Source organism: Triplophysa dalaica, chromosome 10 (assembly GCF_015846415.1).
Source record: "Triplophysa dalaica isolate WHDGS20190420 chromosome 10, ASM1584641v1, whole genome shotgun sequence".
NCBI lineage: Eukaryota > Metazoa > Chordata > Actinopteri > Cypriniformes > Nemacheilidae > Triplophysa > Triplophysa dalaica.
In genome coordinates, this window is record NC_079551.1 from 15,991,097 (window position 1) to 16,063,185 (window position 72,089).

A 72,089-nucleotide genomic window follows, 5' to 3' on the forward strand; every position below is an offset into this window, starting at 1 on the left:
AGCCAGTGTCCCACTAGAGCTCAAATATTTTTGCAGCGACTCAGCGAATTTGAGTGGAAAACATGTAATTAAGTAATTGCAACCAATATTTATTAATACAATTATTGTTACGCATAAAGAGGTAATTCAATTTGTGCCGAGTTACTACCAGTTTGGAACAACATGCTAAACCAAATCTACAAATGATTGGTATTGTTTTTGTTTTGATTATTTATGTTTTTTAATTTCATTTAAGATTTGTTTGTGTAAAATTGTAGGTGAATATTTCAGTTTTTTGGTTACATGTTTTGTTGTGACTACTATTTAATTTGCAAAGTTGTGTTGAAAATATGTTTAATGAATTTATACGTGACAAAATTTCTGTTGTTTATTTATATAATTTCTATAATGTAGAAGAAAATAGAATGTATTTGGTAAACATTTTGACTGATCTTTGCCATACATTTCTATATACACACCCATATCTACAATACAGTGTTCTATATTTTCCTTTTATTTTATTTATACTTATTTATACTTTGCTATACACTAGCAGTGGATGTTTTATTTCAGAATAACATTCAGTTTTGTTGAATTATGTGATTTGTTTAATTGTCGTACGTAATTATGGATTTTCTTGTGTTTTGTATGCATGTTTTGCTAAAGTAATAAATTACATTTGTTGAAACCTCTTGAATTTCTTTGTCTTTTTAGAAGATAATACCAATAAATAGAATTGCAATATTTTTGAGGGAGCAGAATGACTACAATATTTAATACACAGAATGTATATTTAGTATTCTACTGGGATTGTGTTCCATTACAGTAAATAACTATCACTCCTCTTGCCAGTTAATAGCTGTTATTCTTGATTTACAGTAAAATACTGACAAACTGTTGCCAGTTAGTCACCGTAAAGTCTCAGTTACAGTAAACTATACATTACAGTAAGTAGCTGGCAACTGTGTTGCCAGTATTTGACTGTAGAAATGCCTGGAAAGGCTTTAACATTGTAGTCTAATAAGATTATTAATTAGACAGGAACCATCCAAATACATAGGTTTTAATTAACTCCTTGACTCGGCCCATCAGCTCCATGGCAGTCTTGCAGACCTTTAAATGTTTAAAACTATATAACAGAATTATTAAATAAATAAAATTTCATCCTAGATGCACTGTAAACAAAAACGTGTGAAATCTACAGTAATTCACTGTGTTCATGCACTGGAAATAACTGTATTAGGGGTCACAGTTTATTACTGTAGTTTCAATGAGAAATTACAATACTGGTCAAATATTGTGAAAATCACATTAGAGGAGTGTGCTAGAAAAAACGACTTTGTTAACCTAACCAACACTGGCCTGTGGTTAATCACAACAATTGAGGATGAATGTTCATAGTTCTAAATTATAAAGGGTTTAAATAATTAAATAAGATATTTTCCTTATTGGAAATCTTGGAATTGAGAAACTTTTGTGTGATATTCATGGCACCTCTGAAATGGAACATTATGCAAAACAAAGTACACTGTTAACAATTTCCTTGTATTTTTACAGTAAGTTACTGTATTTTGATTTACTGTACTTTACTGTAATATATTATTACAGTACAAAACATATTACTGTAGAACTACAAAACAGTATTTTACTGTATTAGTATTATACTGTAATTTGCTGTAATACCTATATTGCCACATAATTACTATTTAATTACAAAAAATAGTATATATCATAGCTAGTTTAGATATAAATCTATAATTATTCATATTACAAAACTGCTATACTTGACATTATAATTCAAAAGACAATCCAAGCAATGTTTGCATCAAACATATTTTTTATTGAATAATTTCATTGAATCAAATTATTAAAATTTGATTTATTAAAATATAAGAAAAAATTAAACAGTTGAAACAGTATCAAGTTGTGAAAATGTATGGGTTCTACTTAAATGAGAGGAAAAGATTGACCTAACCTGGAAATATTTAGCACAACCTATGTAAGGACAGATCACATTTCAAAGTGTGCAAACAGACTGAAAAATCATCCATCCATCCATTTTCTGCCGCTTATCCGGGGCCAGGTCGCGGGGCAGCAGTCTAAGCAGGGATGCCCAGACTTCCCTCTCCCTAGACACTTCCTCCTGCTCTTCCGGGGGGACATGGAGGCGTTCCCAGGCCCGCCGGGAGACATAGTACCTCCAGCGTTTCCTAGGTCTTCCCCGGGGTCTCCTCCCGGTGGGACAGGGTTAGGGAAGGCGTCCAGGGGGCATCGGAAAAGATTCCCGAGCCACCTCAGCTGGCCCCTCTCGATGTGGAGGAGCAGCGGATCTACTCTGAGCTCCTCCCGAGTGACCGAGCTTCTCACCCTATCTCTAAGGGATCGCCCAGCCACCCTGCGGAGAAAGCTCATTTCGCCCGACTGTATCCGGGATCTTGTCCTTTCGGTCATGACAGACAGCTCATGACCATAGGTGAGAGTAGGAACGCAGATTGACCGGTAAATCGAGAGCTTCGCCTTGCGGCTCAGCTCCTTCTTCACCACGACAGACCGGTGCAGCGACTGCATTACTGCAGAGGCTGCCCTGATCCGTCTGTCAATCTCCCGTTCCATCCTTCCCTCACTCGTGAACAAGACCCCCAGATACTTGAACTCCTTCACTTGAGGCAGGAACTCTCCACCTACCTGAAGTGAGCAAGCCACCCTTTTCCGACTGAGAACCATGGCCTCAGATTTGAAGGTGCTGATTCTCATCCCAGCCGCTTCACACTGGGCTGCAAACCGTCCCAGTGCATGCTGGAGGTCCTGGTCTGATGGGGCCAGCACGATGACATCATCCGCAAAGAGCAGTTACAGTTACCTTGTTACAGCAGAGGTTAAAATTACATATTATTGTCCTAAAAGACACACTTTGCCAAATGTAGACCTATCAACAAAAATGACACGCTGTCAACACTATTATGCTTATTGTAAAACAGACTGTGTCACAGTTGCACTAAGTGCTAACATTACACTTGAGGAGAGCTCAGGAAAAATGAGGGACTTGGTAATTGATGATTCCATACTGCCCAATCTGTCAAAAGTAGTAAAGGGAAATATGTTTGACCCTGACCTATTAGTAGCGCAGATGCTCAGTGAAGGAGAACATGTAAATATAACATGTAAACAAAATCATGTTATCAAGGAAGCTTTTCTGCCACACCCTGAAAGGGGTTGTTCTACATGGACAATCAGATGATAGTTTGGCACAGGCATCTGGAGATATTCTGGATACTGTCATGCTTGAAGTTATTTGAAAGTGCCAGGGATGATAAAGTGGGGCAAGAATATGACGTGTCATCAGTGGTGTCCAGCAAATTCATGGAAGCATCAGGTAAAAGTGATGTGGTGCCACAGGCACTGGGCCAAACAGCAAGTTATTTAAAAGAGGGCAGCAATGTGAAAACAGTTAAACAAACTAATAAAAAGAGCTTAAAAGTATGCAATGTCAAGTTGCATTGGGCAAGTTTACTTTTATTGCTTCTGTGTTAATAGTTTAATGGTAGTTAAATATAATCATTTTCAAACATGTTTAAAGTGTAAATACATATGTATGGTTATTTACAATTATTGCTAGTATGGTGTGGTTTAATATTAATTAAATTTGAGTGGTGTAGATGTTTGCTGTATTGTAAATTATTTATTATAGAAAATAATAATTTTGAAACATGTTTTAAGTGTAAATACTTATGTTTGTGAAGAATAATTGCTAGTGTTAATGTGGTTTAATGGTAGTTTGATATTGTTTATTTTTTTGCTGTATTTTAAATTATTATTTGTAGTAAATACAATTTAAAACTAAAGCTGCAAGCAGCATTTAAGCAGGTTTCGAGAATTTGCGCCATTCAATGCAGCCATGCAACCACGAACAGGCTAAGGGGTCAAACCCCAACGAACCCGCTACGGATCAAAGTCCCACACACACAGAAAAATGATAGAAATTATCAGTATCAGCTCAAAGAAGCGTTGCATGCATACACACTCATGACTAGCTGTTTTCTCTCAATAAAACAACAAAATAATCTAATTCAAAGTTGGTTGTTGTCAGGTAATGGTGTCATAAAATACTGCCTGCAGGCATAGCCTTTGTCCCCTATCAGGATTCCATCATAGTCACCTATATAATAGAAAAATGCAGTTCTGTTAGGCCAAAAATTAGTAATCCAGTTAGTTTGTCTATTTGACTTGCCACGTTTAAATAATGTGCATAACTCTCTGAAGATACTTGAGTAGTGCACAGAGCCTGGCCATTTCGCTACCACATTTATAATATGGTACATAGTCACACACCATCTAAGAGATTTGTTTTATAATTGAATACATTCCCTTGAATAATTATCAAACTACATGTTATGAATCTCACCTGCACATTTATACTGTGAACCCCATTTTGGGCCACAAAATCCCCTTCATTGTGGCCTGGGGGTGCCTTGGTGGCAATGTGTGTGCAGTCTATGGCACCAGTCACATTAGGGAAGCCTGGAGACAATCGTGTCATATTTACTGGCATGGTCGTTTCATAATCTCTATGATCAATTATACCTGCAATAGAGAAAAAGAGTGCTAGGTAAACTTTGCGAATGGCACAACAGACGGCACTTTTCACAATGTTCTCTGCATCTCCAACCATGTAAAGGAAGGTGTCACTCGCAAAGTAGCAAAAGGCAATACACACAGTTTGTGGTGTTGTTAAATCCCGGCTACGATGAGTCAAACTTTTCACATAAGGATCCAACAAATTAACTAGATAAATTATACCCTCACGTGAAAAACCATATCTTTCTAATACTGTCCCGCTGCGCTAAAGGATCTTGTCTATAACGCAATATGTGATTAAACCTGAAAGCTCTCCGAATTATCCTTGCACCTTTAGCAATAGGTTGCTCTCCTAAAAATGGACAGGACATGGCGGCGACAAACTTCCCATATCACCTTCGTTTATAAAGCCGTGATCTAATCCTGCTAACATGAAGTTAGCCTGCTCCCGAGCAGGTTTAAGCTAACGGATCCGTTGCTATGACAACAAGTCCCGGATAAGCGCAGAAGAACCGAACGATCCAAGATATTGCCAAATCGTCAATGATCAAATCCAGCTAACTGAGTTAGCGAGTTACAAAGAATGGGCCTCTTATTTGGATGCATGTGATTTAGAATTGATGAGATGTAAGAGTTGTTTGTTTTGGTTGTGTCTGATTGAGGAACGATGAGCAGGTTATATTGAGAATGTGTATAACTTTAAAGCCAATAAAAAACTTGTAAAACAGAAAATTGTAACAATTTTTGGATCAGAAATACAGTGAATCAGGATGTTGGTCATGTTTGATTTGTGAACCTATAAGCTTATGAGATTGAGCATGCGTGATTACCTTGAAACTGCTGAACAGTATGGATGTTATACGCTTGTGAACTGAGGACTTAAATAAGTGGAGCATGTTTATTTAATTATGAATTAATAGTATGGATCATGCACAGTTTCTGTAAAACTCTAAAACAAAAAATATTTACTTTAATACTTAAATCATAGTTTGAACATCACTGTGTGTGTATTTGGGTGCTTTAGTTTAAAAAAGATGATGATAAGACGATATTGTGTTAACTGACAAAAGTTATGATTACTGATTTATATATTTAATAGCGAATGATGTCATGATGTTAGAATGTAAAATAATTGCTAAATGTTTTCTTTGAATTGGTTCATTGAATCAACTGTCTGAAGGAACTGGTTTGTGGAAAGAACATTATCATTATTACACAGTATACTATGGGATGAATTTAGAACAAAGGATTGTGTTATAGATAATAACATAAATTAAAAAGTTCAACATGTATTTGATAACAATTGATCTAGAGACCAGAAAATTGCATAAATGTGAATATGTTTATATCGCTCTAAAAACATAATACTAGTCTGCAGAAGTAGTTGTGTTGTCACTGCTTTGATTGAGAGCAAAGATTTTACGCAAAGTTGTTTAGAATGAGCAGGACTATTAGTTGATATAAATGTTTGGTGTATAGGTTTATGTTAAATGTCATGTGATACACAATGTTTTAAATATCTAAGTTTTATTGTATTAGTATTATAGTGCTACCTTGTTTAAATGCTGCAGTAATATTACTGTTATCTTGAAGTGAGCTCTACACATATCTATTCAGCTCAGCAAAAAACAGTTCCCACGATGAAAGTTTATTAAATTTTTTCATAGTCACAGAACGTTACAATATCTATGAACAGGGTTTGATAATGTTGCAAATGTTAGTGCTTTTCATCATGAATAAAATATTTTATTAAGTTTGAGCATCGAACGGTTAGTATGTTCACTAGCGGCTTTCACAAGATTTTTTCTTGAGGTGTGTTTAAAAGATCAATCTGTCAACATCTTTAATAAACGGTATTATATATTTGTAAAGCAGATTTTAAGAAGACGTTTAAACCGCTTTAATTCATTTAAAGCGTTACGTTTTATTTTTGAAAATGAAAAAATAAGTATCAATGTTTGGAAAGTACTTCTTCTTACCGCATCAGGGTATTTGCAGTATTTTTACCTTCTTCTTCCTCATTTTTTCCCATGGTCGTGGGTGATTTTATGGCCACGGCCATCATTATCAGCCTCAGTGTGTTAACACATTTTATAACGTTTGCTTGGAGGCTCTGTTTCTATTTATACCTTAATTTGTCTGCAGAATATTTTTGTTTTACCTACATGATCGTCCAGCTATTTTGACGCTCGCTGCAAAGGTCCTAAAGCTCTCAAAGCAGACGTGATTCGGTCAGCCCGATGTCAGTTTAAAATAGGCAATGGGCTGCTGATTATGTGTTTCATGGGGCGGGTTGGTTTCTGTGGTGAAAGAAGCAATGCAGTGTTTTTTACATACCCATTGTTTTCTAGAAAAACGTACGATTTATCGATTAATAACAAAAATATTTATGAGTTGGTCCAAAAAATACGTCGGCCCACCGGGAAAATGTACGGTGTTCTTGATGGCTGGTTCGTCTGTGCGCAATATGGGTTTTTGGTTGATACTTTTTTATTAAAACCTATGTTTATGGATAATTCTATTAATGATATTATTTATTAATGATAGAATCTATATTATTTGTATTATTATTATAATTATAAATACAGTCCCTTAATTGTATTTATTGGTGTCAGTTTAATGGATGTGTTATAGCCTATTTTCATCTGCAACTATCTAAAAAAATATATTTCACAATGTAAACCATAGAAATGATTTCAGGAGCTGTTAAAATTATCTGAAATGCAGCACTGTGTATAGAAATATATTAGAAATGTCAGTGTATCTAAAAAGAGAAATTAGCTTTGCCATATTGGATTAAATTACAGGCCATAATGTTCACCTGTGTATAGGTATAGTACTTGTTGACAGCTAGGAAACAATAAAAACAAGTGGGAAAGGATTTATATGACTATAAATAAAGTGGAAAATGAAACTTAAAAGAATATAAAATTGTTTCATAAAGTAGCCTAGTTGTATTTTTTTTAATGTTGATTAAGAACTACATTAAAAAATTAAACATGGGATGGGCCTGTATTAAACATATTACATAGGTTTGTGTCATACATGTTTAGCTGATGAAATAGTAAGGTACAACATCTTGGTTGTATGTCATGAATATAATACAAATGTAAGTTGTCTGAAAGAAGAACTTGATAATATAGAATGTATGGATTTTAATATATATTACTTAAATTTGTATGCTGTATTTTCGATGACAAGTAAGTGTGGTATTGACATTTGTTAGGAACCGTAGATTATAGATAGATAGTCTTAACGCTGCAACACACTAGGTGGCAGTATTCACTGTAAAGTTGGTTCACATCTCGTCATAAAATAACAGGAAGAAGACTACGTGAACCTCATAATATTAAGCACGTGTATAACGGCGTCCCATTCTACGATAAAGAAAGCGAAAGTTGATTGTGGTGCTGATGACACCATCTGCGGTTATTTACACAACGTTAGTCCGGTAAAAGTTGCAAAGAAGAATAGAAATGAATACTTTCATGCTACTATTCAAGGTAGTTGGGAAAAGTTCCACCGCGTGGTAGTGTTTGCATCAGACAAAGTACTACAGTCAGATGTCTACTTAAGTTAAATTACTGAATTACTTGTTTTTAAAAGTACTTGAGTATCAGGAGTACAAGAGTACATTTTCTGAATATTGCATTACTACTGCCACAGTGCTTACATTTATGTTAAGAAACATCCTACATGGAGTTATGAAAAATGTTAATACCTTTGAGAATGTATAAGGAATTGAAAGTAAAATCAAGTCATTTTCATCTTTTACCATGTTGCTTTATTTAACATTTATAAAGCATAAATGATATATGTTGTGTGACAACTCTGTGTGTTTGTGTGTGTGTGTGTGTGTGTGTTGGCATATGTGGTTTATGAGACAAATTTTCAGGTTTACACACCAGCATTACGAGACCATTCGGTTTAAGAGGCCAGTTTTGATGGCCTCATAATTCTAAACTTTTAAATTGTTTTAAAAAATGCTCCAAATGATTTTTATTGAATATAAATAAATGAATGATGGTTGCATATCTACCTTTAACAGTTTATATTGTTATTTGACTATGATAACATTCACCTTGTGTCACGAAACCTGTGGTGATAGAACCCAAATGCAGGCAGCGGTATGAGGTAACAAAAGATTTTAATAAACACGAAACAAAACCCACAATAGGGTAAAATACAGGGGATAAACAAAGACAGCCAAACAGGAACGAAAAACTCACGTAGGGTAACAAACTGTAACAAAAATCAAAAGGATCCAAAAACAGGTACAGAGCACTGGAAAGGAACGCTGGGACACAGCGTATGGATAACTCCTTGGAACAAGAGTTCAGACAGGCAAACGGACATCAAAGTTTCCAAGTATGTACAAGAACAAACGAGCACAGGACAGAGAATACAAGGGCATTAAATAGGGAGACGAATAAAGGATAATTACAATAGGCAGGTGTGGGTAATAAAACACTCAAGGGAAGCTAACGAGGAGACGAGAGAGGCGGGGCCATAGACGAGACACGAGAAGGCGCATGACAGCCAAAATCTAAGCCATGCCATGTCCTTCTCACACAAAACCCTAGACTTAGTCATGACTCCGCTGCAAGAATAAGAATTAACATGACATGACAGCGGAATCATGACACCTTGCTTTTAATGATGTTTCCATATATGGTCCTTTAAACCATGATTTGTGTATGAGAAATTTGAACAGTGCCTCTGTAGGCGGGAAGTGGTACTGCAATGCAATACACACTCGCGCCATATTACACACAATTCCCCGCCATCTCATGCATTTGCGGGTAAACGTCATTAGCAGCGAAGATCACGGAGCCTGTTGGCGCGCTTGGGAGCAGTTAGTGCGGAGCTGCAATAAAAAAGTAAGTCCTTCATATTTTATATTGTACATTGATTAAATTCAAGGCGGGGACATGTTTTAGTTAAATTGTGCCCACTATTTAATATAATTAAAACAAGAAGACATTAGTACAAGGTTTGCACGATTTAACCAGACGAAGGAGAGAATTAGTCGGAATTAGTATGACGTGGGCACTAATTAACCAGCAGGTTAATTAATAAGCACGATTGAACTAAACATGTGATTATTCAGTCGTGTTGATTTAATGTTATATTTTACCAAGAGCCACGTGTCGGATAACCCGCTGTTCATTTAAACTGTAAATGTGGAAGAATGTTACCTCGTGTGTCGATGCAAAATGGTAAGTTCTTAGTAAGGTTAACTTGCTACGTGAATACAAACCTTATCATTTGGCTTGTCGTTAAAAAGTGTCTTGAACTAAAAACGGAGTTCATAAATCATGCATTTGCCAGATAAGGATTACTATAGTTTATAATATATGGTCTTAAAGATATATATTGTTAAAGTTCTGTATCGGTCCACTGCTAAAGTAAATGAGCCGTACATATTACACTACTAGTCATATATCAATATTGCACTGTATATGGTTTTCTAATATAAAAATATGTGAAGTGTGACCAGATATAATATTTTAATAGTGAATTTGGTGAGGAGTCGATTCAGAGGATTCAGTCCTATTAAAGATGCTGAGCATCACGTGAGGCTGGGCAAAGACACGGAGAAGCTCGCATGGAGATTTATCAGTCACACCAAAGGTAATATTTGTTTTATCTCATTGCAGGTTAACCACAGTTAAAGTTCCATTATACACCCAGCGTTTAAAAAAAGGTTAAAATACAAAACAATTGGGTTTCATTGATTATGTAAAATATGAATGCATGCATGGTTATTACCTGACATTATAAAGGTGATATAAGATTTTATTTGTTTTATTCATCCTCATTAGAAAATGCACTCGTAAATGTTTATCGTTGTGGGATTTAAGTTAAACAAATAGAATGCTAACATTTATTAATTTCTAATTAGTGAACATTAAAAAGTAAAAATTATCAAGTAATACACAAATGCACGGTCTCCCTTAGATTTTAACCGAGATTTTGGAACTTTTACCAAGAGACTTTGAAAAGATCTAGGGGTCTCGCAGCACAATGATACTGTAGACGATTTGAGATCTTTTAAAGTCTTTATTTTTGTTTTATTGTGCACAAAGTATTCTTGACATTTCACAAAATTAAGGTTGAAGTCACATGGATTCACATAGATTATTTTACTAATGTCTTCACTAACTTTCTGCGCTTTGATTGTACATTGCTTTACTGTCCACATCATCCTATGTGTTTCATTTTAAAAACATTGTTTTTTATAATAATATGAGACAATTGTAATTTTAGAGATTGTTACACTGTTTGTTTACAATACTTTTTTATTTTATTTGTCTAAACAGGACGAGGTGTGTTTGCAAAAGGCCCTTTTTTCAGAGGGTCATTTATTGTAGAATACAGAGGAATCTTAAGCAAAAATGTTGAACCATCAAACGAATTCACCTACATTTTTATGCACAAAGGACATGAATACTGGTGAGTAGCTTGTTTTATAAAATGAGTGGGTCACCCAGTATGTGAAGGTCATTTTCTTACTCATCCTTGTGTTGTTCAATTCCAATTATTTACATTAAGAACCCTAAAATTTATGGGATGAATAATGTTTTGACCCTAAAGCAAAATAGAGCTGCGAGGCAGGTTTAAATGCTTACCAATTATGTTTAATCTTTTAAATTGTAATATTAGTTTATTTTTATAACGGTTGGTTTTTATGACCTCTGTAGCATTGATGCTTCAAGGGAGGATGGATCACTTGTTGTTGTTTTAAACTGTGGTTGTGAATCAAAAACCAAGATTCTTATGACTCTGTTTCTGTTTTCAGTCTCTTCATCAGCCCTTATCTGTGACTACTGAACAGAATCACATCGAGTCTACTCATGCACATCTTAAAGAGGTTTGTCAAACATTTGTCTTCTGATTCTTGATCTGAAGTGAAATTCTCATTCAGTTACTGTGTGTGATCCAGCGTTGTGTATGTTTATTGTGTGTGTATAATCATGGTTTAGGAGGTCATGATTTGGGATATAAGGACTTGGCAGTGATCTGTAATATTAATAACTCTTGTGGATGTTTATTATGTGAACTCATGGTTTAAGAGGTCATAACGTGGGTCACCTGTATCTCCCAGTTGTATTAGCTGCGTGGACCAGGAAATCATTTTAATAGATTATTTAATAATTCTAACTCAATTTTATTTGGTTATAAACTGGTGTAAAAATGGGTCTGTGGTGTAGGTCTTCATCGCTCTTCACTCTCTATTAGAAGCACACGGTTGAGTGTACATTTGTCTTCTGATTCTTAATCTGAAATGAAATTCTCATTCAGTTGATGCATGTGATTGAGCATCATTTATATGTTATAATAATCTGACCTGTCTATTTGTTTTAAACTGATTGTGCATCAAAAACCAAGATTCTTATGACTTTGTTTCTGTTTTCAGTCTCTTCATAAGCCCTTATCTGTGACTACTGAACAGAATCACATCGAGTCTACTCATGCACATCTTAAAGAGGTTTGTCAAACATTTGTCTTCTGATTCTTAATCTGAAATGAAATTCTCATTCAGTTACTGTGTGTGATCCAGCGTTGTGTAAGTTTATTGTGTGTGTATAATCATGGTTTAGGAGGTCATGATTTGGGATATAAGGACTTGGCAGTGATCTGTAATATTAATAACTCTTGTGGATGTTTATTATGTGAACTCATGGTTTAAGAGGTCCTAACGTGGGTCACCTGTATCTCCCAGTTGTATTAGCTGCGTGGACCAGGAAATCATTTTAATAGATTATTTAATAATTCTAACTCAATTTTATTTGGTTATAAACTGGTGTAAAAATGGGTCTGTGGTGTAGGTCTTCATCGCTCTTCACTCTCTATTAGAAGCACTAGGTTAAGTGTCCTATGTTATAGACGCTAAGTGAAATTGCTCTCATATTTTAATGAGTTTCCACAAAGATTGAGGTACACTTTATCTGAAGTAAAATTCTAGTATGTGTTGTAGACTATAATTTAATTCTTTGTTTTTTATTTAGTGTGATTTTGGCTCCGGGAGTATGATTCAAGGTGTGCCTGTAACTTATAAATATATTGTTCTGTTTAATTAAGGTTTTGTTTTTCTGCAGGGAATAATGCCTGGTTCCCCGAAGCAATCTGAGATGGTAAGATGGTTTATCACAGTTTATTACACAGCAATCTGGAATGCTCTAGATGTGTTCAACCATTTAATATTAGTCATAAATTAAAACATAAATATGCCTAATTATTAACACAAGATTATATTTACAATAATTAAACCAAACCGCACGTTCTTCTTGTTTGAACACTGTGTCTTTTACTTAAATCAATTAGTGCTGTATTGATTGGTCGATATAATTGACTGCTTCGAAGCTGATAATTAGTCGACATCAATATTTTGATCGACTGGTTATCTTCTATTATTTTACCGTCTAAATTTCGGAACTGATTCCAGTCTTTTTGAATCAGAAAAGGGCACACACACCTAATTACTAGGGATGAGTCACGAATTTCGAATATTCGATTCATTTATTTAATTATAGAATTTCGAATAGTGTCTGCGATCTTAAAAAAAAATCGCTGTGTTTCACGCTTAACGCGTTCATGTAACCAAAGGGTGGCACTGCCAATAACGACACACCTTAAACCTATAGGCTGTCAGTCAAGAGACAGTAGAGGAAAACATTTTCTCACAAGAATTGCTAACGAAGTTACGCACACTGTAGACCCGCGTGGCATAACGCAGACGGTAAATTTAGACGATGTCAAAAATTTGATCTGTGTGGGGGTCCAAATAAATGCGAATGAAGTGCAGTGCAAACTGTGCAATTTATAGGTGATCAGCTCAGCTCAATACAGATCAACTCCGAATCAGATGGTACAGGAGTAGACATGGGGTCCGCTTCGGGCGCCAGCAGCTTGAACTTCTGCCAAAATCTGTGCTCTGACTCCGCTGGAGACTTGTGGAGGTTCAGACGCAAGCGCAAGTTGAGGCACGGGCATCGCAATCGCCGTCCCAAGTAAAACTGCATGGCTTGCCTGTTGGAGAGAGAGAGAGAAAATGGAGAGTATATGATGACGAAGAAATGATGTCCAGAGACCGGAAACTATGACTCTAGCGGGGGCAGCCTCATGCTGGAAATTGATTCCGGCGCCATGGGCCAGGAGCCTAGGAGGGGAAAGGTGAATCCAACGGCTGCCGCTTGTGCATCTAACGGAGACAGGCTCACGTTAGCAGCGGCGCCAAAGAAATGTGGTCCGGAGACCAGTGCTTGTGTCTCTGGCTGAGGCAGCTTCACACGAGAGACAAGTTGGTGAGCCGGGGTTCCTGATGGTTGTCGGCCAGCCTGGCCTGGGCAGCTAACTGTGTCGGCTGCTTGTGTAGTCGGAATCTGAAACTGAAAAGATTGATAAAATGCTCGCTTCTGGCCCAGGACTACCTGGGACCCATATGTCTGGCAGGTATAAGATCATGTTGAGTGTCACATGGCAAGGTTAGTGAACGTACGTTCTTTCTGCAACATTAATGAACGCACGGGTCTGTTAGCGAAGGTTAGACCTACCGTTTCGAGTTTACATCAAAAGTGATGCAGTCACCGTTATAATATAACTGTTTGCAGATGGAAGTAAACCAGAGTGTGCATGATGCTTGCTTATGCGCGGGAACACGGAAACATTAATCTGCTCAACACAAGTGATTTCTGGTGTGTTGTTTGCAAAGTGTGGTTCACTCATTATTACATAGTCTTGTTGTCAGCCCAACATATACGGGAAAAAGACATTAAGAACCTATCAAATTGCGCATTTGGGATATTGTTTAAAATAAACGCTGTATACGCCAGCTGAAGGAGTGTAGGTATGAATCAGAACTAAAGTTCTTAGCTCGCCAGTACCCATCCACCGATGAGCAAGATAGCACTCGACGTCATAAGGCGACATTAAACGACTTTTCGTGCAGGCTGTAGCTACTTCCAAATGTAAAAGTTAGGCAACACAGGTTCTCTGTACGGCACGGGTGCCGGAAAAGTCTGCTCGGGCTGGCCAGCGACATCCCATTCTTGAGGGCAGCCGTGGCAACAGCATTACAGCGGATGAAACTGTATATGGAGTAAAAAGATTGTACTCACCCCGCTTCTTGCGCGACGGCAAGTTCTTCATTTCAAACACAAGCAAACACAGTATAAACAATACATCATATAATTGAATTATTCGGAAATGAGACCATGAATTTGGGTTGAATAGATCGCGTGACTGCATGGACCAACAGAAATAAGTAATTCCCCGATGATTGTAACTCTTGGCAGAAAATTTTGCCTTCCGTTGAAACATAATCACATTGGCTGGCGTATCATATGATCAGGTCGAAATGCGTCGATCTTATGAAGACACCTGTCCCAATAGTAGGGAGCTTGCACTAGCAGCACTGGCGTGTCAAACTCATATGCCTGGGCGGCGAGCTAAGGTGCAGGCGGCTCTTGTATTTGGGAGTAAAGAAGTGATGAGCTGTATGTAAACCAACGGAGATACAGAATCACGTCCCGCAGCTGCGGGGGAAGATGTATGTATGTATTGAGAGATGCTTAACGGATCGGGCCTGTCGCGGGCTGCAACGATTTAGAGATCCGTAAGATCCATCGAATACATAGTGTCCTACCTGTGTTGATGAAATCCTTAAGAGTTTGGGTTCCATACGTAATTAGCTTGATGAAAAGCCAGAAGAAACGTGCATTATAAACAAGCTGCTGTTTTGCTTGTGCGTCTATTAGCGGCGCTTGTTGCAAAACGTCCGAGGCATGATTAAAACTTGTAGAGACTCCTCGGACACGACATCAAACGGAACGTTTCGATGTTTATCTGGCGAGAAGCATCAGGTAAGACTGTTTCTCTATTTATAGTAGAGCTTGCTTGAGCTGATAGGGTAGGTGCTGTGATTGCTAATGATGTACCAGCCGAGATGGTTGTGCAGAGATTGCATGCTCGGCTGATAGGTATTTGCTGGTGATGGAACGCCGTGCTGATTATATGCTTAGGTTCCTCCCGAACTTTGTTAATAAAACATCATATAACGCGAGGACTCCACACGAGCGACTTTTAAATGTATTTGAAGCACGCATGCGAATGAACTTTAATTAACTATTAAGCGTAAATACTAAAGAATATTTCTAGTTTAGTGAGAGTGAAAACAATAATGTGGCCATCTTAAAATACTTAAGATAGGCTGTCCTGGACAGCTAGCATAGAACCAAATGTCGATTTAGCCCTTTGCAGCTACGTCAACAGCGCCATGTTGCTGTCAACAAATGAAATTGAAAATAACGTTACAGTTTTCCCGAGTTCCACGTAAATACTACTGAGTCGATATCAAAACGATGAAAAACTATTGTCAATGTAATAAATGATTTTACAAAGTTATTTAATTTTTACATTCCGTATTCAAATCATTATATGCGAAATGTATGAGTCAGCTTACGAAAACTAACGTTAGACGTTTCTGTCTTATAGGTATATCTGTCTGATCACTTATATATGTATAAAATGAAGGTAGCAAAAAATAGATATTCATTAAGTCCACCGAAATGTGCTTCTGACTTTATGTTTTGCCATATTTTATTTGTACTTTAAAATACCTAGTTACTAAGTTTTAAATTAAAAGACACCTAATATTAGTCACTTCATTTCAGATCCCCTTGATGATGATGAGAGGTAAGAAAATATAGATGTAAAGTGAAGTCCTGTTTATCTATCTGTTGGAGATAAAAAAAACACAAGAAACAATATCTGTGCAGCTCTCATTCTGATTGGAGTGAAGATGACCAAGTTTTCAATAATAAAGAGGTAAGAATACATTTGAACATGATAATTATTATCGTTACAGTAGTGTTTCAAACAGGATTTTGTGTAACCAAAAAGACTATGTCTTCAAATCTGGGTCATATGCCATAAAATGGCGTTATTGGCATACAGAAAGAAATGTACCCAGGTGCACCGGCTAGAGAGCTTCAGAGGCTAAGTGACACTCGCTGGGCATGTCGATATATGGCTCTACATACTATTATGGATAGACTGCCTGCCATTAAGCGAGTCTTGCAAGACATAGTCCAAGAATACAGTGGTGTAGGGGTGTGCGATATGACTATATTAGATCGCGAACGATTAAAATGACTGCACAATCCACTTTATCGGAAAAATCGTTATATCGTCCTATATAGTGCACGACACGTTGTCTATTGCTGTCTATTGATTTCGTCAACATCCGTGCGATAGATGGCATCAAGTTAACAAACTCGTGTGCGTTGCTCGTAAATTTTGTGAGATTAAGCGACGCAGTCAGTGACAATGGAGGAAATGCGGAGGAGTTGGTCTCCAAAAAAAATTCAACATCTGTAATATGGAAATGGTTTGGTTTTTCCCAAACAGACAGGGTGCAAACCGCAGTTATTTGCAAGTGTTGCAAGGATAAGATTCGCACGTCGGATGGCAACACTACGAACCTTTTTATGCACCTTAAAAGAAAGCACCCGAAAGAGTATGCCGACAGCCAAATTATAAAGGGACCCCATGCGAGAGCATCAGGTACAACCAAGCAGCCAGAAACTACAAGGCTTAAACAAACGACTTTGACAAAAGACACATTTGAGAAAGGAAGACCGTATGTCAGAACGAGCAAGCGCTGGAAAGATGTAACTGATGCGTTGACATTTTACCTGGCCAAAGACATGATTCCCATAAAGACTGTGGAAAATGAGGGCTTTAAAAGACTGCTCAAAGTCGTGGATCCACGGTACGAAATACCCAGCCGCAAATATTTTTCTTCCACGGCCATTCCACAGCTTTATTCCGAGTGCCGCAGCAAGATGCAAAAAAAATTCAAAACGTAAAAGTTTTTGGCTACAACAGCTGATTTATGGTCTAGTCGTACGTCAGAGCCTTACTTAAGTCTGAGTGACTGTCTGACGATTCACTTTATTCATGACTGGAAGTTGTGCAGTGCGTGTCTAGAAACAACATATTTCCCTCAAGACCACACGGGCGAGCTCATAGCGCAAGGCCTCAGGGACGCGCTTGAATGTTGGGGACTGAAAGAAGCAAATATGACATGTATGACGACAGATAGCGGGGCCAATATGGTGAAGGCATTGGAGCTCAATAGCTGGACTCGTCTGCAGTTTTTTGGTCACAGACTCCACCTGGCCATCGGTCAGTGCAACTAAAAATAAATATATTTTCTCTGTCATTCAGGAGATTGTTGGTAATAAGAAATAATTGAAAATTACATTAGGAACATTGAACATTAAAATTATGAGATTAGTTAACAATAATAATTGCACTGTACTGTTATATGTAACTGTTTTTAATTATGTATATAAATATATTTGTTGAACATCTGTTTGGTTTCAATAAAATAATATAATTTTATAATAGCCTATAAACATTTGTAAATATAATTTTACATTGTGCATTAGGTTAAATATAATTAATACATTATTCTTTTTTATTGGAAAAAAGTGCCAAAGACCCTCGTGTTGAACGTGTAACATCGGTCTGCAAGAAAGTCGTCAATACATTCTCCTTCAGCTGGAAGAAAAAGAGGGACTTAAGTAATGCTCAAACTGAGCTAAAGCTACCTCAAAAGAAGCTCATCACCGAGTCCCCAACACGATGGGGTTCGAGACTCAACATGATCGAGAGAGTGCTCGACCAGGAAAAGGCAATTTCTCAGGTCCTGAAGGCAGACAAGAAGACGAGGCATTTGGTCCCTTCATGGCAAGATGTTGACGTGATGGAGTCTGTGAAAAAGGCATTTAGTCCACTGAAAGACTTTACTGATGCACTCTCCGGTGAGGACTATGTGAGTATATCTTATGTAAAGCCAGTGCTTCACCTGTTGAAAGTCAACATTTTGTGCCTGAATGATGAAGACACTGAACTAACAAAAACAATGAAGACAAGCATTCTCGCATACCTCACTGACAAATATCAGGACCCCACCAATGATGATCTGCTGGATATGGCTTCGCTTGTCGATCCCAGGGTTACAACACAATACATCGACAAAGACAAGATAGAGGGAATACAAACCAGAGCTTTGTCTGAGCTGGAGTCTTTGCTGACCATACAGTATCCAACATCAGATCAGCAGCCTACCTCTAGTACCTCAACCTCCACATCACAGAGCCCTGATGAGGGTCAGGCACCACCCAAGAAAGCAAAACAATCCCTTGCCAGCTTTTTTAAAGCCTCAGGTGTTGGAAGTGCATCTGCAGCCACAACATCATCTTCCTCATCTCTAAAAGAGGCAATAGTAGGAAAACTGAAGGGATAATTGTCCAAACCAAATGCAGAAAGTGAGGTGTAGTTCAGACTTTGAATGCCTACAGGGATGAGTCATTTTTTGATGACCTATGGAATGAAGTGTTGAACACAGCTGAGCAACGTGATACTGCAATACAGCCAGTCAGATTCAGAACGAGTAAAATATATTTTTCGTACAACCCTTTTCTACCCGGTTTTAGATCAGATGCTTAATGAGCTTAACAGAAGGTTTTCTAGAAAAAACTGTGAAATAGTAACTTGTATCCAAACTCTAAACCCTACAAGTGATGTGTTTCTCAAACAATAGTCCCTGTTTCCATTTGCTAGAATGTATGAATGAAATATTGAGGACTTGGGGTATGAACTCCATCAGTTCAGAAGAATTTTAGAAAGGAAAATACAGAGTGGCATGCAGAAGCCTTCCAGTGTAGTAGAGCTGCAATTATTCATTGAACCATATAAAGAAGTTTTCTTTGAGCTCTTTAAACTATGCAAAATAGCTGTTTCAATCCCTGTTAGTACTGCATCTTGTGAACAGAGTTTTTCTGTACTAAAGCTGGTGAAAACCTATCTCAGGCCCACAATGTCAGATTAAGTAATTTAGGTGTTCTAAGTATTGAGTCAAGGAGGGCAAAGGCCTTAAATCTAGATGAATTTGCTGATCTTTTTGCAAAAAAAAAACACAAAAATCGTAGAATACAGTTAATGTGACTGATATTGAATATGTAATGCAAATGTAAAAACAATTAAAATGCAATTTACTGTGACTAATACTGAATATGTATTGCAAATGAAAAAAATTAAATCCAAATGCAAATTCATTGTTGAATGATTATATCTATGGTATTTTGCCTGTTAATGCCTGCACTGCAGAAAATGATATGACAACGATAAGGTCTAAATTTAAATGGCCCCTCTAACAGTTCACCTTGCCCCAGCCTGGCCCCCCCCAGTTGAAATGGTCTAGAACCGCTACTGGTCTCGACGCTCGCACTTACAACTCTTTCAGTCGGACGACATTGTCAGCCTCCCATATTAAGTGAATCTGAAAGTCCATCTTTTACACCACAGACAATATACGACTTTTAAACTGCTGATATGCATTCAGAGCTTCACTGTTTTTTTATATGAAAAAGTGCATGTCACGTCTCGTGTGGACGTGGCAAAAAAATGCATTGCAAATGGCACTGAATATAACATCATGTCATATTCAATACTATTATTCTATATTATTAAACTATTCCAGTGGCACCGTTTCAGAACAAGCTTATAATAATGCTATATTCAGAACAAGCTTACAGTAGGTCTTGTCGAGGTTCCATCTAAAATATGCAATGAGAGTTTTTTTAGGAGGACTAAAAAAAGGATTTTTAATCAGACCACAAATAATACTTAATATAAGGAACAACACAAACATTCAAGTCAGTATATGATCATGATGTTTATATTGTTGAAGATATTTCTCAGGAAAACACTGATATCCAAATGGTCGGGTGAAAGTCGAGTCTCTGTAAGCCGGTGGCAGCCAGTTTCTGGTCAAGTCCTGCAAATTGTACATATATATTTTCAGATGTCTTAAGACTTATATGCGTGTTAGCATTTGTTAAACATTTTCAGCATAATTGAACAATTCTGCAAAAATAAACATTTCTAAATGGCGCATAGTGTAACCACGTTAATTTCTAGTTCATTCTATAGCATCTTCGGAAAAAAGATAAGCGAAATCATAATCAAAATAAGATTAAAATTACGGAAGAATAAGTAAACTTGAAAAGGGAAAATTTATGAAAAACACGGTATAAATGCATGGAATGTTTACTTTTTGTTGCAAAACTTCCGTTGTCACGGGAGGAAAACAAGGATCCAGTAGCAGGTGAATAGTTTATTTGCAGTGACAAGTGTGAAAAGTGATCAAACTAGTGGTAGTTCCCCAGCTATGATCCTCCGTGACTAGAGCACTGCTTGAACAAAATTAAATCCGCCTCTGATAGATTTTACCGAAGTCCGGTAATTAATCGACACCCGCAAGAATAACGGACATGCACAGCAAACTTGGACCGTAGACGTGCTGGGATAGAAAACAGGCAACGATCTGACAATAGAACAGTTAACTCGAGTTTGAAATTAGTTTATGATGTAAACGCTGTTAATGCCTAACAGGTGCCGCTAAAAGACAGCGCCCAGGTTGCAGAGGCAATGTTAACGAGACAGGTGCAGAAGTTAAGGAATTAGTCTGTTTGTCTAAAGTTCCGTGATATAACATGATCAAGAGCACAGTTTACAATTAATATATGTTCAGTGAATTAAATGGTGATTTTAGTGACCACCACTTGATTAGAGTCTTATGCATTGCCATATGTTCACATGCACAATTACAACACGTCAAAAAGTCTAACACGAGTCAAGGGACAAGAGCCCAACTCAGGGAAACATTACGATGATGGTGACTCTTGTTAGCTGGGAACGTTCCTAAAATATTAAAGTAGACACACGTTTTTAAAAACCAAGGAATGTTCTGATAAACTTTTAGGTGGAAAGCATATCTTTTTTTAATGCGGTTAATAATTTTGAATGGGTTACTATAAAGAAACTAAATAATTCTAACTATTTGAATTTATAATGATATTCCTTGTAATCTGTTGCCCAGTTTTTTTTAGCATATTCAGTAAGTTTGCTTAGTTCACTTTGCTACGCATGCAAATAAGTTAAATTTTACTTTACTGAACTTCACAGGATACTGGGACGCATGCATTACAAACATTAATGGATGTCTTTGCAGAAAACGGGTAAAAATATGCCTTTCAATTATTTTTCGTTTTTCAGTTCAGACTTTCAAGTGAAATAAGTAGTATTACAAGAAAAACACATTTATTAGGCCTCACCCTCTACTCAAAAATTCAAAATGATTCTTACACAACAAAAGGTACCGGAGAAGTCTCCTTGAACAAAACAATAAAACATGCAGAGAGGTTCGACTAAGATCTGAACTTTATTACAAACATAGACATGCACAACGTTTAAAGTAACAGAAAGTAAAACGAACATTGAGTATGAAACAAGAAGACAATGAAACAATAACTATCTTTAAGATGTTCACCTGCTCTACTCGTTGTCTTCTCTCTCTCTCTCATCACCTGTGTCTCTTTTTCTTTAATACGTTCACCTGCTCTGCTCGTCGTATTCTCTCTGTCGTCACCTGTGTCTCGTTTGAGTTCTGAATTTGCCAATTGATTGACGTCCTTGGGACAACATAAAGAGAGCGATGCATATTCCCAATCATTGACCGAAATAAAAAAATTCCCGGCAAGAAGTGACGTTTAACCTGAGTTTGCCCAAACAAGGATGGCTAGTCCTGCCAAGGTTCAAAAGGCAGACGAGAACACACTGGAAGGGTTCCTCTTCAGCGTGTCTCCCAGGAGAGAATCGAAGAACGGGAACCCATTTTTCAGAGCCGTACTTCAATCTGCCAGGCAGGAGTACCACGGAGTCGTGTTTTTTTTTCTATGGAAAGCCAGCGTTGTTCATGCAGGTGGCAAAGAACGGCAACGTTGTGAGACTGCGGAATGTCAAGCGGAGTTTGAGTAAGATCTGTTGTCTTATAGCCTACGTGGTTCCTTTAATTGCGCTCACCCGAAGGGCTTAACGAAAATCTTTTGCTTGTTCCTCAGGCTTTTCCGATCCGGATGGTTGCGACATCTTGTGTTCCCGTTCTACCAGCATGGAAGTGACGAGCCTGCCGTTTCTCCCCTGTGCGCCGCCGAGCTCCAAGAGGCGCTCACTATAGCAGAGGTGAAAGCCCTCGGACCGAAAGAGAAGGTGAGAATGTTAAAACTTAAACTGTTAAAATGCTTAAATGTTAATGTTTCTATGCGTCCATTGACCGAAATGGACAGAGCCTCACACTTTCTTTCTTTTTTGCAGGTGGGAGAAGTTTTTGGCAAAGTCAAACTCAACGGTTCTGTGAGCAAGGTAGTGCACGTCAACTGCTCAGATTGTGAGCTTAAGGAAATCGTCATCAACGACGGGACTGGCTACATAAAGGTGACCCTGTGGGACCCTTTTGCGAATGTAACTAAGGCCATGAAATCTTACGCCTTCAAAAATCTGTGCACCCGGGACAGAGGCGAGTTCATATACCTGCGCACAGGCCCGTCCTGCGTCGTCGAGCCGATTACCGATTTTACCGAGGCGGAAGACGAGAGCGAAACTAGCCAGCAGGAATCGAGGTCAACGGCGCTTTTGAGTGCCAAAGTGAAGGGCGTCGAAATCACCATCCAACGCCGGTGTCCCAGTTGCCGAGCCAGACAGACGGCGTTCATTGAAAAGTCCGTGTTGCACCGGTGCGAGGGCTGCAGGCTGAAGCAGTCGTCGCTGGCCTTCGTTGCCTCCTTCTCGGGGAAAGGCCATAGTCGGGACGGACAACAGCGAAGTCAATGTGGTCATTATCAGCTCGGCGCTGTCCATCTACTTGCGGTGGGCCGCCTGTGCAGTATGTTGAACGACGCAGAGGCCATCGAAGATCACCTTCTGGTGTTACCCGGCCTAGACCTGACCATCAATGCTGATTGGTTCCTTTTGTCTATCCAACGAGCTGTTGAGCCACCTGCCCCTTCGGAGGAGACTTTAAATAACTCTGATGAATTCCTTCAGGAGATGCTGGAACTTGCTGAGATTGCAGACCACCTGCCTCTTCACACACAGCCAGTGGTACTTCCAGCACCTGAAGAGACGTTGAGTGAGGTACAGTGTTTGTTCACAAGATTCCGTTTAGTTCGTTCATGTTTGGCAAATGACTTTGCCACAAATGTCCGGTTTGAAATGCTTTATTTAGTACGTATTTTTGTTGAAGTTCTGCTGAATGTTTCTGTTTGTGTTTCTTGCTGGTGCGTTAAACGTTTTGCATGTTTGTATTGCAATAAAGTTCAGATCTTAGTAGAACCTCTCTGCATGTCTTAATGCTTTATTGTTCGAGGAGTCTTCTCCGTTAACGGTACCTTGTCTCGTGTGCAAGAATCATTTTGAAGTAAAGATGACTAGAGGGTGAGGCCTAATAAAGTTTCGTGTTTCTTGTAATACTGCTTTTCCCCTGAAAGTCTGAACAACAGAAAACTGGTTAAAATATGCCTTTCAAAATTATTTTTTTATTCAAAGACATCCATTAATGTTTGTAATGCATGCGTGCCAGTATACTGTACATTTTTTCTTGAGGTTTCGTAAATACTAACCATGCAAAGTTACATTTTACATAAATATAGGTAGCAAAGTAAACTGTATGCAAATTTACTGAATCTACTCAATAAAACTGGCAACAGATTTGCAAGGAATATCATAGAATTATTCAAACTCAATTTTAATTTGGTGAATTTAATTAAAAATGAGACTCTTTCCAGCTAACAAGTTTTTAAAACCACTAAGGGATGAGCTGATAATAAAGTATGACTAGTTTCTGAATGTTTTCAGTTCCCAGCTAACGAGTCACCATCATGGAAATGTTTCCCTGAGTTGGGCTCTTGTCCCTTGACTTGTGTTTTAGACTTTTTGGCGTGTTGTAGTTGTGCGCATGTGAACAGTTGCAATGCATGAGAATCTAATCCAATAGAGCTAACTGGTGGTCATTAATCACCATTCGATTCACTAAACCTATATTAATTGTAAAGCACTATGAGCCGCTGAATTCTGCTGTCCATGTTGCTAGGCTAGAAACCTTTGAAGATTTTGCTGAAGTCTCAAAGAACGCAAGCTCTGGGAGCAAAGGGTATGATTTCTACAGAAATTGGACTAAACTGTCAATAAGACTAGACCTCCAAGTCTCAAAAAAAGTCTAAATTATCTATATTGTGCAAAAAATATGCTTTTCGCAGCATCTGTTAACATGCACACAGCTTTATAGGATGTATTGTATGGATAAGTCAACATGGCTAGTTCCCATTTAAGATCAATCTGGCAACAATCAGTATATTTACAACACCATTGGTTTATTCATAATGTATTGAGTGGCTTTTCATGTGTCATGTACAGGTGTCCCAGCTCTCAAAGGTGGGAGGGAGGAATAACAAAGACTGCGTCCATAAAGTAATGGACATGTATTAAACAACTGTCACATGCTCCGAATATAGAATATAATTATGCAGTTAAATTTTTACTCATTGCCTGCTCTGTTTGCCCTCCTCTTAGCACATAGATAGCATAAATGCAGAAAGAGATGATTCATTAGGAATAATGCAAGCATAAATGAATATTTGTAGAATGTAGGCGTTGACCTCACTATATGATTTTCTGCATGTTTTCTCAGGCTTTTCACCAACAGCCTAATGGCTGCTTTCAACATGAAGGGGCGGGGTCCCAGTGAGAAAAAAGCCTTCCAGGATACCGTTCTTTACTCGGTGGTAAAAGGTAACTGCATTTTTCATGTTTATACAGGTGCTTCTCAAATTAGAATAGTGGAAAAGTCAATTCATTTTAGGAATTCAACTTAAAGGTCCAATATCTAAATTTCTTCGCCGCTGGGGGTTGCTAACCTCTTACAAGACACACACGGCGCGAGTCCCGCGAATATAAAGGAAAATTGACAATTCTACAGAAATACACGGAATTGTTGAATTACTACTCGCAGGTCATTATATTAGACGAATGAAACTTGCAGCGCTGTTTCACTTAGTCAAACCGTTACACGATCAAACTAAACTTGTGTATTGTAAGTTATAATGTTATTCTATGTGTTAGTTTGTCCGTATGAGACTAGCAGGAATTTCAACATTAGAGTAACATACAGATCCTATTCTAACATCTCATCATGTAAACTATATAACATTGATTATTGCACAGGTAAGAAAATGTACGTAAAACTAAAGTACATGTAAGAGCAGCGTCAAGTGGAAGTTAGTCTCGGACGTAGAGCTCTCGACATCTCGAAAACACCGCGCGATGTTCACTCGCCGTCATCTACTGCGAAACTAATTTATTATATAGACTCATTACATGCAAAGTGAGAGATCTCAAGCCTTTATTTGTTATAATTTTGATTATGGCTTATGAAACCCACAAATTCTAAATCTCAGAAAATTTGAATATTACATCAAAATTGATAAAAAACAGGGATTTTAAATCCAGAAATGTTGGCTCTCTGAAAAGTAGAATCATGCATATATACTCAGTACTTGGTTTTTTAAAACGGAATTTATTTTATTTTTATGTATTCGAACAAAACTGTGGTGTCTATATTAAGGCACTGGGCATTTCAAATATTTTTGAAATCACCATCATTCTAAATAAATTATTTATTTCCAGTTTAATTTTCTGATCCCCCATGGGCCCCTCCTCACTAGTTCTCTTGGTCCCCCCATTTATTAAATCCTGGAATCGCCCCTGCCGAGTATATATGCATGATTATACTTTTCAGAGTGCCAACATTTATGTATTTTCAATCTTTTTTTATGTAATCTAATTTTCTGAGATTTTGAAATTGGGGGTTTCATAAACTGTAAGCCAATAATCATCAAAATTATAACAAAGGCTTGAAATATCTCAGTTTGCATGTAATGAGTCTATATAATATATTAGTTTCACCTGTTAAGTTGAATTCCTGAAATTAACTTTTTCATGACATTCTAATTTGAGAAGCACCTGTATATATCTAATTTAGCTTACCAATTGTATGTCTTATGGGAAGGTATGCAAATCCATGCAATTGTTAATTGATAAAATGTAAATACAATGTGTAGTAGGGGCCTTAATGATGTAAGACGTGGTTTATTCATGCACCATCTAATATATTTTCTTTAGCAGCCGCAGTAATGAAGTGGAGTAAAACAGCCACAGAAGTGGAAATCAGGGCTGGCATGGCTGAGACACTTAAACATGCTCCAGGGAGAGCTGGAGGTGGAGGTTGCAAAGTGTGAACATTTAGTGTACATTTTCTATCTTAGAGTTGTGTTTTGTTGAATCTTGGAAAGTGAACTGTGTTGGTTACTGGACCCCCTATGTTTATTGCACTGACTCTTATGTGAAATCTGTGTTGGTTACTTGACTGTTTGCACTATTTAAAATGTGCTGTTTTAATAAAGTTATTATAAGCTAGCCCTTTAAAGCTTTGTTTCATTCATATGTTAATATAAAATGTTATTTGGCATGTTAATGTGGACTTGAGAATTGACAATAGTCATTTAATAAATGTTAAAGATCGACCTGTTTTCAACGTTGAAAAGTTGGACAAATTTGACGTCTTTTCAATTTTCATTTTCAACCCTCAGTGGACCGTAATTGGACGTTGACTTTTTGCTAGCTGGGTAATATCAGTTATAGTTTAATTGCATTTTAATATCTAGAACATTTGCATCTTCCATTGGTCCAAGTCTCTCTAAATCATCTTGAGTTCTTTGTATCGTGTCTGCTTCTTTTTCAAATTTTGCAATGTTTGTGTCCATTATACTTTTTACTGAATCAAGCGTCTCACACATTGTCACATTGCCAGTCTCACCACATCTGTTACATTAGATGGAACACAAGTCATTGGTCCATGAACAAGAGAGTTTAAACAGTTCAGTTCAGCAGGAACAGGATCCAGAGGAAGATTATTTACCAACACTGGTGACAGGACCTGTAGATATTTTTTCTTTAAACTGTTCAATCACACAGTCATCTCTTTTCTTTTGATCTTAGCATTTTTATATTTCTGTGTGTTGTAGTCAATCACCATATTTCTGTGTATTTCATTCTGACTGTTCTGGATTGGTAGTATACATCTGTAAGCTATACTCCTTCAGAGAGTCCCGATGCTCATCATTTGATTTCTATTTACCTATATTATATTTTTTGCCTTGTTCTTGATGCTCTTGATATTGCTTATATTTTTTAGTGCTAGATTTAATCACTTTGTCTTTTTAAGTTTCATCCTCATGATATCTTTTGTTTATATTGTCTTTAGTCCTCTGTTTTAAATCATCATTAGTCCTGTAGTTTCTGTCTGTATAGCCTACGTTGATGTGATGTAGGTTTTAACTCTGAACCTTCCCATGATGATTTACAAATGCAAGCACAATTACCATCTTTCTCTTTACACACACAACGGCTTCATAATGACAGTTATTAACATGTTTCCGGTAAATCACATTGTATTGACAACCACGTCTGTTCGATGAGACACTTGAGGATGAATATTTCAGCCATGTGTTTTGACTATGTAAATATGTCAACACCAATTAAATCACTGGTAGCCTGAATCTCAAATTCTGTTGCCCAAACGCCCAGATACTTCATTCTTGATGTGGAAATATAATCTGATTCCGAACTGTTTCCTTCCAGTGAATGTGCTTTGATTGATTTTGTAGAATGTGTGTATTAACAGCACGTCTCACTTTTCCATGTTCTTGTTTATTTCCACTTACAGCATATGATACAGAACGTAAAAAGCAGTTCCCATCAGCTTCAATACCTTTGGATTCACAAGGCTCAGCCATTTAAAAATCTCATTAGCATTGTTTTGTTCCCTTTCAATTTTTACAATGTTCAACTTCAAGCAAATACTTTGTTGCTGCATTGTGAACGGGCTAAACAGAAAAGAGTCATTGACAGTTTGTGAGATAAATTCAACATCAGCTGTATTTTCATTTGTTGACTCCAGACAAGGTACTACAGGTGTCTTTTCAGCAAACGTTTCATTTACAGATATTTTCTCTGTGATTGTGACATCAATCAAACACTAATAGTAGCTAACATCAGTTTCCATCCATCCATCCATCCATCCATCTTCTTCCGCTTATCCGGGGCCGGGTCGCTGGGGCAGCAGTCTAAGCAGGGATTCCCCCACACTTCCCTCTCCCTAGACACTTCCTCCAGCTCTTCCGGGGGGACACCGAGGCGTTCCCAGGCCAGCCGGGAGACATAGTCCCTCCAGCGTGTCCTAGGGTCTTCCCCGGGGTCTCCACCTGGTGGGACATTCCTAACCTTCCCGGGAAGGCATCCAGGGGGCATCCGGAAAAGATGCCCGAGCCACCTCAGCTGGCCCCTCTCGATGTGGATGAGCAACGGATCTACTCTGAGCTCCTCCCGAGTGACCGAGCTTCTCACCCTATCAACATCAGTTTCCATTTCAGATTTTACAGCTTAAGTAAATTTCGCAGGTTCATCAGGTTTCAGGATTGCCCACAGAGAGAGGAGTCATGTTTGCATTCACCCTGGTTACCTCAAAGGCAGTCTCATGTGCTTTCATTGGCGCGCACAGAGACCTGATGTCCCGATGGAAAACCACTACATTCTTATCCTCAGATGATATGGTCCCGTCAGAGTTTCGATCATGTGGATCAAACACTGCATACCAGGAGCCGTGTCTGATCGCTGCACATATGTTAGATTTAATATTCAACAAACAGGCATCAAAACTCTGAAAAGCTCGAGTCAGTACTTTATCTAGAGACAAGTACACATTACGCATGTTTGTCATACTTGTGAACACCAAAGGAGCCAGATATTGGTGTACCATAGTTTATTGAGAAAGGACAATCATTCATTGTGTGTGTTTTAGGCAGCTCCTCAACACATATGATCCTATGCTGGGGTCACTGATTTTTCCTGCATGTTCCAATAGTTGAAAGACAGAATTACAATAGTTATACATTTTATGACACTTCCAAAAATGATGTCCTAATGATGCTGGGGATATACCACATCTTTCACATGAGGGGTCCACGGAAGAAAACATCTTCGAGAGCTTTAGTTTACATTTACATTTATATTTAGCAGACGCTTTTATCCAAAGCGACTTACAGTGGACTTATTACAGGGACAATCCCCCTGGAGCAGCATGGAGTAAAGTGTCTTGCTCAAGGACACACTGGTGGTGGCTGCTGGGATCGAACCAGCGACCTGTGATTTACCGGTTCAGTGCTTTAACCCACTAGACCACCATCTCCCGTGGTGGTCAGATAAATGAAGTCTGTGCAGGACTTTAAATGGTATTAATCCATGTCTTATACACAGAAGTGAGGAATGAACCCATTCTTGTGCTCACTCTCATTGCCTATCAGGTATATTTATTTCAAGATCTTCTTGCCTCGGCTCTCTTATGCTGTAGTGAGACATTAGACTCTAACTGTGATAGTTTATGACATATATGGATATTCCTCCTTTAATACATGGACTCTTTAAAAATAGTGAATCCATTTGTGAATTTGTTGGCTGGCAGACCCATCCCACCTTCTGCTTTAGTTCTCTGCAAGTATATCTTCTTAATTCTCAGAGTTTCTTTATTCCAAATTAACGGAGTGACCATTTGATCCAAATTTAAGAAGGACTCATATATTAATATATATTGGGATTTACTGAAATATGAAAATATACCTACGTGAGATACTCATTTTGGGAAAACTTCAAAATTGCAACTCTCATTGCCTGCCCAGGTGTTTTGTGACAGCACTGAAATCACGTATTTTCCAGAGTTTACTTTCTAAAGTTGTGAGTGTTCTGAGACAGAGGAACATCTTATAAATTCTAGTTGAATAATGTGCTCTCAGAAGAACCAGACATGTGGTCTGAGGTGTCCTTATAAAGCTTCAATCTAATAGTGTTTGTATGAGACACAGCTGCTCTCCAATGTCCAGTTTAATGAGTAAATTGATGTGTGATGTCATCAGTTCTTCCTTCACCAATGAGAACACATAAGATCTGATGATGATGAGCAGCAGCTGTACACAATCAAAAGCTCTTGTACTTCAGCACTTAAATACACTGACTCAACACTTAAATACACTGACTCAACACTTAAATACACTGACTCAACACTTAAATACACTGACTCAACACTTAAATACACTGACTCAACACTTAAATACACTGACTCAACACTTAAATACACTGACTCAGCACTTAAATACACTGACTCAACACTTAAATACACTGACTCAACACTTAAATACACTGACTCAACACTTAAATACACTGACTCAGCACTTAAATACACTGACTCAACACTTAAATACACTGACTCAACACTTATATTCCTCTTCTAGTCATTATATAATCATATATAATATAGTCTTGATATTGTTGATATTCACTGAATGAATATATTACTTTGAACTTAAAGCTTCTCAATTGCATGGGTTTCATAGACTGGGTCACATATGTGACCATGGACAATAAAACTAGTCTTATGGGTCAATGTTTAGAAATTGAGATTTTTACATAATCTGAAAGAAGAATAAATCTGATTTCTATGGATGTATGAGTTGTAAGCATAGAACAGTATCTGGCTGAGAAAGTTTTTATATATTTAAAGTGGAAATTTACAAAATATCTTCATGGAAGATGATCTTTACTTTATATCCAAATGATTTTTGCCATAAAAGATAAATCTATAATTTTGACCCATACAATGTATTTTTTCCCGTGCTATTTAAGACTTAAGTTTTGTGATTCAGTGTCACATATGTCTTATGACTACAGAGATCAGCTCTATGCTTTGTATTTTTAGGCACCACAAAGACTCTATAACTCATCTATGACCCAGCTAACAGGAAACGTTCCCACAACTTTCACTAATGTTGTTTTGAAGGTATTTAAAGGTTAGGGGAAAACATTCTTAAAATAATGTTTATGTGATGTTTTTATAATGTTTTCAATGTATGAGTAACGTTCCTTTAATGTTAAGAAAAAGCGTCTTTAGATCAACATTCTAGAAACGTTCTATTTATGTTATTTTTACTCAATGAATGCTCTTGTAAATCTGAAGGAAATTGTGCTTAGAACAACGTTCTTGTAATATTGTTGTGATGTTTTTCTATACTTGATGAAGGTTTTTATAATATTAAGAGAAAACGTTCCAAGAACAATGTTTTCAGAACGTTGTGTTGATGTTATTTGTAGCTGATAAATGTTCTGATAATGTTAAAGGAAAATGTTCTTAGAACAACGTTCTTGTAACATTGTTTTGATGTTTTTTTTGCAATTGATGAAGGTCTTCATAATATTAAGAGAAATGTTCAAAGAACAATGTGTTTAGAACGTTGTTTTGATGTTATTTGTAGGTGATAAATGTAGGTGATAGACATTGGTTAAAGAGTTGGACTTGTAACCCGAAAGTTGTGAGTCTTAGGACCCCCAGAAAATGTAATTAGGGGAATGAATAAACACCACTCTCTTCACTCTCATTCCAACAACCAAAGGAGCCCTTGAGCAAGTGTGACTTCTGTGTTTAACGCAAGCACCCACTGCAGTTTCTAGTTGGGGAGACTTAAAGGAGAGTGAAATGGGAAAATAAGAAATTAGTTAAATTAGAACAGCACTTCTATACACCAATGCAGTGTGCGGTGTAAGGCATCTGCTAAATTTATCAATTTTCTCAGTTTCCCATTTCTCCCTGCTTTGAGTCTTGCAAACCGGAAACGGATGAGGGTTCTTCCGGTTTAACTTGAGCACTTGGATGGGTGAAATGCAGAGCACAAATTCTGAGTATGGGAAACATGTACTCGGCCAAACGACACTTCTAAGAAAGAAATAACTACATATTTATGGTAGAAAATGTAGCTAGAAAATTTAAATGTCTACGATTGGTATGCCCAGTTGAGACCTCTATAGGATCTCTGTGTAACAAAAAAATTGACATTTGAGGCAACGTGTCCTATGCAGCAGCACAGTGTCCTGTCATCTTGTGCACCATGCTTTGTTCACAGTGTAACATGTATATATGAATTTACAGTAATGCTGCTCTGACTTCAAATGATTGAGACCTGTATAATTTTCTCCTATAGTTACATTTTAACTTAATGGACTACTCAATGGTTGCTCTTTTATGCATCAGTGAGTGACTAAACACCTCTGCACATAACCTGGGACAAAAATATAGCACAATTATAGTTTTTCATGGCTCTAAATTATAAATGAAGGACAATTTATAGATGGGCCTGGCACAGAGTCTGTGTTTGTTTAGCAGTCTGGCTAGTGGTATTTTTATTAAATTTATATTAACATTAATTAACATTTTTTTATATAAACCTTAGAAAATATTATATTTACTTTATTAGAATAATTGATGGCATTTGATAAAATATTAGATTATTAATTGTGTAATCATATTTTAAGTGTCTATTAAGTAATTAATCAATCAATCCATTATCCATCAATCCATCATGGGAAATCAGAAATATTATGAAGCTGATATTTTAAAATGTAAGATAGCTTTTTAAGAGTAAGGCGCCCAAAACGGATCGCGTATGCGCACAACAAACGTTTGTTCACTCCACATGGTGCTTCACTAGGTGAGTACAGAGCATGTTTTCTTATGTAATCTTATCTTTGTGTGTTTATCGCGATTATACTAAATTAAGATGCGAGTGGATATTACATTACCGTATATTGACATGTTTTGAAGTATATTTTACATTTAAATCTAGCCTATGTGTAAGCCTATTTCAGCTAAAAACATACCATAGTATATTTATATTTTTTATCCTTCAGAAAGTGCAGTAAAATAAGTAAATGTTTCATTATCGATTTCAGTCACTCTTGTCTTTCATTTAATACTTTGTTGAACTTGGAGCAGGGCGCCAATATTTGAATTCGGTGGTTAATCACTGATGGCAGATCTGTTTGACCTCAAAATTATTTCACAAGAGTTTAAGGTACTTTGTTGTTTGCGGGTTATGATATTATAGATTTTGCATGGCGTAGGAACATATTTTAGTTGATTAGTTATCATTGTTGACCAATAATATTTGTTTCTTTCCAGAACGTTATGGGAACGTTCTGATAAAATTAAACACCAAAAATATCACCATATGTTTAAATGAACCTGTTAACACCGTGTCCTAACCAAACACGATCCTAACCAATCTTTTCTATGTTAACCAATGGTTTTGTCCTAACCAGCCGCGATAGCGCTGCGTGACGAGCAACGGCCGTTTCTATTTTAGAAACAAGACGCATATCTCTCTTCGTAATCTTTTCAGCTGCAGCGTGTGAGGCGGTGTGGACAGAGACAAACTGTTCTGATTAGCTCCGTCTTTTGATTGATTGACGCGTCCCGCCCCTTTTCTGCGCTCGGTATGGACAAACAAATTGCTTATAGCAGTCGTGTTTGGTTAGGATGCGGTATAAGCTATTACTGTAATATATATCATTTTTTAAAAATACAATATTTTGAAATACAAAGTTGAAGATGAGGCCGGCTTTCCATTTTTTAGTTTTGTCATATATGGATTTTTGACTCTTTCTACATAAATGACTTTATGAAACAGGGATGAAATCGTCTTGGTTACGTATGTAACTTCAGTTCCCTTTCTGTCGGTCTCTCGACGTTGTGTCGAGAACGACAGATGGGGTTCGCCCTTGAGAACCAATCAACTCTGACTACTATAGAAAAGGCCAATGAAATTTGGCGAATGAAATTTTCATGTCTCCGCCTCCGGATGTCCAGTATAAAAGGAAGCCGGCGTGCAGCATTCATTTACCTCTTGTTCTGAAAAGCCTGAGGGCCTTTCACGACTGCAGCAGAATACGATACGTGTTTGTGGCATAAGGCACACAACGTCTCGTTCCCTCCATCACGTGGGTTACATGCGTAACCAAGCGTTCCCTTTCTGTCAGTCTCTCAAAGTTGTGTCGAGAACTACAGATTGGGTTGCCTATGAAAAACGCCACAACGCTGTATCGCGTCACAATCTCAGGGAAGGGCGAGCCCCATCTGTCGTTCTCGACACAACGTCGAGAGACCGACAGAAAGGGAAATGTATTCTAGTGCCTCACACCTTTCCAAAGACACAATGTTTGTCATGATAAAATAAGAATTCACATACAAAATCTTGAAGATGGCCTCATGGCTTTCCATTTCTTGATGTTAGTTTCGTCAAATACAGATTTTTGACTCTTTCTGCATAAATGACTTTATGAAACATTGATGAAATATGTATTCTAGAGTCTCAGACTCAGACCTTTCCAAAGATATAATGTTTGTCATGATAAGATAAGAATTCACATGCAAAATCTTGAAGTTGGCCTCACGGCTTTCCAATTTTTGCAAACGGGGCCTGCATGGCTCTTGCTTCCACCGCCTCCCCAATGGGGCTGAGTTTCGGCATTAGCGATGCAATCTGCTTCCGGTTCCGCACAACAGGGTGGACGTGCATCTCATGGATACTGCATCCCCTCCTTGTCTCAAACGTGGCATCGCATGCTTCACAACGATTATGGGGAGCATGGAATGTTAAGGGCTCCTTTGTTGAAGGGAGCGTGGAATAGCCCTTGGGAGGTGTCTTTAGGGAGGCGCAGCCATTCCCTTATTAATCTTCTGATCATGATGTCCATTTTGTTCAGCGTATTCCGATGTGCCTGTCCCAGGACCAGCCCATGAATCAGTCTCGGGAACAGGAAATCTCTCACAATCATCAGGCGCTGATGAGGCTTTAGGGGGGCCGCCTTGACCTCTGCTAGCATCCCTTCCAGGTCTTGGGTCCTCTTCGGTATTACTTTTCCCTTCCAGTTAAAGTGGATGCCAAGATACCTCTGAGAGTCCTTCATACCCATCGGCTCAATCGGCCCTCCAGTCGAGGTGTAAGATTTCGGGGAGAGAAGCATTGACTTCGACCTGCCGTCCTTCTCGATCGTCATCGCAGCTGACTTTTTGGCATTCAAGCTCATGCCGCAGCTTGACAGAGCCGTGCATAGGCTGTCCAGTTTGGCCTGTAGGTCTTGCTTCCCCCCTCCGCGCCGAGCCCCGCGAAACACAAGCCCCCCCCCGACCCGCAGACCCACTATTTTGCCCGCTTACTCACTATTTTGTCAAACTCTACCAATGAGGGGCAAGGTAATGCGGGGCCACACCCACTCCCCCCCAGGCCCGCAGACCCACTATTTTGCCCGCTTACTCACTATTTTGTCAAACTCCACCAATGAGGGGCAGGGTCAAGATGGGCCACCCCCACGCACCCCCCGGCCTGCAGACCCACTATTATGCCCGCTAACTAACTACTTTGCCAAACTCCGCCCGGGAAAGGCAGAGGTCGCTTGGGCCTTCCAGGAGGCTTCGCCATGAGCACCGTAAAGCAAGTTTTATGCCGCTGGACCTTTCGGTAACGATGTCCGCGAAACCACCATTCTGCCCATTGAGCCACCATGTTTGCTCTGGCCACGAAACCACTATTGTGCCCGATGGCAATTTACATAGACACTTGCCCATGAAACCACTATTGTGCCCGATGGCAATTTACACAGACGCTCTATTGACTACAAGGAAACATTCCCACGAAACCACGATTGTGCCAGTTTGCAATTGATTACAATTGCAAACTACAAGGAAACATGCCCACGAAACCACTACTGTGCCCATTTGCAATTTACAAACACGCTCTATTGATTACAAGGAAAGCTTGCCCCACGAAACCACTATTGTGCCCGTTTGCAATTTACACATACGCTCTATTGATTACACAGACACTTGCCCACGAAACCACTATTGTGCCCGATGGCAATTTACACAGAAGCTCTACAGATGACAAGGAAAGCATGCTCACGAAACCACGATTGTGCCCGTTTGCAATTTACACAGACGCTCTATTGACTACAAGGAAACATGCCCACGAAACCACTATTGTGCCCGTTTGCAATTTACACAGACGCTCCATTGATTACAAGGAAACATGCACACGAAACCACTATTGTGCCCGTTTGCAATTTACAAACACGCTCTATTGATTACACAGACACTTGCCCACGAAACCACTATTGTGCCCAATGGCAATTTACAAAGACGCTCTATAGATGACAAGGAAAGCATGCCCATGAAACCACTATTGTGCCCGATAGCAATTTACACAGACGCTCCATTGATTACAAGGAAACATGCCCACGAAACCACTATTGTGCCCGTTTGCAATTTACACAGACACTCTATTGATTACAGGGAAACATGCCCACGAAACCACTATTGTGCCCGTTTGCAATTTACAAACACGCTCTAAAGATTACAAGGAAAGCTTGCCCACGAAACCACCATTGTGCCCGTTTGCAATTTATACAGACGCTATATTGATTACACAGACACTTGCCCATGAAACCACTATTCTGCCCGTTTGCAATTTACACAGACGCTCTATTGACTACAAGGAAACATGCCCACGAAACCACTATTGTGCCCGTTTGCAATTTACACAGAAACTGACCAGAGGACCTTTATTTTGACATATGGCATCATACCCAATTAATTTTATATTAAAAAATGAACAAAACTGAGCATAAGACCTTTATTTTGACATATGGCATCATACCCAATTAATTTTATATTAAAAAAATGAACAAAAACTGACCAGAGGACCTTTATTTTGACATATGGCATCATACCCAATTAATTTTATATTAAAAAAATGAACAAAAACTGACCAGAGGACCTTTATTTTGACATATGGCATCATACCCATTTAATTTTATATTTTATAATAAGCAAAACTGCCCAGAGGACCATTATTTTGAAATATATGGCATCTTACCCAATTAATTTTATATTTAATAATGAGCAAATGTGACCAGAGACCCTTTATTGTTATAAATAAATGCTTTTTAAATACTAACGTGTTACTATTACTTCAGCAATATGTGTGGAATCTTATAAAAGAGAAAATGCATTAAGAAACATGACATTTTATTAAATAAGTTACAATTAACAAGAAATTCATAAAACATAGAAAATAAATTCATAGGAACATATTAAGAGATTCATACAACATATTTACAATTAAAAAAAATCTACAGGTCCATCAACATCCTGAAACCCAGATTCTTGATTTCTTCAATCTCCATGTTGTCTGAAAGAAAAAGAAAGAGTTTGTTAAATTGCTGACTTTTTTCCACCATAGAAGCATCGAAAACACAATGGAAGACCTACAGATTTGATTAGCAATGGCCTCCTCCTCCTCTAGAGTGATGGTGGGGATGTCTGTGTTTAAACAAAGCATTGGTTTAGTTTTCAGAGTTGGAATGCACATTTTAGACTAACTAAGATGTCAGTTACTGCTTAAGACTCACCCATGTTCTCCAACATACTGAGTTCATCCTCACTAAATAGGAGGGGACTGAATAAGCCTCCCCCGTAGGCTGAAGAGGCAGGAGAGGGAGGGACGATGGGTGGGGGGGAAGGCTCATATGAAGGGGTGGCTGGCGTGGCAGGGATGGCACTTCTAGGAGGGCTGATGTGAGGGCTTGAATATTCAGGAGTGAGAGAGGAGCTGAAGGAAGGGGTGGCAGTCACATCAGGGGAAGAAGGGTGGGTGTTTATGTTTAGGGTCTCAGGAGCGATGGGGTTTCCTGGGAAATCACAAGAGTCGCACAACACTTGAGATTTATTATGTCATGAGAGAGTAGTTGAGTAGTATACACACTTTTTATTGACAACCTACCACCTACCTGAATTGCGCTGCGGCTCATCCTTCAGGGTCACCATGGGGATGTCAGGGTTGCTGGGCTCCAGCTCTCGCAACTTCCCCATGGGGACCTCTCTCTCCATTCTTTTAACAATTTTGCTCTTCTTAACTGACTGAAAAAGACAAATTGACATCCAAGTGTGTAGAAAACTAACCAAAAAAGCAACAATTAAATGTTTTTTATCAATGACTTACAGAGATGTCTGGATGGCCAGTTTCTAAGTGCTTTTCGAACTGTTTAAAAAACACATTGCACAAGGGGCAGATCTGTCCTCCAAGGAAGACTCTGTCCCTTGCCAACTTCTGCCATAACTGGCGCTCCTGAACATTTGTGATTTTATACATCACCCTAAGGTGCTGCTTAAAATTGGTAATGTCCTTGTGGCACAGGGGGCATTCAGACCTTGGAACCTGGAAGACAAAATAAAGGTTCAAATAAGCAGACATGCATGCAGGGCAGACATTAGATGCTGTAAAAGACACATGTTAGAAGGCATACACATGATCTTTAATGTAATTGCATTGTTATGAGGTCACAGGTTAAACTGAGCTCATACACACAAAGGGCCTTCCCCAGATGCTGTAAAAGACACATGTTAGAAAGCATACACATTATCTTTAATGTAATTGGATTGTTAAGAGGTCACATGTCAAACTGAGCTCATACACACAAAGGGCCTTCCTCAGATGCTGTTAAAGACACGTGTTAGAAAGCATACACATGATCTTTAATGTAATACTGTGCAGAGTGTGATGAGCAGATGCAAAATGAACAAATACATTGCATTGTTAAGAGGTCACAGGTCAAACTGAGCTCATACACACAAAGGGCCTTCCTCATATGATTTTAAAGACACATGTTAGAAAGCATACACATTATCTTTAATGTAATACAGTGCAGAGTGTGATGAGCATATGCAAAATGAACATATACATTGCATTGCAAACTGGGCTACAATTATTGCTGAATTAAAATACTTTTTAAAGAAAATGACATTTAAAAGAAAGCAAAGTTATACTCACATGTGTCATGCTTGCTTGTCTGGTCAAAACCGTGTGGTTTCGCTGAAGAATAAGATGGTGGTTAGGGTAAGTTTGTTGACAAACATCTTGCTCTCCAGACACTCTCACCTGAGCTTCAAAGCATGTTCAATTGTTCACAGAGAAAACTTATGGCCTACATGATTTTAAATGGTTTGATTACTTTGTTCTGTAAGTTCTGAATGTTTCAGCCTCTGGTGTATGCCCTGAGCATTCTTTGACCTCTCACAGTGAACACACTGCACAATGCCATAAATTATTATTACCTTTTGCATACATTCACCACAGTCTACACTATAATACATTAAAGATCATGTGTTTGCATTTTCATTTGTGTCTTTTTACGTATCCATATGAGCTCAGTTTAACCTGTGACCTCTTCACAATTTAATGTTTTTGGGCCTTTTGCATAAATTCACCTCATACTAGTGTAGAATGTAGTAAATGATACAAATGAGAATGCAAACATATGCTCAATAATATATTATACTTTTGTTGATTATGTGCATGCTTAAACCTTTTTTACAGAGTATGAATGTTAAAGCTTCTGATGCAGGCCGTGCATGCACATTTTGCTTAGGTGAGACAAATTATAGAGTCTTTTTTCACTTAACATTTTTTATATAAGTTATTGTTTCTGTTAAGGAATTCGTAAGCACCATTTGAAGAATCAGATGGAGACAACGCTGGAGACGACGCTTGAGTCTTCCCATCGCAGGTAGGTGTTTTGTGGTTATTGTTATGTTATTTTATTAAGTTATGCCAAAAATTCAGAATCAAATGCATAATTTGTGGATTAGTGTTTTGTGTGAAAAAAAAAGTAACTGCAATTTACATTAAGTTAACCTCAAGTTAAGATTTTTGTCTACTCGTTAAATTAAGCAACTTAAACTAGCACCGTAGTTGAATCAAGTGAGTCGGAGGCAAATGGACATTTAAAACATAAGGTGGAACATTTATTGAACATAATAAAAAACACATTGGAACATCAGAACGATAACAAACAAGTAAAAACATGAAATGGAACTATTTACAGGAAAACCCCTTAAAGGGGTATTGGGGAGGTGAGGCAGGAGCTGGGAAGGTCAGGAACAAAAACAACAAACAACGGGGATAGCAGAACAGGGAACAGGTGGAGCTGGGTAGGGGTGGAGTAGTCGGGGAACTCTGGGGCGGGGGAAACGCGGGTCAGGTGCGGAGCAAAGGATCGCTGGAGCAGGACAGGCACTGAACCAGGCGCTGGAGGGGTATTCTTTGGAAAGCTTGTAAGGTGACTCTGCCGGGGACCATCTAATTCTCAGAGGCGTCAGGACAATGGCTGCCTGCCTCATAGGCTTGGCCATGGACGGCTGGGCCTTAGATGGGTCGCAATCGGATGAGTTCTGCGTGAAAAAAGAGAGACAAAGGTTAGCAATAGGCAGGAGACATGACTGTGACAGGAGACAAACCTATCTCTTCCGAATCCACCGAGGACACTCCCAACTCCTGGTAGACCTCCCAACTCCGCTTCATCCTCAGTTGTGGTCTGTGAGGTGAGCGGAGACGCATTGTCACTTCGCTTTCGCTTGCAAGGCCTCTTGCCGGCCTTGCCGATGGGCTCGTCCGGCACGTCAGGCCCCTCTCCGGCACCTTCTCGAAGAGCTGCCTGTGCTCCCATGCCTCCTTGGTATTTAGGTTACACGCGTAGAACTTGTCCGCAGTCCTTGTGTCGTGACACATGAAACGGGACAGTTTTGATCGGTCCTCAACGGTGCCATTGTTCCTGGCCTGTAGAGAGAGAGACGAAAAGAGTATTTAGACACAATATCCACACCAAAAAGGACAAAATCTCAAACTTACATGAGTGGCGATGCCCGACTGGAGGTCTGTGAATGTGGGGTATTTTGGAAGCCCCATCTCCTTCCAAGCTGCCTGGAAGTGGCTGTTCAGATTTTTGCACGGATTTGTACTAATGTAAAAAAAACTAGCTTGGCCTCGACCCCGCCCACCAATTCCTTCCTCATCGCCAGGAACCGCTCGAACCAGCTGTACTCCTCTGCGCAGAGTGCAATTTGTGCCGGTCCGAAGGCCTGGTTGGTCTTCTGCAAGTTGACCTGCGAACAAAACCCAAGAAAACGTCTCAGAAATGAGCAAGAGGCAGATCACTTACATTGATGAGGTAAGTATTTGATGTCTTGGTCGCGTTCCTGACCTCATCTATGGTCATGTTTTGGAATACCCCGCAGCGGTGACCATAGATTGAGGCCAGGAACGCTGTCAAATACCCATAAAATCGGAACTGGGTCTTCTGCGCCTTGGTATTTTCCAGCTCATCTGGAGGAACACAAAATAACAGGAGCTTTAGTAAAGGATAGTGAACTGTAACTAACCACTGAAGACATCGACTTACCGATAATTTGGGGAATTTTCTGTCTGGCCTCCTCCCTGCACTTCTTCAAGAGGGCCTTGGAGATGAGCTGCCCGTATTTGGCCCGCTTCACCGTCATTTGGTGCAAAGTGACCGGGCGCTTCATGCACCGCAGCATCATCCTCACTTCCCTTCTGATCGAGAGCAAGACCCTCTTGGAGAGGCGGCAGCTCGGAGGGGGTGTTGCGGCCACATAGTCCATAAACTGTGCTATGTTCTTCAAGTAATGATTGATTGTAGTCTCCCGAATCGCCATGGTTCTGAGAGTCTTTACCCATCTGCAGACAGATAGACAAAAAAAATAAACAGAGACAGAACGACAGTCAGTGGGGAAACGCAAAACACTGTTTTGTCACAAAAAGCTCGTGCAACTGGTCTTGCCTTCGCATCCTCTCCGTATCATTGAGGAGGTCCAGAGTCTGGAGCTTGCCCCCTCCCTGGGCCATGTACGCAACAAATCGCTTGATGCGATACACCTTGCTGGCGACATTGTCCTGCAGCTTAGTGGAGGGGTCGGGGCCCTCCTGGTGGGCCCTGTATTGCTCCATCAGTGTGTCTGGAAAGAGAGACAGCAAAAAAGAGACAGGTTAACTCACAAAAGACACACAAAACAGCACATAACCTTCAAGGGGCCACAGGCGGAGAGTCACACTCAGTCAAGACCGCGACGTGGTCCGGGAACTGGGGAAGCCCATGCTCCCCAGGCGTCGCAGAGGACTTGCTGGTTGACACCTTGGAGGAGGAATGCTGAGGCGGCACTGCATCTTCCTCCACGTTGTCTTCCTCGATCGCAAATGAGGAGTTGCTTCGCCTGACGCCTGAAGTCCGAAGGCCTTCGGTGTGAGCGGCGTTGCATAATGCGGAAGAGCCTGGAAAGCTCCTTCAGGGTGGACGTGAGGGTGTCCACCTGGGAGTTGAGCTGGGCCACGGTTTCCCTCGCCATGACGCAAGCTCTTTTTGGACACCCACTCTCCTCTGTCTCTTCCTGCTCCTCCGAACCCTCCTCTTCAGCTTGGTCCAGAGCAACCTCTCCCTCCTCATCTTCCATGAGGTCCAGCGTCGACACCATTGGCACTTGCAGGTCTGAGGCCCGCAGTGCAGCCAATTGCTTTAGACAAAGAAGCCTCTTCATCTAACTAACGTGCTGCCTGCGCGTTGCCACCGTCAGCTCAGTGTGGGCCTTCAGATGCCGGTCCAGCCTTGCCGACTCTTTATTGCAGCCCTGACCCTGCCGGACTGCAGTGCCAGGAGCAGCCTCCACTCTTCCATGTTTTTGACCCCATGCGACACCCAGAGGTGTTGGCTCAGCTGGGCGTAATCCCGCTTGCAAATGGTACACGTGTTGATCGGTATGTTGAAGAAATGGGGGAAAAGAGAAGTGGGAATTAGGGTTTTTTTTATGCCCCAGGCATTGGAAAGGAGGGAGTCGCTCACCTCCGAAGTTTGTGGATTACGCGCAATTTCCATGCAGTTTATGGATTGCTCACCTCCGACATTTCTGGACTATGCAGATTTTCCACGCCGCATGTGGACTTTTACAGCCAATGGATGCAAAATGAATCAATTGCAGACTAAATATACTCAATAAAAAGATATTATTAATGAATAAAGATTAATTCAATAATCACTGTGGTTCATTTGTCTACAATGCATACAATACATGCAAAAACCACAAACCTATTGCTGTGTGCAGAGGTCAAAATGATCTCACATGTACGTAAAGCCTACAGCAGAATGACATGAACATGTCACATGACAACACATGACAGAATATGTTTTTGCTATCTCACTTTTCTCTTTTAACAGCATCTGGTTTTTGCCCAAATTTCCACAAAAGCCACAAAAATATGAATGCGCATAAACTGCATGCAGGTTTTTCGTAGGAAAGCCGTAGGAAGCCGTTTTTTTCGCTTACTATGTATGCGAGGGGCGTGCGACAACATACCGAAAGCGCATTCTCGTGCACCACATGGTTTAGCCTTTGCATGCGTCCTAGGGTACACGAGAGGAGAATCCGGCCTATGGTAGAAACTCGGATTCAGGAGGAACAGTGTGGTTTCTGTCCCGGTCGTGGAACACTGGACCAGCTCTGTACCCTCTCCAGGGTGCTGGAGGGTTCATGGGAGTTTGCCCAACCAATCCACATGTGTTTTGTGGATTTGGAGAAGGCATTCGACTGTGTCCCTCGCGGCATCTTGTGGAGGGTGCTCCGGGAGTATGGGATTCGGGACCCTTTGCTAAGGGCCATCCAGTCCCTGTACGACCGGAGCAGGAGCTTGGTTCGCATTGCCGGCAGTAAATCAGACTTGGTCCCGGTGCATGTTGGACTCCGGCAGGGCAACCCTTTGTCTCCGGTTATGTTCATAATTTTTATGGACAGAATTTCTAGGCGCAGCCAGGGGCCGGAGGGCGTCGGGTTTGAGGACCACACAATTTCATCTCTGCTCTTTGCGGATGATGTCGTCGTGCTGGCCCCATCAGACCAGGACCTCCAGTATGCACTGGGACGGTTTGCAGCTGAGTGTGAAGCGGCTGGGATGAGAATCAGCACCTCCAAATCTGAGGCCATGGTTCTCAGTATCTGGGGGTCTTGTTCACGAGTGAGGGAAGGATGGAACGGGAGATTGACAGACGGATCGGGGCAGCTTCTGCAGTAATGCAGTCGCTGTACCGGTCTGTCGTGGTGAAGAAGGAGCTGAGCCGCAAAGCGAAGCTCTCGATTTACCGGTCAATCTACGTTCCTACTCTCACCTATGGTCATGAGCTGTGGGTCATGACCGAAAGGACAAGATCCCGGATACAGGCGGCCGAAATGAGCTTTCTCCGCAGGGTGGCCGGGCGATCCCTTAGAGATAGGGTGAGAAGCTCGGTCACTCGGGAGGAGCTCAGAGTAGATCCGCTGCTCCTCCACATCGAGAGGGGCCAGCTGAGGTGGCTCGGGCATCTTTTCCGGATGCCCCCTGGACGCCTTCCCGGTAAGGTGTCCCGGGCATGTCCCACCAGGAGAAGACCCCGGGGAAGACCTAGGACACGCTGGAGGGACTATGTCTCCCGGCTGGCCTGGGAACGCCTCGGTGTCCCCCCGGAAGAGCTGGAGAAAGTGTATAGGGAGAGGGAAGTCTGGGCATCCCTGCTTAGACTGCTGCCCCCGCGACCCGGCCCCGGATAAGCGGTAGAAAATGGATGGATGGATGGAATTTATAATACATTGGTGATTTTTTTTGTCAAAGGGAATTTTTCCCAATTTTATCAAACCAAGTGAGTGTATGAGCCTCAGTTTAAGACCAAATAACATATACATGAATAACAACACACAAATACAATAAGAGAGCACAAAACTGTCTACTGAACAAAGATTCTTAGCTCATGTTATGTGTTCTTTGTGTTATTAAAGCAAAACTGTATGCAATCCTGGAAATGACAGCACATTGAACATTAAACAATAAAGCTTAAATAATGAAATAAACTTTGTGAGAATAGAATAGTCTATATGTGTTTAAACCAAGAGTTTGAGTTGCAGCAGTGGGTCATTTAGCAGCTATTAAGACACATCTGCAGCTGTTAGCGGTCATTTCTCAGTTGTGAATCTGGGCTATTAAGATTTTAAGCAAAACAAAAGACGTGCCCTAATAGTAATCATAGTAACCATAGTTTTTTTTTATTTTAACTGTAGTAAAACCATGTTTCCTCAATTTCATCTGAAGTAAAACAATTGTAAATTTCCGTAAGGGGTGTGTAGACATTACAAACATAACAAACAAATACAAGAACACGGCACACAATTGTCTATTAAATAAAGATTCTTAGCTCATGTTATGTGTTCTTTGTGTTATTAAAGCAAAACTGTATGCAATCCTGGAAATGACAGCACATTGAACATTAAACAATAAAGCTTAAATAATGAAATAAACTTTGTGAGAATAGAATAGTCTATATGTGTTTAAACCAAGAGTTTGAGTTGCAGCAGTGGGTCATTTAGCAGCTATTAAGACACATCTGCAGCTGTTAGCGGTCATTTCTCAGTTGTGAATCTGGACTATTAAGATTTTAAGCAAAACAAAAGACGTGCCCTAATAGTAATCATAGTAACCATAGTTTTTTTTTATTTTAACTGTAGTAAAACCATGTTTCCTCAATTTCATCTGAAGTAAAACAATTGTAAATTTCCGTAAGGGGTGTGTAGACATTACAAACATAACAAACAAATACAAGAACACGGCACACAATTGTCTATTAAATAAAGATTCTTAGCTCATGTTATGTGTTCTTTGTGTTATTTTATTTTTGTAATTGAATAAAACAAATGATTCTTACTGTATTTACATAAATACTCACATTTTTTATAAATTTTCCTGCTGTTGCATTGTTTGTTCAAATCTAAAGTTTCATTTGTGATCTTAAATCTTTTGCATTTTAAAAATACGTCTTATTTCTCTTTGTCATTAATTTTATGTAAAGCAATGATGAGACATCATCCGCCTCATAGGGACCTTCTACACATTTCATGATACATTCATGGCAACTGGTTAAAGACTATATTAAGAAAAAACATCTTACTTTCATTTTATGTTTCAGAGCATGTTGATTCATGTATTATTTAACAATTTCGTAAACATTTTGTTCCTTAGATGTAAAATGTATACTATTACTGTGTCTTCTTCAATCACGCATTATCCAGTTCAATAGCTTTTAAAATAAATGAATGGGGGCTTTAAAACGGGTTTGGAACTTTTTATTTCACCCATACGATCTCAATCCAACACTTTAATTCAATATCATATATCATCCCTTGGTCATAGGTTTGCTTTTGATATTGCCTGTCTGACTGCTTTGAGGATGTGAGCGGAACATACATGTGTGTGTGTGAGGTCCATATCTGCATGGTGCCCGTCTTATAAGGCCTATAGCCTTTGTTAAAATCAGAGAAGTACATGAACTTCTATATCTATCTTAAATGTATGCTTTTACATAATAAAAAATGTAATATATTTAGAAACTTTAAATGTAGTTTTTAATATAAGAAATCTGTTATTTAAAGAAAACTCAGTAATATACTTTGGAAAACCACCATATGCCATGTGCCCCTATGTCAACATTCTCTGCACCATGGTGGTCCCCCCTTACTTTGAAAAACAATTAAAGTAGTCTTGCTTGCAAAAATTGTAGTTATAAGTGGTAAATAAATCCTGCATTTACCTTTTTACCCATCTCCTTTGTTGCTTCACATACACTACCCACACTAAATACATGGAACATGTAAAAAGTTCATGCTACAGTGATATTGTATCATGAAAGTATGACATTTAGGTAGAAGCGTGGAATGGCAATTTCTTCATCTCTGCCAATTTATTGAAACAAAAGTTAACAATAGTGCAGGGTATACCACAACAGAAAATTTAAATAACTTATGTGTCCTTGAGCATGAATTATAACTTGACAATGACGTCTCATGATGCTCACAACTCGATGTTCTTGAAGGGCTTTCCTCAGGTCATTGAGGTTCTGGGGTATAATGTTACGACCCTCTACATGACAACTGATCTCAGAGGCTTTCTATAAGTGCAGGCCACTCCATTTGAGGTACCGCTGCCTCCAGCAGCCGTTCCATGATCATGCAACCTCAATGAGCTGGGGCAAGGTCATCCATGAAGATGAAATCAGGCCTGTGTTGCTCATGCAGAGGCACAATGACTGGATTAATATTCAAGTAGTATTGTCACAGTACCATTCACAAGGTGTAGGGCAGTTTTGTATTGACTCAACACACCTGCCTAGACTGTAATGCCTTCACCTCCAAAGGCTTCTCTAATCATCTTGTTAGTACTTATTGCATATGAAGAGCTCTTTTCCAAAACGCGATAAACGCCAAATAAATAAAAAAATGAGTTTGTCATGCGATTTTGCTGTGTACTGAACCTATTCACTGCTCTATCAATGTTTCATGCCATGTTTTCATTCGCTGTGCTTGAGGTCCGTGTGGTACTGGAGAAATCTGCATCAAGAATGACAATCGTTTAAAGTCATGACACTCATTTAAGACCAATGAAGTGTCCATATATAAAAAAATCTCAAATCATACTAACCTTTTTGTGATCTTGAGGTAGTTTAGCTGAGTCTGATTGGTCAACTTGGCCTCAGTGAGCTCACGCAGAAACAGCTTTGATTTCTCCCTGTTCCTCACAAACAACAGGGACGGTTGTTGTGGGTCCATGAAGTGGAGAAATCTGGAAACGTTTTCTACCTGGAAAGAAAGAAATGCATTTAATATTACCACACGGGTGTGACTTTTTGCAATGTTACAAAGAAACACTTCCAAATGATAATCTCACCTCCTGCTTGAAATTTTCATTCTGGAGCAAGATATCACGTATTGAACAAAACAATACCGAACATGAAAATTAAATATCATCATCCGGAGGGGAAAAAATTGAAGTTTGCTGGCCAAAGTGTCCATAGTTCTGCATGCTAAATTCATAAACGCTTGCATTGTTCATCAGGAGACGAAAAAATGTAGATTGCTGGCCAAAGTGTCCATAGTTTTGCATGGTTATTCGTAAACAGTGTGTTTTGCCGGTGTGGTGTTCCAGAAGTCGTGGTCTATTCCCAGTTGAGATCTAGACCCTCTCCCCTGTAGGACTTCTTCTTGTCTCCGTAATCGTAGCAGAGTGCTTCATTTGGCGGGATCTTTCGGATTGCCAGAAACAAGATAATGTCCTCCTCCTTCCCATCCTCCTGAACTGTTAACAGCTTGGGACGTATATTGGCATGCTTCCCATAGTGGCAAATGCGGTGACAGAATGGCTGCCTGTCGGTGTGGCATTCGCAGCTGCTGGAGTCTATGCACATCGGCTCGCCCTTCCTGTTTGTGTAGAAGAACAAGCCTCCAGATTGACCCTTGCCAGTTTGGATGTTCTAGTCCTCACTTGCCGTGACTACACGTCCGTGATAGTCCCAAATGACCTCTCCGATCTGGAAAGAACGTTTTGTGACAACATCCTTATCAGTCAGTTTCAGGCCTTTCCACTTCTGTGAGATGGTGAGCTTCCGGATGTGCGTGCAGTCCATAACAGCACGAACGGGTCCCGGCGCCTTCCAGTCACTGACGATGTGGGCGTAGGAAGGGGTGTTGCTTTTCCAGCCCTAACTCGAAATCCATCTAATGACTCTTTTTTTATTTTGGAAGTCGCCAGCCTAAGTGTGCTGCAGAAAAAACGAAAAATGTTGTTACGTGTAGTGTACTTTACTATCTTCAGTATCATACACCGCGGTGTAAGACTTTTTACAAAATACTTACAGATGACAGATTGCACTCGCAGTCTCATCTGTGCTTTAATCCAGCGCTTATAGAGTTGCCTCTGGAATGTCACAGACGCCACTGAGCGCAGACACCTGTTTGGAACTTCCCCGTCCAATGTCACTGGATGAGCGAGGAGCAGCGTGTCGTACGCTTTCTGCACTTCGATCTTCTCCTCGATGGCATGTGTGGTCTCCGTCTCACTGCCGGAAGAAATGGTGGATGAAGCTTTTCCAGACTGTTCTTCTGGTTCAGCTCTAATAAAAACAATAGACATATACAGTTGAAAGAAAAAGTATGTGAACCCTTTGGGCTTACTTGGATTTCTTCATAAATTGGTCATAAAATGTGTTCTGATCTTCATCTAAGTCACAACAATAGAGAAACACAGTCTGCTTAAACTAATACCGCACAAACATTATACGTTTTCATGTTTTTATTGAACACAACATGTAAACATTCATAGTGCAGGGTGGAAAAAGAATGTGAACCTTTGGGTTTAATAACTGGTTGACCCTCCTTTGGCAGCAATAACCTCAAGCAAACGTTTCCTATAGTTGCAGATCAGACCTGCACAACGGTCAGGAGAAATTTTGGACCATTCCTCTTTACAAAAGTGTTTCAGTTCAGCAATATTCTTGCGATGTCTGGTGTGAATCGCTCTCTTGAGGTCATGCCACAGCATCTCAATCGGGTTGAGGTCAGGACTCTGACTGGGCCACTCCAGAAGGCATATTTTCTTCTGTTGAAACCATTCTGTTGTTGATTTACTTCTATGTTTTGGGTCGTTGTCCTGTTGCATCGTCCATCCTCTGTTAAGCTTCAGTTGGTGGACAGATGGTCTTAAGTTTTCTTGCAAAATGTCTTGAAAAACTTTGGAATTCATTTTTCCATCGATGACAGTAATCCGTCCAGGGCCTGAGGCAGTAAAGCAGCCCCAAACCATGATGCCCCCTCCACCATATTTCACAGTTGGGATGAGGTTTTCATGTTGGTGTGCTGTGACTTTTGTTCTCCACACATAGCGTTGTGTGTTCTTTCCAAACAACTCAATTTTGGTTTCATCTGTCCACAGAATGTTTTGCCAGTAGTGCTGTGGAACATCCAGGTGCTCTTTTGCAAACTTCAAACGTGCTGCAATGTTTTTTTTTTGGACAGCAGTGGCTTCCTCCGTGGTGTCCTCCCATGAAGTCCATTCTTGTTTAATGTTTTCCTTATTGTAGATTTGTCAACAACAATTTTTAATTGGACAGGCCTGTTCTAATGAACACATCCAATCTCATCACATTGATTGGACCCCAGGTTGGCTGACTCCTGGCTCAAATTAGCTCTTGGAGAAGTCATTAGCCTAGGGTTTCACATACTTTTTCCACCCTATGAATGTTTACATGTTGTGTTCAATAAAAAGATGAAAACGTATAATGTTTGTGCGGTATTAGTTTAAGCAGACTGTGTTTCTCTATTGGTGTGACTTAGATGAAGATCAGAACACATTTTATGACCAATTTATGAAGAAATCCAAGTAAGCCCAAAGGGTTCACATACTTTTTCTTTCAACTGTACACCATGTAATCAATACAGTCACAACTATGGTATATAAATATTTCAGACCCATTCCACAAATCTAATGCACATAAAAAAACATTTATCATCTTTTACATAAATTAGCTTATGAAAAACTAGTACAAAACTTTGAACAAGCGTTTATTGGAACTCCATGGAGCAAGTCACACATCACTTGCTGACAGGATATTTTTCAATTATTATTATTATAACACTTGCCATTCAATGATAACAACGTTGTCTCTATTGTGAATAATTTTGATCATATCCTGTATAATATGGGGATTGTTATTCACCCCGGTTATGAAGAAGTATTCATAGGAATGTTTGTAACATAGTTGTGTTAGAACATCAGAAATCATACTAACTTAGATCAAGATTGTTTGAATGATAGAATCAATATACTTCTGCATGATGGAAATTATAGAATCAATATATGTGAATTTATGCAGTAATTGCTTTCATAAAACATTTTAATTATTTTCAGCAATACAAAATCCAGTGATGTTATAAAGGCCTGACCCAATTAAGTCAAACTTATGATGCATTATAGCACAATTTATTTTTAAAACAATGAGTCAAGGTTGAAATTCCACCATTAGACCACAAACCTTGATGCCTAGAAATAATGGTGGCAGGCAAGGACAGTTGGATATAAAAAATAAGAGATAGCTGGAATATACCTGATTGGTTTCGAAAGGAAACACCTCTGAGTAGTTTCACTATAACTAGAGGTTGGAAAACACCCGATTTTCAGATGCTTTTGGGAAACATCTCACTTTGTTTGACTTGAACAAATAAAGTAAAATCTTTGATACCTGGACCTTCTTTGTCTGAGCAATTTTTGAACTGCAAGATCAGCATTTTTTCCTCATCATCTCTTGCTAGTGTATGTTAACACGACCCACCCACATTAAACAATACCCATCTTGATGTGCATCAACAAAATGCACCTGAACGTTTCCTGGCATCCGATCAAAACCTCAAACATAATACAGCACCCAGGTCAACATTACAATTTTTACAGAGATAAAAAATGTCACAATTTTAGATGAAACAAACATTTCTGTACTAAAATGGTCTCAAAAAACACTTTCCCTTCAAAAGTAGATGAAAAGTAAAAGACATGAGAACTTTAGATCAACCCCAATAAAACATTTTTATCAATATTAAGATGCACACAAGGTAAAACTTTCCAAGTCACATAACTACAAAAAGTGAACAGCAGCAAACAATAACTTATTAAACCTCACAACGCTTCAAAAGGAACTTCACTCGTTTCACCAGCAACTTTGCTTAGTTCAACGATGTTATTGTTGCGGACTTTGATTTTAAATTGCGAAGTAACCATGAGGTGCTCTTCCAAATCCTGATGGTCAACAAGCAGGTGAAGTAGGTTTTCTTTCGTCAAGTACCTCTTCATTACAGACTTAGACAAAGTCATATCTTCACTGTATCCTGTCACGTTCACCCGTGTTGTTACAGTAGGCTGGAAAGTCTCAGTGTTTTGAAGTTTGTTACACCTCTCGCATCTCTGAAATCGGCTCTTGCCATCAAAACCCTGTTACCAAGCCTGGCATCTGACACACTTATGCGAAATCTTGACCTCTTGAGCCGTACACATCTTAGACACAATGGTAGTGACCTCTTCTTCATCAACCACAAAGTCGATCTCAGGTTTCTAGCCTGCGACAGCAACGATATCTACAATTTGGGTGTTCCATGTGGTCGTCAAGTATGCTTTCCCACCAAATTCTCGGGGGGTCAGGTTTGTCATGCGGCATAACGACACTACTCAAAACAAAACCTCTTCGCTCATAACACCCAAAGAGTCTACTGCTCTACTTAATACTCATAGGGTGTCTTGATAAAACGAATAACACATGGCCTCAGTTTCTGCGACTTTTCGCTTGGACTTTTCAGGAGGCTCTTTGTTTGAAAACGGCAAATAGGACACCACAGATATCTCGGTCGTCTTTCCACACTGCACATCGAATCTGCTGTAATCTGAACCTATAAACACACATTTCAATATGTCACGGATACAGTTACATTCAACAAACAAAAGAACACTTTAACTAAATAAAAAAACAAAATCAATCTTTTCATAATGAAGAAACAACGTACAAGTGCTTCAAACGTAATATCACTCTCGGACACCAAAGGTATCCAAACACATAACCTCATACTTCTCTTACTGCAGACAAGGCATTAGAAAACATGTGTGCGTAAATGCGGTTGTTGCCGAAATGCACGTCTCTATAGCGCACTCTTGAAGATAACTTGACATTCTGGCGATGTAGAAATACACCCATCAATCCACCGTCCAACGTTAACAGCTCATACAGCAATTAAACTTACATTTTTTTGGTTAATATGTGAAAATATTTTTTTTTATTCACACGTTTTGTTACAAATTCAAATGCATTACTTTATTGTCGCCTAATCTTCAACGAATGGCCGTTTAACTCTACAACTTGTTTAGCATACCCATGAAATATAACTACACATACTGCCATCTAGTGGATACATTGAACAACAACCACAATCGATTTATCCATATTTCACAATTCCTTGAAACATCAAACAACTTGTATTACTACATGTTTTCTTCCATATCGTCAGCCTCTTTTGTTTTGAAAGCATTTATCCAAATTTCAGTTTCTTATTGGCCTTTCATACAGTCTTTTACACCTTATTTAACATTTGGAAAGCCATGTCCTATAAGCAAACAAAGTCAAAATAAACACAAAAAATAAATATGTGTATTTGAAAAGGACCTATTTTAGGCTTCATGACATATTGGACATGTGACTGGGCCTAAGATTTAAAACCTCTATCTCTCTCAAAAACCTTCATCCTCTACTGCAAACAAATTATAATACATGTTGTGGTGTACTGAGAATCATTACACAAGTTCTTCCAAAACTAAGAAAATGATTTTTTTTAGGAACATATAGAGGACAACAGAAAATGAGGTTTAATACTACCTACACAATTTTGGAAAAATACCATGGTCAACAGGTGAAAATAACATTTACAAACACCTCAACAAATCTACTCTTTATGTTAAAAAAATATATCCATGATAAATACATATTTTTAATATTTCAGTGTAAAACAGTACATATAATTAAAATACTTATATATTTAATGAATATATAGTGTTTATAATGTTGGTTTTTGTTGTCACCTCTTTCTTTTTTCCCGTCGCACTTGGTTGTTGATTCTTTTTCTGACTTTTTGTTTGCGTTATCCTCTCTCTTGCTGCTCTCTTTTTCTCCAGACCATCTCCCTTCCGTTAAGTCCAGTTCTTCTGGATGTCCCTCTGGATGCACAAGAAGCAAACCAAGCATTCATTATTCCAGGAAGAGATATAACAGACACGATCTGGACAATAAGAGACATTGTAGGAAGCATAAGAAATGACAGTGAAGGCGGAGTGATTTTATGTGTAGATTTTAACAAAGCTTTTGACAGAGTAGAACATCATTACATGGAACAAACAATGAGAAAATTTGGCTTTGAGGAGAGAATTATAAAATGGATAAATTTGCTCTATGGTAATGCAGAAAGTTGCGTAAAAATTAATGGTGCGTATGCGTCACAAAATGCATCATGCATAAAGCATTTTGTGAGGAATGAACGCGCTTTATAACAATGCGCATATGCATCACAGAATGCATCACACACATAAATGGTCCGTGATGCATGCACGCACTGTAATATCAACGCGCATATGCGTCACAAACGCACTGTAATTGAACAAACTATAACTGAACATTAGTTATATTGTTATTTGTAAGTTAACTGCATACTAATTGTCTAATTAGGTATTAATAATTAAAGACTTGAGATCTATTCTAATTCTAATGCTTTTTCATAAAAAGGACACAAACCCATGTGTTCGGGCCCACACATCCAACAGGAGACTCTTCTCCACAAAAGGAGCAGTGATCTTTGGGGTTGAATACTGTAATTAGAAATTATAATCAGAAATCAGTGTTATATTTTAACAGCTCAAATTTCTGACAGAAAGGCAGACAGATACTCAGACAGACAGTTATCCTATCAATATGTGGTTTTATGTCTATACTTTGCGCATTTGTAACCAATGTAGTGCATGAGAAACATCAGACATGCAATCCTTATATTTCTTAAATTGCTTGCTGGTTGTAGTGCTAATCACCAAGGGTCTTGGGGGTCCCCCAAACTGCTATGTAGACCCAGATGCTAAACCAAAGAAATTCATACAGATTTTGAACAACTTGAAGGTGAGTAAATGATGTCAGAATTTCTTGTTTTTGTGTGAAGTATCCCATTGAAAATGAATATAGATGGTCATCCCTGAGAATTTTTTGTTACACATCCAAAAGAAATGTAAGCTATTGGGATTGGGACCTCAAAAGTACTTGATTTCCAATTGATTAAATTTCCAAGAATTGAAAAGGGTTTATCTGAGCTTGAGTTAAGGTTTCATTTGGAAATGTTTTTGATTCTAGCAATAACAGATCTATGAACCAAAAAGCAAATGTATTTACAATAGTGACTCCTAGTTTCTGATCCGTTGTCTGAATAATGGGGCTGATTTGTATCCGTTGATCCGAATACAATAGTGTTTCAGTTTGATGATTAGACCCATGGTAATAAGCATAAATATTAGTCGTGGATATAGATTAATTTTTTTTGATTAATCTAGATTAAAATGGCTCATTTGAATTCTGCCTAATACATTCAGAATATGTGTGCTACCCAAATAATGACAAAGTAAGTCTCTGAGAACGGATTTCTCAAGCCAGGTGGCGCATTAGACCAGAGACTCATCTCCTGTTTCCAAAATGCATCACAAACTGCTTGAGAAAGCTGTTCTACTATGATAATTGGTGATGAAGAAAATGATGTTCAATAAAATGTACTTGTGTTTACTTCCGCATTAGCTAAGGGATGCTTTGCGTTTAGGTGGTACTTGAGACTGGAAGAGCTCCTACAGTAAACCAATTCCGCATTGCACAAGGTGCAAACAACCTTAGTCTTGTCGATGTTTCCATTGGGAAGCTTCTAAAAAATAAATTTTCCCTGAAGCAAACCCGGCGGCTTCAAAGCTGCATCCATGTTAGCACGTCACGTTTGATGTGGTAATTTCACAGTAACGTTATGTTGTGTTCAGACCAAACGCGAATGGCGCCTCAAGCGCGAGTGATTTACATGTTAAGTCAATGCAAAGACGCGATAGACCTACTTATGGCGCAAATAACGCGAATTGTGCGAATGATGAGGCGGCGCGAATTGCGAGAGTTAAAAAATCTTGTTCTCACCCCCTACAGTGCAGTTAAGCTGGTATACATCCGCGCTAAAATATCAAGGTGAAATTCATCATAGCTTGCGTTGTATAGACCCAGCTCCCAACCCAACTTTGAGAATAGATTAACGGCAACATTTTTTTTATCGCGCGATAAGAGTCTCACGTTAACGCAGCACATTAACGCCGATAACGGCCCACCAATAATAAATATATAAACTGTATGTGCGCAGTACAATCGCAAAGCCAACTTAATAATGATCACTATAAATCGCTTTGAAGGATGCTTGGTTTGTCATGCCCATACTTGTGTACATATGTAATAACAATCACAATGTTTGATCAGTGCAACATTCAATATTGTGATCCTTCAATAGATACCCGATACTTCTAGGATTGTTACAGCCATCTCTTTACGCAGCTCTGACAAGAGGTCCATTCTAGAATGTATCACGATTTCTGATGGTGTCACTGGAAAAGCCTCCACTACCTCCTTAACCATCTGTTGTGAATGATAAATAGCATATGTTAAACTTGCAAAATACTAAAGTCATAGCAGAATAAGAAATTGAAATAGTACACTATTGAGGTTAATGTAAAAATGAGTGTTGTTAAAAGGTAATTCAAATGTTATAGTTGTCATGAAACTCAGTGTGAGACATGGCGTGAGAACCCAAGTGCAGGCAGACACAGACGGTATTGATGTAGACAAAGATATTTATTAAATAAACAATAAGACAAAACAAAGACCCACGATGGGGTAAAAACAAGACAGGACTATAAATATAAACTTTAACAATAAACGAGGACACTGACTAAACTAAGACTACAAAACAAACACTGGTACAAACACTAAACTGACACTTACTACAACTGGGGGAAACAGGAACCAGAACAAGTACAGCGGTACACGAACAAGAACAGCAACAGGTACAGACTGCAACATCAAACAATGCAAACAGCAGACAGCAGACAGCAGACAGCAGACAGCAGACAGCAGACAGCAGACAGCAGACAGCAGACAGCAAACAGCAAACAGCAAGAAGCAACAAGTAATGCACGAGCAACGAGACAAAGAAACATGAGGACTCTTTATAGGGAAGGTAATTAACAGAAACTAGGAAACAGGAGGGTAGGAATGATCACGCGACTCGGGGAGAGTATGGAAGACCGTCATTGTCAAAAACATCTCTCCCCACATAAAACCATCAGGCAATGCCATGGCTCCACTTGAGACAAGAATAAAACATGACATGATAGTGGAACCATGACAATAGTCACCTGCATAACATATACTCCACAGCTGCAACCATCTTCCTGTAGACTGTGGTTCAAGACACCATGAGTCTATGGCACATCCACCTAGACTGTTTTACCATGATATATCTGCCACATTTTGAAGTATCTTCTGCACGTGTTAGAATTGTATATTATTGAATTTAGAACCGGTTAATATTACAAAACTGTCAAGTTAATTGTTAATAACCCTGCATTAATATGTACTGCATGATTATAAAAAAATTCAATAATACAATACCTGAATCTTGCGGCGGCAATTTTAGATTCTTTCACTTCATCTCTTCCTTGGGGATCCACTACAAACACTTTCTGCATTGTCCTGTTGAGATACTATTACAAACATATAGTTTTGTTAGCTTTCGATGTCTGTAAGTTATGAACTATGGTTTGGCAATGGTTTTAATCACCAGAAATTTCCAGTGGTTATGTTGTACTTGCATGAATCCAATTATGGCCTCATAGTTTTGTAAGTTGACCTGCAAAAAAGTTTAAATATTACACATTACTTGAATTTCTCATTCCGACCTTTTCGATTTGCATTGAATAGTATCTGTGAAGTCTTACCTTTCGGAATCTGTGTTTAGACATTGCAGCCCTCTTATCAAACACAACAATACCAGCGGAGTAGTGGTTGAACAAAAATATTTTTCTTCCATGTTTTGAATTAAACAGTTTTTGGATGTAGCCTTCAATAATCTGCAAACATTAGAGAAAATTCTATTCATGAATTTAAATTGGTACTAATTACAATAAATAAACAATTATTTGTCAAATATATCTTTGCTTACTAGACTATAAGTAATTTGGGGTGAAATTCCAAGAACTTTAATAACTGTTTAGCATTTTGTTAAAAGTTTTAGTTATTACTATAAAATACACTCACACTCAAAGTCTACAAATAGCATGCTGCATCCTTTTACATAAAACTGTAACACTACAGTTTTGAAAATACATACTCAAATGTATGTTTGGAATACCATAATTAACTCTGGTGGCTGAAATACTTATCTATCTGGGGGATAAATCCCTGATAACAAATATAGACAAATAATTACCTTCTCGTTCAACCAGTTGTGTGGTTTCAGGATTTTGAACTCTGTTAGGCGCAATGTATATGTAACATTCTGGTCAATTGACCGAATTACTGCTACAATACTTTTACTGCCTTTGGAACTCCAACAAGCCTTAAGAACAGAGACACAGACACAGAGAGGTGCACATGTGTGTGCACACACACAAACACACACACACACACACACACACACAAATTAGATCCGTATTTATTTGTAATGCAGAGATTTAATCAAGTTGTTTTGTTTACAAAAGTCCTGATCAGGTTGTTTGAATTTTTGAACCTTTGGGAATAAACCCAAAGGTTCACATACTTTTTCCACCCTGCACTATGAATGTTTACATGTTGTGTTCAATAAAAACATGAAAACGTATAATGTTTGTGCGGTATTAGTTTAAGAAGACTGTGTTTCTCTATTGTTGTGACTTAGATGAAGATCAGAACACATTTTATGACCAATTTATGAAGAAATCCAAGTAAGCCCAAAGGGTTCACATACTTTTTCTTTCAACTGTACATAATATAACAAACACAAACATCATTTTTTTACCTCCAAAATGTCCTCATGGTAGACATGACTTGTTGCATCAGTGGCACAGTCTGCATCTCTCTTTCTGGACTGCCGCTGTCCAGTAGAAGGTTTTGATGCCTGTGGGGACAAACAGAGAAAAAGGAAATATATAAATGTTGTGAAACACAATAAAATGTTAGAGAGTATGTGAGATGTACTTCATCATATGAGGAGTTTTCAAGCTCCTATGTTAATGTTCTGTCATTTGACTTGATTGATAATGAAAAGAACCAATTCATTGATATTAAAATAAAATTACCCAACCGAAATGTACAAGCTTGATAAAAATGATCATTTTAGGAGAAAATTTGAGATGGCACTTGGAGGCTTCTGCATCAGAACTCTTCATATCATCATGCCCATTTGATATTGTTGGAGTTTAAAGGCGTCCTGCATGTTCAAAAATTGAAGGAAGGCAATCTCTAAAAAGTATTGAAGTTTATTGGTCAGAAAGTATCAAAATACAGCGCCGGGTTGCTGGACAACACTCCTCTGTCCTTCCCAGGAACAACCACCCCCACAGCACATATTCACAGCATTTATTGTTATTTCACGCCGATCTCTCTTCTGCTGGGGGGCCAGGATCTTCCTTGTTTTCACCAATCACCAACTTCTGCCTTACCTCGTTCCTGTAAAACACTTCTGAAGCAACATTCCAGATACCTCCCCCAACCCCCTAAACAACTGCAGCCGAAGATGCCCCGTCTCCCCCCAAACTCACATTCCTCTGCTACAAGCAATTCCCATCAGGACACAGCCTGGGCATCAAATGCATGCATCAAAACACTCACAATATTATGACTTCACCTTCAAACAAGACAAAACCAATTACAATTATTAAATGCAATTACGCAACTGATTAAATGATCAAATCCTTCAATATGCCAAAATTGGACTTTGTCTCACCTGTGAAGATTTTGATGCCTCTTCGCCATTTCCTGATTCCTTCTTTCTTGACTTAGCCTGTCCAACAGAAGGTTTTGATGACTACAAGGACAGGCAGAAATCAAGGATATGAAGCAGACTGTAACAAGGAGCCCTTGTTACACATTACATGTATTTAGTATAATATAATTCGTATAAATTATGCATGATTACACGCAAGTAACCTTAAACCACAACATAATCCCAACCATAACCATATTGTTAGTAAATGTAAATAAATTGTATTATTCCGTACTTGTATATGTATAATTACAATGCAATAAACAGAAACTTTAAATAATGTGTGACCTATAGAAGCACTTATTACATCATCTTTGTGTGGTAATTGTGAAAATAAGAATTTATTAATTGTTACTGTACTCACCTTTTCTTTAGGAGAAGGCACTACTTCTGGGGTATGAAAGTATTTAGTTTTTCCTCCTTTCGGTCAAACACGCTCTTTTTGGACCATATTTCTTCAAAGTCCTCCAAGCTGCTTTGTTTTCTTTTGCAAGGCATCTGTAACATTTGGTCCGGAAGGTCATGTTTTATGATAAGTTCTCTGTACCTTCCTTGTAAGGATGCATACATTTTTTGTATAATGTTGCTGGCCTGTGGTACAGTTTTATCTGTAGGATTTTGGCTTTGACAATACAAAACCAGTTTTCAGCATGACAATTTGTATCATGTGTTTTTTGCTCATTGTCATCTCTGATAGACTCTCTGTCAGTGTATCTTTTCAGATCCCTAAGCATTATTCCTGACCAGAGTGGGAAAATCATGAGCATTTCCAGTATCCCTGGACATTGATATATGTTATTGTCCATTTCAGTTTCCTTCTCCAGATCTTTTATAGACATGACAGCCTCAAGTACAATTGCAAAGTCTTTTGTGAATGGTGACCTTGCCAATATTGTGTTGGCTTCTGGGATGATTTTTGAAGACACACCTTTACACATTGTGTGTTTGTTTTGGAATAGAACACATGGCGCATGCAGTTGAAAATGTCTAATGCCCTCTTCAGACTTGTGGTGTTCAACAGTTGTGCCGTAAAGTGAGTGGCAAACTCTTTTAATCCCTTGTCTGTTGTTCTTCTGCCAAAAGCTCCTTGGATTGCCTTGATTATATGTGCAGAACATAGGTGAAGAACAGTCAGTCTCCTGAAGTCTGTGATTGTGTGGTTTCTTTTCACTAAGTTGTAGCATTCCATCAGGTAAACATGTATGTCTAGTTTATTGAATGACAACAGGACACTCTGGATCAGTGCCCAACTGAAGTCGGTTTCAAGCCTGGTGTATGTGGTAGACAGTGAGTTTTCGTATTTTTGTTACAGTCTGATGTAACCAGAAAGAAACATTTGGGATTATGTGGTCATTTGTTATCATTTCAGACACAGGAAGAGGAGGCTTGTTTTTTCCCTGTCCTGGTAGATTAATGCTGTAGTACAAAACTCTCTTTGTCTGGCTTGGAATTCAACTAACAACCCCTCAAGTAGCATCCAAATGCAGTGTAACAGGATGTCCTTTTCTGAGATGTTGTACAAGAATCACAAGTCCTGTCTCCGTGTATAGATGGACTCCAAATGGGTCCACCTGCAGATGTTGGATATATCCTGGCCAAAACCTATATGACAGATCTGTGTCTTTCATGATTTTCTAAGTCATCATCAGCTCCAGGATCATCATGCAGTCTGCAGCTTTTATGAATTTCACTAGAAATTACTTTGAGTACATTTTTATTTAAACTTCTAGTGATGTTTCCTCCCATCAACTCCGGAACTGGTGTTTTCCTGAGATTTTTGTTGTAGAAAATTACGTACTTCTTGAACCACTTCTTTGGGAATCTTGCCTCTCTTCTGGTAACTTGCTGGGCGGGATTTTACCTCCCCTTTCAAATGGGTTATTTTGCCAATTTGTCTTGTCACCTGAATTGGAATTTGTTTGTCACTGCTTAATGGTTTGTGTCTAATCTGGAAATGTACTGTGCATTGCATGTTTTGAAGGAGCATGATGCCTTAATTGTCAAGTATGGACACTTGTACTTTCTACTCTGGGTGACTCTTAAATGCTGGTATTTAAAAACCAGTGTGCAGCAAGGATTTTGTTTTAGGAATTTTTCATAAAGGACAAGTGTCCATGACTTCTGCTGTCCAATTTTCTGCTACCCGGCAAAGGCCTTTTCCTTTTCCATATACGTGTGGAAATATAGATTGTAAAAGACTTGGATCCTGGCTTTCTGTCTCTGTTGGCTTCTTAAGGCGTTTCTTTTGGTCTGCAGACTTTGTTGCCACGTCTGTCACGTTGCCTTATAATCCCAAATGTTTCTTTCTGGTTACATCAGATTGTAACAAAAATACGAAAACTCACTGTCTACCACATACACCAGGCTTGAAACCGACTTCAGTTTGGCACTGATCCAGAGTGTCCTGTTGTCATTCAATAAACTAAACATACATGTTTACCTGATGGAATGCTACAACTTAGTGAAAAGAAACCACACAATCACAGACTTCAGGAGACTGACTGTTCTTCACCTATGTTCTGCACATATAATCAAGGCAATCCAAGGAGCTATTGGCAGAAGAACAACAGACAAGGGATTAAAAGAGTTTGCCACTCACTTTATGGCACACGTCTGTCACGTTGCCACGTTTGTCGCCTGTCTGTAAGCTCCCAAGATGAGACATGGTCTGCAGACTTTTCATCACTGTGTTTATCATCAAAGCTTTTTGGTTATATTACAAGTGTTCTGAGTCCTCTTCTATTTTCATTCCACACAACATAAACCCATTTATGGTTTTGTAAAGTATTAGCTCCAAACACAGCTGTAGACAATTCAGACCATATCTATGAACTCCAATGAGTTTTCCTTCGTGTTATATTGACATCATGAAAACTGTTTAACAGTTGGCAAAATCCTCCACTTCGACTTCATAAATCATCTTTTCCAATTGTTTTACCTCTCTTCACTCTACCCATGTCAACATGAAACACTTTCTAAAGCAATATCATAATAACAAAATTGCAAAACATACTATTCACGAAAATCTGCATCAAATCTTAAAAAAACAGCTGTATATTTTCCAAATGACACGTTCAGGCTATGTCCTGTAGTGATGTAACGGAAGGTTTTACGACCGAGCGGAAGTCAATTATTTAATATAAATCATACAATCAATCAAACAAAAATCATGTTTACTATTATATATTTACATTCCAAAACACTTTATAAGAATGACAAACGATATCATTGTAAAATTATATTTGTTGAAATTGGATGTGTGACCACACTGCCCACTAGTGCGCATAGGCTGCTATATTCCACTTAAATTGAGAAATTAGACTTTTTCAAAACTTAAGTATAATACTTAGTGTTAATAGACACTCCGTTTCCTTAATGAGTACAAATAGCCCGCCTTGTTGGCAGAGACTATTTTGACCACCTGCGCCCATCAATAAGTGATTGGAATAGACCAATCACATATTGGTGCGTAAGAATGACGCTATATCAAATCTACGCCTCCAGTGGTGTAGGGTGGAACGCCTGTATAGCTTCTCAGTGTCTAAGACAAATCTCATTTAAGATTTCAAATTCTTTTTTAAAATAAAATTTAGGCTAACATTAGGGGTACGTATAGGGCTTTAATATCTCAAGAAGTTGCCATCATTTTAATATTTTTTTATAAATATAATGATATTCACTTGTTAATATTGTATAATGTTCAATGCTGATGTGCAAATAGTAACATTATCTGATATTTAATATATGTAACAATATAATAACTTAATCCACAGAAAATACAGCTAACTTCGGGAATACAGGTGTGCTTCAGGCAAAAAAAAATATGGTGTAGTTAGTTTTAAGGTATAATTTTATTTTAGGGTCCAGTACTAATTTGTTAACTAATTTATGATTTGACAAGGACCTAATTATATTGAGGTGCTTCCCTTATGAAATAAGATATGCAGCAATTTAAATAACTGTTCAACATTACTTTTTCTTGGAAAACATATGGAACTCTTCTTTTGCATTCTTCAAAGTTTTAGGCGAGGGATTCTGTATGATCAGGATCTTATCTAGAAACAAATCCAGATATCAAACTATAGTTCTAAAGAGATTTATATTTATATTTCTTTATCAATATTTTTTTTAAGTATAAGATTAGATTCAACTTTATTGTCATTATGCAGAGAACAAGAACAAGCTAATGCAATGCAGTTAGCATCTAATCAAAAGTTCAAGAACAAAGTGTTTTATATGCAGATTGAAGGGTTTTAAAGTCATGTTTTTTATTACAATGTTCATTTGAGTATAATCTATGTTTTTATACATTTTATTTCTTTTTATGGCTTATATATAATCAATAGTAGAATGTGTGTATTAGTATAAACAATTATGAATAAAGTGTGTGCTTAAAGGTTTGAAAGATTAAGGGTGAATATTAGAGTGCAGATGGAATTTTCGACAGGATATGGGGGTTGGGATTCAGCAGCTTGAGGGTTTGCACGAGAACTCAGCAGTTTGACCTGAGGTCATCCTGCACATGCAACACGCATACCCATAGAGCACGGGTTTTAAGAAACAAGGTTATGTGGAGACCAGGGGGGAGGAAATATGCTGTTTTGCAGATAGTAAAAGAAGAAGAGTGCGGCCGGAATGAGCACGAGGGGGGTCATCACTCCATGGGACACAAAGAAAGCAGCAAATGTGGAGGCGCTCGGGGGAGGCACAGCTTGAAGAAAGAAGATACACCCTCTCACATACACACTATAAATATGTTGTACACTGTTTGAGCGAGGCTGATTCTCTGTGAAGACTCTTTTGTCTGAGACAGTCCAGCGCTGAGTTCAACTTAATAAACTTCAACTTTTGTTCATCCGAAGTCCATAAGTCCAATTTTTGAACGCGCAGGACAGCAGATGTCCATCAAGATAAGCATAACTTAAGCATAACTTATATACAGTTTACATACACAATATAAAGAAATGATGTACAGTATATAAATAGTAGTGCAATGTAGGGTTATACCTACAGTAAGGTCTGCAGTAATGTAAGGACAGTGGTAAAAATACACATGGTTGTACATGAAGTAGCATTGTTAATCAATGTACAGTCTGTGAAATGTTATTGCACTGCTAATATTTAACAATGGAAATCGTTTACTTGGACAGTATCATTGTAAAACAGTTTCTTTATGACTTTCTTTCTTATACAGACAAAAGAAGATATTTTGAAGAATGTTGGTAACTTGCAGGGGTTTTGAGTTTTTTTTTGTGTTCTGCAGAAGAAAGAAACTAATTTACTGATGCTGAGGAAGGAAACATAATGTATTGTTGGGTGGAAACTTTTGAACAGAATAATGATGTGTTAGTTTTTCTTATTTTTTACTTTTTTTCTTTTAGCAGTGTGTGATCAGAAGCTAATGAAGATACTTGTATGTTTTCCAGAAAACAAAATAAGTACAATTTACACTGATCTTAAATTCAAAGTCTTCACTCCTCTGCTCTTAATGCATTGTGTTTCCTTCATGGCATCCATAAATGTGTACAGCTTTTGTAATATTTCAGGGCTTTAGACTAACATTTGAGAAAGGTGTTTTTTAAGGTGGCAAGTCATGGGGGGAGGCAAGAAAAATTTTAACACTAAAACTACATCCAAACTTGTTTAATATGTTAATAAATTAAAATGTATACAAATCACGTCTTTAAGCACGTCTTTAACAACTAAAATTGTTGTATGTTACTTTTTTCCTGTTTTCCTACATAACTCGTATATTTGAGTAACAGCTCAGATCACTTTTCAGATCAGCAAAAAATGGAAAAGAAATCTAACTTTGTTTTTATCTCTTCCTGTTTTTTTAATCAAAAACTACATTCCAAATATTCTAAGGCTTTAAATATAATGATAGGCTAATAGGACTGACTTTTCCTGTGAAAGTTAATTAATTGTGTGTCTTAAGAATGCGTATAGAGAATATTTTAGTTTTTGTTTTACAAAGAATAATGCATAAGAAATGTATTTAAATTGATACATTGTCTCTAAAGATATACTTGCAGAAATGTGCTATTCATAAGTGCGTTTAACACTACTTTCAGACCGGGGAAGATGGAGATGCTTATTGCATTTTTCTTCTCAACAGGAGCAGTAAGGAAAAACCAGTGTTGTGCCAGTGCAGCAGACAGTGAAGTTGATTCTTTCGCCATCCGATGGTTTAACCTAGCTTCTGACCGTGGTGGCGGCCGAAAAGAACGAGCGAGAGCAAAAGAGGCATTATCTGAGGTAAATAACTATTTTTCATCAACATATCATTACACTGAGTAATATTGGCTTCTTTATTAAGAAAATATGTTATTCAACTTATAAGCAGTAAATGCCAAACCCATTTGGACCTCTTCCACCGCAGGAATGATTTCGTAGTCCTTTAAAGAATGAGTCCATGTCCTGCCCTTTCGTTCCACTAGTCTTAAAAAAATGTGTGGTCTTGTGAACAATTGGTTTATAGTCAAAAAACAAGGTGTGACATAACTTTACCACAGGCTCAAATAACCCTGTTTTCCCCTACAGTGTAAATATGGAAATATATTTTGCAACCTGTATTCTCTAGCTAGTGTATACAGCTTTTTGACCGTTGACTAATTTACACTAATTTAGACAGGAGAGAAAGGCCCTTTTCCTTGTCTCATCAAACGTTTGTGGTCTTTTATTTGCAGGTTCCTCATGGGATTTAAATGCAGATTTGAGCATGGTTCCTACCTGTCCTGTTTGGTTTGTGTTTATAATTCATATGAAATGTTTTAAATGTATTTCAACACACCTCTAATGCTGTTCTGCTTCAAATATATATATATTGATCCAAGTGATGAGATTGTTTAACTATTTTTGTTGCACTATTTTAAGGTCATTGGAAGTCAGTAAGCATAGTAAAGCTGCTTTAAAAGAAATATGTTTTTGCATTGTTTTGTGCAAATTTGTTATATGCTAAATAAATGGAAGGTGCTTCTTCAAAAAGTGCTTGAATGCGTTCAATTTACTTTAATATCAAGTTTTATTCTGAATGTTTGTTTACAGTGTTTACAGTTAGTGTTCAATGGGTAAATGGGGGTTAGGTTTAGTTGGAGGGTCAGGGTATAAAATAAACAGTTTTTACAGTATAAAAATAAAGATGTCATGGGCAAGTCCCCCTAAAACATGACGAAGTAACGCGTGTATGCGTCTCTACAAAATGAGCGTTTCAGATCTTGAATGGATTTGGACCAGATCCAGAACAAAACTGTCTCAGACCTGGCCCACACTTGGGGCAAATCATCTGTATCTGATCCGGAGCTGGTCCTTAGCTGGCCCACTGCTGCTCCAGATGAGAAAAAAACGGATATGTGCCAGTATTGTCTCGTTGTGCTAAAAGACACCGGCCCAAGTCTGTTGTGAGGATATGGCCCAGAACTTACGCTGGATCTGGGCCAGATCCAGACCAGATGATTTTTGCTATCTGGGATAAAATTGTGTTATCAATGCATAATAAATATAATGGTACCAAATGGGTCCATTTTTTTAAGAAACCTACCCACATCTAGGGAGTGATAAAAGAACATATGAAGATAGAATACGGTTTCTTTTGTTTAAAAGCTGAGACTCAGTTCCTTCATTGGACATATTGTTTTCCATATATTCTTTACAGAAAATGTACTGTGAGCCATTAAAGTTTGGTGAAAATGTTAAAAAACGCTGGCTGGCAACTTAATAAAAAGGCTGGCGGGGAAAGAGTTAATGTGGCAGCATTTGACCATAAGTCATTGAGAAATCATGGAAAAACTGAGCATAAATATTTCACTATATATTGTATAACTCAAATACCTGTATGTTTTTTTTCTTTCATTAGCTCCGAAATGGCCTCAAAAATGAAAACCCCATGCAGCCGAATGTGCGTTGTGTGGGGCTGCGCACAAGCCGCAGAACCCTCGGCTACATAGAGGTTGAGGGTTTTATAATCCCTGATAAAATCCACATCACCACGTTGGCAGCACTGTGGGATGGTAAACAAGTCTATATCTCCCCCCAAAAAGGCAAACAACTCAGTCTTCGAAAAATATGTGACTTCTTACGTAAAAAATGACCAAGTCACAAACAAATACGGGAAGGTTTGCTTTGATCTTACCCAGAAGGATGGAGTTTTTAAAACTGCTCAACTCCACTGAGTGAGGAGGAGCATCAGAGGGCCATGGAGGTCCTCCTTCCATCATCCAAATCTGGTGAAGAGCACAGCTTGTTTGTGGACGGAGGTTATGTTACCTTTACAGGGAAGAAACATAATGTGAGTAGATTTAAGTTTAACATAATAGAAGTGCAGTTTTTAACACTGTCATTATTTTTAATGGGGCTGTAAAAACAGGCAATAGTCCAAATTCTTAGATAACGAGAATCAATGTTTGATATTTAACCTATTCATTTCACTATGATTTCAATCTTTGGCATGGCCTCACTCAGTATTAAGATATCAACGTTATATTTATAACAGAATGTTCTTATGTAGTATGACTTTATGTAGAAAACAGTTAATCTAAATAAATACTTTTTCACAGGCAGGGTGTGACATGTGACCGTCACATAAATCAGATTGTATATACTTTGCATTATTTGCACCTAAATATATTTGTATTAACAGCTGAAAGTCGTAAGGATGACAACATCAGTCACGGGGGATGTTCCTGATGTTCCTGGACCTCAAGTGTGGCTCCACTATTCTGAACATTACACTGTGGTGTGATGAAGTCCTGTCATCAGTTCACCTTGATGAAGAAATCTTCCTAACACACCTCAGACTCAACACTTACAATGGAACGAATAATCTGACTCATCAGTTTACACAGGGTACCCGCGGGGTCTTAAAAGCATTGAAAAAGTCTTAAATTTGATAATCTAAAATTAAGGCCTTAATAGCCTTGAATTTGGTATACAAAGTCTTGGATTTCGTTACAAAGGTCTTATTTTTATTTTTTACTTTTCCTAGGATTAAGTTCATACCATAACAAAATGAACTGTTACTAGTGTAGGCTAATTAAAAATTCACGTCATTGCAGTAAGCGCGAATGCTCGCGCACCCGTTACTATGGTTACTAGGCGAGTGAAGTAAATTACAGAACAAGATAGTAGCTAGCCTAGTTTGTCGGCTAAATGGGAAAGTGTCGGTTTAATCCGCTGTGGACAAGGAATCCGAATTACGTTTGGGTCAAGCCTGTGCCAGGAAATGAACGCGAGGTCTATTGCTGTTGGTGCAGGAAATCTTTTAAGCTAGCGACAATGGGTGTTACGGCCCTGGACTCCCATATGAAGGGTGCCAAACACACCGCGTGTAGCACCGCTCGCCAGCGCCAAACACCTATTGGCCCGTTGTTCTGTGCACCGCGGATCACTTCGGTTACTGAAACAGCTCTTACTATCAATAATGAAGACATTTCTAAAATAGAAATGCCACCACAGCCAAGGAACATTCTATCGTACTGTGGCTCGACACCAACTCTGCGGGCAGAGGTGATGTGGGTCCTTAAAACAGTCTCTGAGCACTACTCTTACACTTCAAATGAAAACGTTAGAGAGATTTTTAAAATCATGTTTCCTGACTCCGAGGTGCAGCTACATTCTCGTGTGGAAGCAACAAAACGGCATATATTACTAAATTCGGATTAGCTCCCTTTATAACGAAAGAACTGACTGACCATGTCAATATGTCCAACGGGTTTGTGATCATGTTTGAGGAGAGTCTCAATAAGATGACGAAAAGTAAGCAGTTGGACTTTCATATTCGCTAATGGGTGGTCGACCACGTCCAGTCACGATACTTCGGCTCGCAGTTCATGGCTCATGCAACTGCGGTGGACTTGCTCAAACATTTCAAAGTAAGTTTTTATTCTGAATTTTTAAATAATATATGATATAGTAAAGTAACATAACACGACCAAGTGAGCTGTTCTATAATATCACGATTGCAAATGTTACATTGAATGTATAGTTTAATAAACAAGTAGCCTAGCTAATATGTAGTCTTTTACAATTTAGACGCAATATCGTTTTGTTCTATTTCAACGACGAAAATAGTTACAAAAGACAAGCAACACTAAAGTGCTGTTTTGTTATTGAATGATTCAGCATTTGAACAAATCGTTTTAATGAATGACTCAATGATTCATTTATTAAGACGGTCACTTGCTGCCACCTATTAGTTTATTGTTTAAAGGCATCATTGTTTTTTATATATTATTTGTTTAAACATCAATCTCATCAAACTATTTATTACAGTTGCAATTTTGCAGTGTAAATGACTTAATTTGATTGATAACGGCAGCCTTATTATTAAAACTGAATTTGATCAAATGTAAGAATTTGACAGGAAAATACACACAATCACACAAAAATACTGCACAATTATGCAGATTTAAGTATGTAAAGTCTGATGAGAATATTGGTTCAAAATAAATTTGATTTATTTATGACAGACATTATTTAAAAAGTAGAAACATATTATGTCATTAAAAATGTATTGTAACATTATTATAAAAACTTCCTTATGTGTGATTTAAATGGAGGTAGCTTACAAATAAATCATTTTATAAATAATTTAAATAATAGGGTTCCAATTTATACAGATTTGACATTTCCCCTCATACTTCTGTAGGAATGGGTATGAAGTTGGCATTGAATTTCATTTAAAATGGTATTAAAAAGGTCTTAAAAAGCCTTGAATTTCATTTGGAGGATCCTGGGGGTACCCTGTTACAGTCACGGTACAAGTAACCCTCCCAAATTTTTCATAATTTGAGACCAATTTGAATCTGCCAAATGAATAAATGTAAGTAAAAAAAACAGATTTTTATGTTTATGAGAAAACAAATGTGTTTTTTTTCTTTACCGCAAACCGAGTAACACGCTATATTACACCAAATACAAACAGTAATGTTCGTTTTAGCCATGCAATATCACCCCTTTAATGAAAGAAAGAAAATACACTATCATAATTATTATTTGATGATGATTCTATTTATAGCTCATGATTTTGCATGTACCTTTATTATTTTATCCAGGTTCTTGAACTGAAGTCCATTGAAGAGGACGTAGAAGTTATGGCAGTGTCGGAGAAAGAAGACAGGCTCTGCCTTATGACAGAGGACTTTAAGGAGGTTATGATGCCCTTTGATATTTGCCAATTGACCAGCGATGACATCTTGGTAGATCTGAAAATTAATTTTTATGTTGTGCACATTAGTTAGAAAATCACACAAATTGAACGCTTTCCATCAGAGATGTGAAAGATTAAGTAATCAACAGTCTGTTATTACAATACGTTCATTTAGGTTCATTTATCGTAGTTGTAATGTTGCAGTTTAACTTTGTGAGACGGGACTAGCAATGTTTTTGAAGTTGTTTCTTGTTCTTTTAGTTGAACTTAAATAAATGCATATGTTGTGCAGGCACTCATTTTGAATGGATCATCTGTCTTTACTCCTTTTGGTACTTTTGGAGTACATTCTGTACTATTTTTAAATGACAACGACTCTGTCCCAATTAAATCACCATTAACTTATAGAATTTTACATTTCTATGCATTTTGTATGCAAATAGTAGTTATTTTGTATTTTGATAAACATGTACATATAGCTTCTGAAGAGCAGCACGATATAAAAAAGCCTTCATGCACAATAAGTCACAAAAATAGCCTTCATTTCATCATCCTTTTTAAATATTTATACCAGTTTGTTCTATTATCATGTTTATGAGCATCATTGTTTACAGCTTTTAATTGTTATAAGTCCTTCAGTTATCCTGTGTGTAAAGGGTTAAAATAATCAGAAGATGGTGAAAAACATATATGCAGGACGGTTAAAGATGATATGTTAAGTGCTTATTACTATCCTACAGCAACAAACAAAGCTGAACAAATGTTGTTTTAGTATTAATTTACAGTATTTCACAATAGTATACAAATGTTAGAGTAACACAGACATACAGTACAATCAATAAGTTTCATGTTTAGTTTCATACTGCAGAGACTGAAATGGTATGAATCTTTAGACATTGCATAAAGACTGTGCAGGACTAAAGTGATAAATTGAAACTTACGTTACATTAACCTTTTGACTTGTTTATCTTTTTACTTGTAAACACGTGCATCAGGGCTTGTGAACACGTGCGTCTCATCCGTGCAAGCTCTCAACTTGTAACTTCTGTAATTATTTAACGGAGAAATAACGAAATGTACTTTGAAAAGAGTGTTTGTGACACTGTTTCATATGTTCTGATGATAACTGATTAATCAGCTGAACAAGATAATCAAACATGTAGATCGATAGAAACATTATTTTCAAAATTC

General features: G+C 38.4%; 3 protein-coding genes and 2 long non-coding RNA genes across 5 annotated transcripts; 2 read left to right on the plus strand and 3 right to left on the minus strand.

Moving 5' to 3' along the window:
* Positions 1-16,260: 16,260 nt before the first annotated feature.
* On the plus strand, positions 16,261-19,431 carry LOC130430373 (E3 SUMO-protein ligase ZBED1-like). The gene is made up of 2 exons (XM_056759462.1): positions 16,261-16,383; positions 18,055-19,431. Exons 1-2 carry the CDS (start codon positions 16,358-16,360, stop codon positions 18,869-18,871), a joined length of 843 nt encoding a protein of 280 aa, XP_056615440.1. The 5' UTR covers positions 16,261-16,357; the 3' UTR covers positions 18,872-19,431.
* A 2,772-nt stretch (positions 19,432-22,203) lies between these two features.
* LOC130430660 (uncharacterized) lies at positions 22,204-33,847 on the plus strand. Its single transcript, XM_056759811.1, has 6 exons — positions 22,204-22,442; positions 22,530-22,677; positions 22,783-23,601; positions 24,880-24,944; positions 25,154-25,254; positions 33,801-33,847. The coding sequence occupies exons 1-6, from the start codon at positions 22,204-22,206 to the stop codon at positions 33,845-33,847; spliced, it is 1,419 nt and encodes a 472-aa protein (XP_056615789.1).
* Positions 33,848-37,551: 3,704 nt separating this feature from the next.
* Positions 37,552-38,568, minus strand: LOC130430710 (putative ankyrin repeat protein RF_0987). The gene is made up of 4 exons (XM_056759847.1): positions 38,457-38,568; positions 38,245-38,374; positions 37,727-38,145; positions 37,552-37,646 (listed from the first exon to the last, which is right to left on the minus strand). Exons 2-3 carry the CDS (start codon positions 38,342-38,344, stop codon positions 37,856-37,858), a joined length of 390 nt encoding a protein of 129 aa, XP_056615825.1. The 5' UTR covers positions 38,345-38,374; positions 38,457-38,568; the 3' UTR covers positions 37,552-37,646; positions 37,727-37,855.
* Positions 38,569-41,257: 2,689 nt separating this feature from the next.
* LOC130429428 (uncharacterized) lies at positions 41,258-41,737 on the minus strand. The gene is made up of 3 exons (XR_008907605.1): positions 41,692-41,737; positions 41,567-41,615; positions 41,258-41,395 (listed from the first exon to the last, which is right to left on the minus strand). It is a non-coding gene; the product is annotated as an uncharacterized LOC130429428 (long non-coding RNA).
* Positions 41,738-47,087: 5,350 nt separating this feature from the next.
* LOC130429427 (uncharacterized) lies at positions 47,088-58,329 on the minus strand. The gene is made up of 12 exons (XR_008907604.1): positions 58,220-58,329; positions 57,729-57,860; positions 57,572-57,640; positions 57,403-57,494; positions 57,147-57,273; positions 56,247-56,367; positions 54,466-54,539; positions 53,760-53,894; positions 49,004-49,206; positions 48,039-48,909; positions 47,793-47,950; positions 47,088-47,701 (listed from the first exon to the last, which is right to left on the minus strand). It is a non-coding gene; the product is annotated as an uncharacterized LOC130429427 (long non-coding RNA).
* Positions 58,330-72,089: the final 13,760 nt, after the last annotated feature.

Excerpts from the sequence above, each read along its gene's own strand:
- LOC130430373 (XM_056759462.1), top strand. The coding sequence starts at position 16,358 with ATGACCAAGTTTTCAATAATAAAGAG. Across the intron at positions 16,384-18,054 it reads AAGTTTTCAATAATAAAGAG|TGCCAAAGACCCTCGTGTTG; the intron begins GTAAGAATACAT and ends ATTGGAAAAAAG.
- LOC130430660 (XM_056759811.1), top strand. The coding sequence starts at position 22,204 with ATGGCTAGTCCTGCCAAGGTTCAAAAGGCAGACGAGAACACACTGGAA. Across the intron at positions 22,678-22,782 it reads CCCTCGGACCGAAAGAGAAG|GTGGGAGAAGTTTTTGGCAA; the intron begins GTGAGAATGTTA and ends TCTTTTTTGCAG. Across the intron at positions 23,602-24,879 it reads CTGAAGAGACGTTGAGTGAG|GTGTCCCAGCTCTCAAAGGT; the intron begins GTACAGTGTTTG and ends TGTCATGTACAG.
- LOC130430710 (XM_056759847.1), bottom strand. The coding sequence starts at position 38,344 with ATGGAGAGAGAGGTCCCCATGGGGAAGTTGCGAGAGCTGGAGCCCAGC. Across the intron at positions 38,146-38,244 it reads TGAGCCGCAGCGCAATTCAG|GAAACCCCATCGCTCCTGAG; the intron begins GTAGGTGGTAGG and ends GTGATTTCCCAG.